The 60,948-nt window shown below is 45.7% G+C and overlaps 1 protein-coding gene across 2 annotated transcripts; it reads left to right on the plus strand.

Annotated features, from left to right (window-relative positions):
* The first annotated feature begins 14,327 nt into the window (after nt 1-14,327).
* Nucleotides 14,328-57,481, plus strand: LOC138665254 (oocyte zinc finger protein XlCOF6-like). 2 transcript variants are annotated; one of them, XM_069752564.1, is made up of 7 exons: nt 14,328-14,385; nt 50,036-50,185; nt 50,315-50,494; nt 50,569-50,692; nt 50,776-50,864; nt 51,004-51,094; nt 55,682-57,481. In XM_069752564.1, the coding sequence occupies exons 2-7, from the start codon at nt 50,108-50,110 to the stop codon at nt 57,181-57,183; spliced, it is 2,064 nt and encodes a 687-aa protein (XP_069608665.1). In that variant the 5' UTR covers nt 14,328-14,385; nt 50,036-50,107; the 3' UTR covers nt 57,184-57,481. The 2 variants fall into 2 exon arrangements, with proteins under 2 accessions (XP_069608665.1, XP_069608666.1); XM_069752565.1 differs by lacking the exon at nt 50,315-50,494 and having other exon boundaries at nt 14,332-14,385; nt 50,036-50,257; nt 55,682-57,474.
* The last annotated feature ends 3,467 nt before the right edge of the window (nt 57,482-60,948 follow it).

Here is a 60,948-nt window from a genome sequence, read left to right on the forward strand (position 1 = left end):
GCTAGCTGGAAGCTCTGGGATGCAGAGTGGCACCTCCGCACCATGAGTCGGTGCGGAGGTCTTTTTGCACACTCTGCGTGGTCTTTTTGTAGTTTTTTTGTGCTGACCGCAAAGTTACCTTTCCTATCCTCAGTCTGTTTAGTTAGTCTGGCCTCCTTTGCTGAAACCTGTTTCATTTCTGTGTTTGTGACTTTCATCTTAACTCACAGTCAATATATGTGGGGGGCTGCCTTTTCCTTTGGGGAATTTCTCTGAGGCAAGGTAGGCTTTATTTTCTATCTCTAGGGCTAGTTAGCTCTTAGGCTGTGAAGAGGCGTCTAGGCAGAGTTAGGTACGCTCCACGGCTATTTCTAGTGTGTGTGATAGGATTAGGGGTTGCGGTCAGCAGAGCTCCCACTTCCCAGAGCTTGTCCTGTGTTAGTTTAACCATCAGGTCGTTCCGGGTGCTCCTAACCACCAGGTTCATAACAGTACAGCTGGCCCAAAGTGTTAATGCATCTCAATAGAGGGATAAGAGAAGTTCTGAGACCATTTTTTTTTCTCTGCAGTGTGTTTTGTCTTTCTTTTCCCCTAAACCTCTGGGTGGTTCAGGACACAGGTGTAGATATGGACATTCAAGGTCTGTCCTCTTGTGTGGATCATCTCACTGCAAGGGTACAAAACATTCAAGATTTTGTGGTTCAGAATCCGATGTTAGAGCCTAGAATTCCAATTCCTGATTTGTTTTCTGGGGATAGATCTAAGTTCCTGAATTTCAAAAATAATTCTAAACTGTTTCTTGCTTTGAAACCCCGCTCCTCTGGTGACCCCGTTCAACAAGTCAAAATCATTATTTCTTTGTTGCGTGGCGACCCTCAAGACTGGGCATTTTCCCTTGCGCCAGGAGATCCTGCATTGCGTGATGTAGATGCGTTTTTTCTGGTGCTTGGATTGCTTTATGATGAACCTAATTCAGTGGATCAGGCAGAGAAAATCTTGCTGGCTTTGTGTCAGGGTCAGGATGAAGCGGAGGTATATTGTCAGAAGTTTAGAAAGTGGTCTGTGCTTACTCAGTGGAATGAGTGTGCCCTGGCGGCAATTTTCAGAGAGGGTCTTTCTGAAGCCCTTAAGGATGTCATGGTGGGATTTCCCACACCTGCTGGTCTGAATGAGTCTATGTCCTTGGCCATTCAGATCGATCGGCGCTTGCGTGAGCGCAAAGCTGTGCACCATTTGGCGGTATTCTCTGAGCATAGGCCTGAGCCTATGCAATGTGATAGGACTTTGACCAGAGCTGAACGGCAAGAACACAGACGTCGGAATGGGCTGTGTTTTTACTGTGGTGATTCCACTCATGCTATCTCCGATTGTCCTAAGCGCACTAAGCGGTTCGCTAGGTCTGTCACCATTTGTACGGTACAGTCTAAATTTCTTTTGTCCGTTACTCTGATTTGCTCTTTGTCGTCCTATTCTGTTATGGCATTTGTGGATTCAGGCGCTGCCCTGAATTTGATGGACTTGGAGTTTGCCAGGCGCTGTGTTTTTTTCTTGGAGCCCTTGCAGTATCCTATTCCATTGAGAGGAATTGATGCTACGCCTTTGGCCAAGAATAAGCCTCATTATTGGACTCAACTGACCATGTGCATGGCTCCTGCACATCAGGAGGATATTCGCTTTTTGGTGTTGCATAATCTGCATGATGTGGTCGTTTTGGGGTTGCCATGGCTACAGGTCCATAATCCAGTATTGGATTGGAAATCTATGTGTGTGTCCAGCTGGGGTTGTCAAGGGGTACATGGTGATGTTCCATTGCTGTCAATTTCGCCTTCCACTCCTTCTGAAGTCCCTGAGTTATTGTCAGATTACAGGGATGTGTTTGATGAGCCCAAATCCAGTGCCCTACCTCCTCATAGGGATTGCGATTGTGCTATTAATTTGATTCCTGGTAGTAAGTTTCCTAAGGGCCGACTGTTCAATTTATCTGTGCCTGAGCACGCCGCTATGCGGAGTTATATAAAGGAATCCTTGGAGAAGGGTCATATTCGCCCGTCGTCATCACCGTTGGGAGCAGGGTTGTTTTTTGTGGCGAAGAAGGATGGCTCTTTGAGACCTTGTATTGATTACCGCCTTCTTAATAAGATCACAGTCAAATTTCAGTACCCTTTGCCGCTGCTGTCTGATTTGTTTGCTCGGATTAAGGGGGCTAGTTGGTTCACCAAGATAGATCTTCGAGGGGCGTATAATCTTGTGCGAATTAAACAGGGCAATGAATGGAAAACAGCATTTAATACGCCCAAGGGCCATTTTGAGTACCTGGTTATGCCATTCGGGCTTTCTAATGCTCCATCTGTGTTTCAGTCCCTATGCATGACATCTTCCGAAAGTACTGGATAGATTCATGATTGTATATTTGGATGATATTTTGGTCTTTTCGGATGATTGGGAGTCTCATGTGAAGCAGGTCAGAATGGTGTTCCAGGTCCTTCGTGCGAATTCCTTGTTTGTGAAGGGGTCGAAATGTCTCTTTGGGGTTCAGAAGGTTTCATTTTTGGGTTTCATTTTTTCCCCTTCTACTATCGAGATGGACCCTGTTAAAGTTCAGGCCATTTATGATTGGACTCAGCCGACATCTGTGAAGAGCCTGCAGAATTTCCTGGGCTTTGCTAATTTTTACCGTCGCTTCATCGCTAATTTTTCTAGTGTTACTAAACCGTCGACTGATTTGACCAAGAAAGGTGCTGATGTGGTCAATTGGTCCTCTGCGGCTGTAGAGGCTTTTCAGGAGTTGAAGCGTCATTTTTCTTCTGCTCCTGTGTTGTGCCAGCCAGATGTTTCACTCCCGTTTCAGGTCGAGATTGATGCTTCTGAGATTGGAGCAGGGGCTGTTTTGTCGCAAAGAAGTTCTGATGGCTCGGTGATGAAACCATGTGCCTTCTTTTCTAGAAAATTCTCGCCTGCTGAGCGACATTATGATGTTGGCAATCGAGAGTTGTTGGCCATAAAGTGGGCATTCGAGGAGTGGCGACATTGGCTTGAAGGAGCCAAGCATCGCGTGGTGGTCTTGACGGATCACAAGAATTTGACTTATCTCGAGTCTGCCAAACGGTTGAATCCTAGACAGGCTCGATGGTCGCTGTTTTTCTCCCGTTTTGATTTTGTGGTTTCGTACCTTCCGGGCTCTAAGAATGTGAAGGCTGATGCCCTGTCAAGGAGTTTTGTGCCTGACTCTCTGGGTGTTCCTGAGCCGGCGGGTATTCTCAAAGAGGGGGTAATTTTGTCTGCCATCTCCCCTGATTTGCGGCGCGTGCTGCAGAAGTTTCAGGCTGATAGACCTGACCGTTGTCCAGCGGAGAAACTGTTTGTCCCTGATAGATGGACTAGTAGAGTTATCTCTGAGGTTCATTGTTCGGTGTTGGCGGGTCATCCTGGAATCTTTGGTACCAGAGATTTGGTGGCTAGATCCTTTTGGTGGCCTTCTTTGTCACGGGATGTGCGTTCTTTTGTGCAGTCCTGTGGGACTTGTGCTCGGGCTAAGCCCTGCTGTTCTCGTGCCAGTGGGTTGCTTTTGCCCTTGCCGGTCCCGAAGAGGCCCTGGACGCATATTTCAATGGATTTTATTTCAGATCTCCCTGTCTCTCAAAGGATGTCGGTCATTTGGGTGGTTTGTGATCGCTTCTCTAAGATGGTCCATTTGGTACCCTTGTCTAAATTGCCTTCCTCCTCTGATTTGGTGCCATTGTTTTTCCAGCATGTGGTTCGTTTGCATGGCATTCCGGAAAACATCGTCTTGGACAGAGGTTCCCAGTTTGTTTCGAGGTTTTGGCGGTCCTTTTGTGCTAAGATGGGCATTGATTTATCTTTCTCTTCGGCTTTCCATCCTCAGACAAATGGCCAAACCGAACGAACTAATCAGACTTTGGAAACATATCTGAGATGCTTTGTTTCTGCTGATCAGGATGATTGGGTGTCCTTCTTGCCTTTGGCTGAGTTCGCCCTTAATAATCGGGCCAGCTCGGCTACTTTCGTTTCGCCTTTGTTCTGTAATTCTGGTTTCCATTCTCGTTTCTCTTCAGGGCAGGTTGAGCCTTCGGACGGTCCTGGTGTGGATACGGTGGTGGACAGGTTGCAGCAGATTTGGACTCATGTGGTGGACAATTTGACATTGTCCCAGGGGAAGGCTCAACGTTTCGCTAACCGCCGGCGCTGTGTTGGTCCCCGACTTCGTGTTGGGGATTTGGTTGTCATCTTGTCATGTTCCTATGAAGGTTTCCTCTCCTAAGTTTAAGCCTCGTTTCATTGGTCCGTATAAGATTTCTGAGGTTCTCAATCCTGTGTCATTTCGTTTGGCCCTTCCAGCTTCTTTTGCCATCCATAATGTGTTCCATAGGTCGTTATTGCGGAGATACGTGGCGCCTATGGTTCCCTCCGTTGATCCTCCTACCCCAGTGTTGGTCGAGGGGGAGTTGGAGTATGTAGTGGAGAAGATTTTGGATTTTCGTATTTCGAGACGGAAACTCCAGTACCTGGTCAAGTGGAAGGGTTATGGTCAGGAAGATAATTCCTGGGTTTTTGCCTCTGATGTTCATGCTGCCGATCTAGTTCGTGCCTTTCATTTGGCTGGTCCTGATCGGCCTGGGGGCTCTGGTGAGGGTTCGGTGACCCCTCCTCAAGGGGGGGTACTGTTGTGAATTCTGTTATCGAACTCCCTCCTGTGGTCATGAATGGTACTTTGGCGAGTTCTGTCCATGGACTCCTTCTGGTGGCTGTGAGTGGAGCTGCTGCTTCTGAGGTTCCTTCCACAGGTGACGTAGTTTATTCTGTGGCTGGCTGCTCTATTTAACTCCACTCAGATCGTTACTCCATGCCAGCTGTCAATGTTCTTGTACTGGTTCAGTTCACTCTTGGATCTTTCTGGTGACCTGTCTACTCCAGCAGAAGCTAAGTCCCTGCTAGTTAATTATTTGTTCATTGTTTCCTTGTCCAGCTGGTTATCATGATTTTGCCTTGCTAGCTGGAAGCTCTGGGATGCAGAGTGGCACCTCCGCACCGTGAGTCGATGCGGAGGTCTTTTTGTAGTTTTTTGTGCTGACCGCAAAGATACCTTTCCTATCCTCAGTCTGTTTAGTAAGTCTGGCCTCCCTTTGCTGAAACCTGTTTCATTTCTGTGTTTGTGACTTTCATCTTAACTCACAGTCAATATATGTGGGGGGCTGCCTTTTCCTTTGGGGAATTTCTCTGGGGCAAGGTAGGCTTTATTTTCTATCTTTAGGGCTAGTTAGCTCTTAGGCTGTGAAGAGGCGTCTAGATCGAGTTAGGTACGCTACACGGCTATTTCTAGTTGTGTGATAGGATTAGGGGTTGCGGTCAGCAGAGCTCCCACTTCCCAGAGTGCCATTCCAAATGGCACTCCTTCCCTTCCGAGCCCTCCCATGCGCCCAAACGGTGGTTCCCCCCAACATATGGGGTATCAGCAAACTCAGGACAAATTGGACAACAACTTTTGGGGTCGAATTTCTCCTCTTACCCTCGGGAAAATACAAAACTGGGGGCTAAAAAATAATTTTTGGGGGAAAGTTTTTTTTTTTAATTTTCACGGCTCTGCGTTACAAACTGTAGTGAAACACTTGGGGGTTCAAAGCTCTCACAACACATCTAGATGAGTTCCTTAGGGGGTCTAGTTTCCAAAATGGTGTCACTTGTGGGGGGTTTCTACTGTTTAGGTACATTAGGGGCTCTGCAAATGCAATGTGACACCTGCAGACCATTCCATCTAAGTCTGCATTCCAAATGGAGCTCCTTCCCTTCCGAGCCCTCCCATGCGCCCAAACAGTGGTTCCCCCCCACATATGGGGTATCAACGCACTCAGGACAAATTGGACAATAAATTTTGGGGTCCAATTTCTCCTGTTACCCTCGGGAAAATACAAAACTGGGGGCTAAAAAATAATTTTTGTGGGAAAAAAATTTTGTTTTATTTTTACGGCTCTCCATTATAAACTTCTGTGAAGCCCTTGGTGGGTCAAAGCGCTCACCACACATCTAGATAAGTTCCTTAGGGGGTCTACTTTCCAAAATGGTGTCACTTGTGGGGGGTTTCTACTGTTTAGGTACATTAGGGGCTCTGCAAACGCAATGTGACACCTGCAGACCATTCCATCTAAGTCTGCATTCAAATGGCACTCCTTCCCTTCCGAGCCCTCCCATGCGCCCCCAAACAGTGGTTCCCCCCACATATGGTGTATCATCGCACTCAGGACAAATTGGGCAACAAATTTTGGGGTCCAATTTCTCCTGTTACCTTCGGGAAAATACAAAACTGGGGGCTAAAAAAATAATTTTTGTGGGAAAAAATTTTTGTTTTATTTTTACGGCTCAGAAATGGGAAAATACACCGCACTCACGGATGGAATATTTTGCAAGTGAATCAAACAATTTATTGGTGCACATACACATTGAATAGACAGCAATGCCAATATCTATGCGCAGTAGAAAAAGCGTGCATACAGATGACGTTTTGAACCCAACCGGGTTCTTAATGATAAAACGCTGTGGAAAAAAATGGAAAATACAAATACATAAATCATAACAAACATACAAAATCAGACTGAAACAGCATACAATCAGTAATGAACACCAAAGGCACAGAGCCCAAAGAAATAGCCCCAAGAACAATATTGAGTCCGGACATAGGCCAGTCCTAATAAAAGAGGGATGTATCATCACCCACCGTGCTATAGGAACTTATAAAGATATATACAAAGTAACACCAGAGTAGAACAAGGGAAACAAGGATTTACCTAAAGATGGTATGCAGCCAAGAGCATTAAGAATATCCCAGCCGGGATGGACTAATGTACTGCACAATAATGCTGTGGGGAATAGTGTGATAATTAGGAAGGCAATGTATTATAGATGTAAGCCAAATAGGTATATGGAAGAACAAACTTTACCTAGAGTAGAAGTAGGCTTTAAGATGTAAGCTAGCTGCCGCTAGATAGTAGTACCTGTAGGCATGATAATGACATGAGACCCCAATGTATAGTAAAGTAAGATGTATAGTAGGAATGCTTAATATCGCTGTATTACCTGTGGTTAGGACAATGTAAAGCGGCGCTCCCGCGCCCTGCTGTGCTGTATGAATGTCCAGTGATAGTGGCGTTTATATAGGGAAGGGAACACAGTAGCGCCGACCGGAATTGGCCCCGAAGGACCGGAAGTGACGTCGCGCCATGTAGCAGAGTAACAGCGCCTGCGCAGGGGTAACTAAGGACGCCTGGTGTTGTAAGGAAAATACAACACAGGCGCCAAGGATAGGGGGCTGTGTGACGTATGCAGAGCCACAGCGCTTGCGCAGTGGATACTATGGATGCCAAGAGGCGCTGGTGCAGCGGTAACTAAGGACACCTACTGCTGTGTTAAAGATACAAATAGGGCGCCTATACAGGGGTCAAAGTGTGACGAATGCTGTGCCACGGTACTAGCACAGAGATGAGAAGCGGTAGTAGCAGGGGGCTACAATTAGCGTTACACAAGTCATGGCACTGATACAGGGGTAACCACTGACGTAATAATTATGAGGGCAACGTAACAAAGGACTATGTGTAATAATGTAACTGGAAAAACCGCCTAAAAATATAGAGTTGGCGGCAGGAGTGTATAGCTTGTTTATATGGGGATACTAACCCAGATGAACGAAGAATAGGAGTAACTGCAAAAGGTAATGAGAGACCTGCCCGCTAGATGATATAGAAGACCCTAGGGCCCATAGATCATATAGGATTGAGTGTGGGACAGAGAGGGAAGGTAATGGCTAATGGGAAGGATAAACTAAGAAAAAAAGAAAAAAACAACTAAAAAGGAAAATAATAAAAAATGAAAACCAAAAGAAAAAATAATGAAAAAATAATGAAAAAATAATGAAAAATAAAAGAAATGAACGAAAAAAATAATGGTGATAAATAAGAAGAAATGAGAAAAAAATGAAAAATAAAAATAAAAGTAATAATAAAAATAAATGAATAATAAGTTATGGCCTGGAACCCATGGAAATGATAAAAGTATGAAAATAACGTGGTAAAATAAAGATGCAATCTGGAGCAAGAAAAATAAAAATGATAAAAAACAGAAACTAAATAAAATAAAAAACAAAAGCAAAAGATATAGAAAAAATAAAAATAAAAGTTGCAATAGTCAGAGCCGAGTGGAAGACTCACCCATGGGGTATCCAGGTTAACGTGTCTAGGAAAAAGGAGAAAAAGAAAACTGATTAGTAAAAGGTAGACACATTTAAGGATGCCATTCTATCTCCCTATTAAGACCCCTGGGTTCCAGGGTGTCCAGCGTATAAATCCAGTAAGATTCCCTCTGCTTCAAGAGTTTGATATGATCTCCCCCTCTTCTCGGGCGACGAACCTGTTCTATGACCTGGATGCGTAATTGTGCCACAGTGTGTCTGAGTTTCGTGAAATGGTCAGGTAATGGGAGCCAGTTCTTACCACATCTAATCGTGGACTTATGGCTCGCTATACGGTCACGAACACGCTGCGTGGTCTCTCCTACATATAGGAGACCACAGGGGCATTTCACAACATAGACTACGAAGTTCGAATTGCATGTAAAGTAACCACGAATAGGGTAGCTTTTGCCCGTTCTGGGGTGAGTGATATTTTCCGCCTTGGTGACATTGGAGCAAGATGCGCAGCATAAACAGGGAAATGTACCTCTACGTGGTGTACTGAGGAACCTTTGGGTAGATTCTGGACGTGAGCCGCCAATGTCAGCCCTAACGACTGTGTCCCTAATGTTAGTAGGCCTACGGGTACAAATGAGTGCGGGTGAACTAAATGACTCAATCTTGGGGTATGCTTTAGATAGGAGAGGCCAGTGTCTCCTGATGATCGAATACACTTTAGGCATGCACGGATGGTATGTATGGACGAAAGGCACCCTGTCCATTTTCCGGGATGGTGGGTCTGAGGAGAGTGGGGTAGTAGCCCGTGCCTTTTCTTTTTCTAGCAATCTGATAGGGTACTGTCTTTCCCTAAATTTATTGCTCATAGCGTCCAATCTAGTGGCCCGTGTTGCGGGGTCTGTGACAATTCGTGACACCCTGGTGAACTGCGACCGCGGCAAGCTGTTTCTCGTGGCCTTGGGATGGCAGCTAGAGTAGTAGAGTAGAGTGTTGCGGTCAGTAGGTTTACCATATAGATCTAGGGAAAGAAGTCCTGTCTCGTCCTTAACCACTAGCGTATCCAAAAAAGGTATCTCTTTCATATTGTATTGAATAGTGAAGCTGAGTTCTGGTATGATCAAGTTGAGGTGTCCATGGAAAGATTTGAGAGAATCCAATGAGCCTGACCAGACACCGAATATATCATCGATATAACGATGGTAACATTTGGCATATTGTAAAAATAGGCTGTTTTCAAAAATATGTTTGGTTTCAAATTTGTTCATATATGCATTTGCACACGCGGGTGCCACGTGCAAGCCCATGGCGGTCCCGTTTCTGAATGTAAAAATCATCCCCATAGAGAAAGAAATTCTCGTATAAGACGAGTTCAGGCAAATCCATACAGAATTGTATGGAACCTCCGGTCATATTGGAGGAGGCCAGGAGTGACTTGGTGGCTTCCATGCCCCTATTGTGAGAAATAGAAGTATACAGGCTGTTGACGTCTAGGGTTACCAGCCAACTGGTGGGAGGTATACTTCTTAGGCCTTTGATGATTCTAATGAAGTGACCCGTATCTAAGATGAATGATTTAGTTGTCTTAATGAGAGGTGTTAGTATTTTCTCAAGAAAAATAGATAAGGGGGACAAAATTGAGTCAGTAGATGCCACGATTGGCCTACCTAGTGGGTTCACGAGGGATTTATGGATTTTGGGCAATATATAAAAAACAGGCGTTATGGGATGAGGATTTGTAAGAAATGTAGCCTTATTTTGTTGATGATATGCCTATCAAGGTAATGTGCTAATATTCTGTCTATTTTGGTTTTGATCTCCGTGGTAGGGTCCCTCTGGATAGTCATATATGTCTCCTGGTCAGAAAGTTGGCGCCGGACTTCCTGTGTGTAGGATGATTGGTCCATAACAACTATTGCTCCGCCTTTATCGGCTGGTTTGATAATGATCTGTTTGTTTTCTCGAAGTGATTATAGAGCTATTCTTTCACTTTGTGATAAATTAGAGTGAGTGGGAAAGAAACCAAACTTATAATCATGTGAGAGCTGTTTTACTTCTCGATCTACCAGGTCAATGTATGTTTCTATTGCATGGTGGGTACGTGGCGGTTGAAAGTGACTAGGCGTGCGGAGGCCAAGAGAAGAAATGGAGAGATCCGAAAGAACAGAGTCACCTACATTGCGAGCACTTGGCTCGGCTGTAATGGGTGAAATGCCGAAATGAGTTTTAAGTCTCAATGAACGGTAAAAGACTTGTAAGTCTCTTTCAAGTTGGAATGCGTTCCAGCCTGGGGTCGGACAAAAGGATAGACCTTTTTTCAGTACCGAGAGTTCCGCAGGGGCAAGCAGGTGGCTGGACAGATTGATCACCAGGCTTGATGGCCTACCTGGGAGCGTGTTGTCAATATTTTTTATTTTTACAGCTCTGCATTATAAACTTCTGTGAAGCACTTGGTGGGTCAAAGTGCTCACCACACCTCTAGATAAGTTCCTTAGGGGGTCTACTTTCCAAAATGGTGTCACTTGTGGGGGGTTTCAATGTTTAGGCACATCAGTGGCTCTCCAAACGCAACATGGCGTCCCATCTCAATTCCTGTCAATTTTGCATTGAAAAGTCAAACGGCGCTCCTTCCTTTCCGAGCTCTCCCATCCGCCCAAACAGTGGTTTACCCCCACATATGGGGTATCAGCGTACTCAGGACAAATTGTACAACAACTTTTGGGGTCCAATTTCTTCTCTTACCCTTGGGAAAATAAAAATTTGGGGGCGAAAAGATAATTTTTGTGAAAAAATATTTTTTATTTTTACGGTTCTATATTATAAACTTCTGTGAAGCACTTGGTGGGTCAAAGTGCTCACCACACCTCTAGATAAGTTCCTTAGGGGGTCTACTTTCCAAAATGGTGTCACTTGTGGAGGGTTTCAATGTTTAGGCACATCAGGGGCTCTCCAAATGAAACATGGCGTCCCATCTCAATTCCAGTCAATTTTGCATTGAAAAGTCAAATGGCACTCCTTCGCTTCCGAGCTCTGCCATGCGCCCAAACAGTGGTTTACCCCCACATGTGGGGTATCGGCATACTCAGGACAAATTGTACAAGAATGTTCGGGGTCCATTTTCTCCTGTTACCCTTGGTAAAATAAAACAAATTGGAGCTAAATTAAATTTTTTGTGAAAAAAGTTAAATGTTCATTTTTATTTAAACATTCAAAAAATTCCTGTGAAGCACCAGAAGGGTTAATAAACTTCTTGAATATGGTTTTGAGCACCTTGAGGGGTGTAGTTTTTAGAATGGTGTCACACTTGGGTATTTTCTATCATATAGACCCCTCAAAATGACTTCAAATGAGATGTGGTCCCTAAAACAAAAATGGTGTTGTAGAAATGAGAAATTGCTGGTCAACTTTTAACCCTTATAACTCCCTAACAAAAAAAAATTTTGGTTCAAAAATTGTGCTGATGTAAAGTAGACATGTGGGAAATGTTACTTATTAAGTATTTTGTGTGACATATCTCTGTGATTAAATTGCATAAAAATTCAAAGTTGGAAAATTGCGAAATTTTCATAATTTTGGCAAAATTTCCGTTTTTTTCACAAATAAACGCAGGTACTATCAAAGAATTTTTACCATTGTCATGAAGTATACAATATGACAATATGTCAAGTGACAATATGTCACGAGAAAACAATGTCAGAATCACTGGGATCCGTTGAAGCGTTCCAGAGTTATAACCTGATAAAGGGACAGTGGTCAGAATTGTAAAAATTGTCCCGGTCATTAACGTGCAAACCACCCTTGGGGGTAAAGGGGTTAAGGGATCCCTATACGGGTCAGTTAGGGCAAGCCGACGACGAGCGGGGGCACCACAGTGTTTCCCCTTTAGGGTGCCAACCTACGCCGGTGGGTAGGGAAATGGAGAACTAGGCTCTTTTACCTAGATCTTTATCATCAATGTTTAAAATAAGAGCAGACATGTGTATCTGTTATCTGACCCTGATCTGGTCCCTCCATAATTTGTCTATATAGACTGACATTTTTTTTTTTAGAGTTTATTAATAAAAGCTATATTCTAGAGGTTTATTTTCTTCTCTTGGCTCGATACAGCAACCAACATGGCTACAGCATTGTTGTGATTGGCAGGCAATCAGCACATGTTTAGTGGCTGATAATCACCTCGTACACACACGGTTCTACTCCATACACCCCATACACACACATGGCTCTGCTCCGTACAACCTGTACACATGCGGCTCTGCTCCATACACCTCGTACACACATGGCTACACTCCATACACCTTGTACACGCGCATCTCTGCTCCGTACGCCTTGTACACGCATGGCTCCCCTCTGTACACCTTGTACACGCATGGCTCCCCTCTGTACACCTTGTACACGCATCGCTCCGCTCCGCACACCTCATACACACACGGCTCCTCTTCATACACCTTGTACACACGTGGCTCTGCTCCATACACCTCACACACACACGGCTCCACTCCATACACCTCGTACATGTGCGGCTCCACCTAGTTCACGTGCATCTCCGCTCCGTACACACGGCTCTGCTCCGTACACCTCGTACATGCGCATCTCCGCTGCGTACACATGGCTCTGCTCCGTACATCTCGTACATGTGCGGCTCCACCTAGTTCACGCGCATCTCCGCTGCGTACACACGGCTCTGCTCCGTACACCTCGTACATGTGCGGCTCCACCTAGTTCACGCGCATCTCCGCTGCGTACACACGGCTCTGCTCCGTACACCTCGTACATGTGCGGCTCCACCTAGTTCACGCGCATCTCCGCTGCGTACACATGGCTCTGCTCCGTACATCTCGTACATGTGTGGCTCCACCTAGTTCACGCGCATCTCCGCTGCGTACACACGGCTCTGCTCCGTACACCTCGTACATGTGCGGCTCCACCTAGTTCACGCGCATCTCCGCTGCGTACACACGGCTCTGCTCCGTACACCTCGTACATGTGCGGCTCCACCTAGTTCACGCGCATCTCCGCTGCGTACACATGGCTCTGCTCCGTACATCTCGTACATGTGTGGCTCCACCTAGTTCACGCGCATCTCCGCTGCGTACACACGGCTCTGCTCCGTACACCTCGTACATGCGCATCTCCGCTGCGTACACATGGCTCTGCTCCGTACATCTCGTACATGTGCGGCTCCACCTAGTTCACGCGCATCTCCGCTGCGTACACACGGCTCTGCTCCGTACACCTCGTACATGTGCGGCTCCACCTAGTTCACGCGCATCTCCGCTGCGTACACACGGCTCTGCTCCGTACACCTCGTACATGTGCGGCTCCACCTAGTTCACGCGCATCTCCGCTGCGTACATATGGCTCTGCTCCGTACATCTCGTACATGTGTGGCTCCACCTAGTTCACGCGCATCTCCGCTGCGTACACACGGCTCTGCTCCGTACACCTCGTACATGTGCGGCTCCACCTAGTTCACGCGCATCTCCGCTGCGTACACACGGCTCTGCTCCGTACACCTCGTACATGTGCGGCTCCACCTAGTTCACGCGCATCTCCGCTGCGTACACATGGCTCTGCTCCGTACATCTCGTACATGTGTGGCTCCACCTAGTTCACGCGCATCTCCGCTGCGTACACACGGCTCTGCTCCGTACACCTCGTACATGTGCGGCTCCACCTAGTTCACGCGCATCTCCGCTGCGTACACACGGCTCTGCTCCGTACACCTCGTACATGTGCGGCTCCACCTAGTTCACGCGCATCTCCGCTGCGTACACATGGCTCTGCTCCGTACATCTCGTACATGTGTGGCTCCACCTAGTTCACGCGCATCTCCGCTGCGTACACACGGCTCTGCTCCGTACACCTCGTACATGCGCATCTCCGCTGCGTACACCTCGTACACACAGCTCTGCTCTGTACACTTAGTACACACTGCTCTGCTCCATACACCTCGTACACAGACACACTGCTCCGCTCTGTACACCTCGTACATACGGCTCTGCTACGTACACACAAGGCTCTGCTACATCCACTCTGTAAACCTCTTGACCCCACACATAAACTTCTCATCCAACACCATGACAATCAGCACAGCAAAGACCTGCATGCACTGAGGAGGCCCCTGATCATGTGACACCTTGCTCCTCCCCTCCTGTGAGCTCATCACAGGTCCTGTGCACGCAGAACACCAATACATGTGAAGTGCAGCTTTCTAGGTATGTGCAGATTCCTTATTACTGAGCACAGGGAACATTAACCCCTTCAATACTGAGACTCTTATGGTGTTTTTGTTGCCAATTTATAAGAATCATAACATTTTTGTTCTGTTTCCTGTAATAGATATATATGGCCCAACTATGGAAGACAGGAAGTGAGGAAATGGATTGTTCTCATAGTACAGGCCCCTTTCTTGGCCACCACACAGTGTAATGTACCCACAGTTCCCCCACATACAGTATAATATTCTCATTGTACCGCCATCCCCCCACACACAGGATAATGTTCTCAATACTCTGTGTGTGGGGGGATGGCTATAATGTTCCTCCAGTACCATTATCCCCCTACACAGTATAACAGTATACAGAACTGTCATCCCCTCCCACACACAGTATAATGTTTTTTTTCAAACAATAAATTTTTATTAAGGTGTGCAAACATAGTACAGGAAAAAATTATCATATAGTACATTGCACCTTAAAGAAGGGGTAACTGTCCTTTCTTAATGTACCGATAAATTAGCAAGAAACTTAACATAAGTCAGAGTAAAGGACGAGTGCAGCAACAAAAAACAATAGCAAACACAAAGTGGGGGGACTGGGGTTAGGGGAGGGGGAAGGGGGGGTTTGACCCGAGGAGAGATTATAATAAATCCATACTCAATTAGGTGGTTCAATTAGAAGCCTGAGGACTAAGGTTAGATAATCGGGATACCGGTATAGCGAAGGGGGTGTGGCTTGCATAGTCCACCCAGGGGAGCCAAACAAGCTCAAACCTGTCTACTTTGTCGTTGAGTATAGCTGATAGTTTTTCGTTTACCATGTACCACGATAGACGAGATTTAACTCCCGACAGGTCTAAGCTTGGTTTTTTCCACGCCGAGGCAATAGTTTGTTTAGCTGCTAAAAATATAAATGTGATAAGGGCACGGGAATATCTGGAAATGTTGGGGATACGCTTATTTAGCAGAGCTTCCCAGGGTTTTTTCCTAAGATTGATATTTGTTATTGAGAGAATTAAGAAGTATACCCTGGTCCAAAACCTTCGAACTGTTGGGCATAGCCACCAGATGTGAAGCATATCTCCTATAACACAGTATAATGTTTTCACAGTACCGCCATCCCCCCCACACGGTATAATGTTACCCCAGTACCATCATCCCCTCACACAGTATAATGTTCCCCCAGTCCTGTCATCCCCCACACAGTATAATGTTCCCCTAGTCCTGTCATCCCCCACACAGTATAATGTTCCCCCAGTCCTGTCATCCCCCACACAGTATAATGTTCCCCCAGTCCTGTCATCCCCCACACAGTATAATGTTCCCCCAGTCCTGTCATCCCCCACACGGTTTAATGTTACCCCTGTACCGTCATCCCCTCACACAGTATAATGTTCTCACAGTACCACCATCCCCCACACACTGTATTATATTCCCACAGTACCTCCATCCCCCACCACACAGTATAATGTTCCCACAGTATCGCTATCCCCCCACAGACAGTATAATGTTCCCATAGTAAGCCATCCCCCACACACAGTATAATGTTCTACGGTACTGTCATCCCCCTACTCACAGTATAATATTCCCATAGTACCGCCATCCCCCACACAGTATAATGTTCCACAGTACTGCCATCCCTCCCACAGACAGTATAATGTTCCCATAGTATCGCCATCTCCCCCACACACAGTATAATGTTCCACAGTACTGCCATTCCCCCCACAGACAGTATAATGTTCCCATAGTATCGCCATCCCCCCACACACAGTATAATGTTCCATAGTACTGCCATCCCCCTACACACAGTATAGTGTTCCCACAATACTGCCATACCCACTCGCACAGTATAATGTTCCCACAGTACTGCCATCCCCCCACAGACAGTATAATGTTCCCATAGTACCGCCAACCCCCCACACAGTATAATGTTCCACAGTACTCCTTCCCCCCCCACAGACAGTATAATGTTCTCATAGTATCGCCATCCCCCCACACACAGTATAGTTTTCCCACAATACTGCCATACCCACACGCACAGTATAATGTTCTCACAGTAACACCTGAGGCCCTGTAGTTGGAATAATACCTCTTGAAAATTGTATTGCCTTTGCCTGCTCCCCTACATGTATACATGTTTTTGAGGCTTTGTATAGTAATATACCGCATGAGAATGGTATCAGAGGTTTAAGACATTTCTTGAAAGCAAGATCAATAGAGTGTAACAGACATAACGACAACATGGAGGATCTTCTAAAAATCACTCTTAGGCCAGGGTCACACACTTGTATAAAAAATCTGTCCGATTATGTCTGCTGAGAATCGCACAACTGTTCTTCGTATGGTGATCCGTAAATCGTCCATGTGCAATGCCAGGATGTGTTTTTTTCTCAAAAAAGTATCCATGTGTCATCCGTATCTTATCTGTATGGTGAGATTTTCTCACACACTTGCAAAATGAGCCTTTCCTGACACCTGCCCAGTGCCTGAGAATTTCTCGCTAGTCACACTGATGGTCCGTGTGCTGTGCAATTTTTTCTCACACCCATAGACTTGCATTGGTGTTTCTCAGCTGAGATACGTGGACAATCGCAGCATGCTGCGATTTCACTCGCAAGTGTAATACGGACGAGAAAAAAACGGATGATGGGAGCTGCCCCATAGATTAACATTGGGCCGAGTGTTATGCGATTTTTTATCGCTGAACACTCATCCGTATTACGCTGTAGTGTGACCCTGCTCTTACTCATAACTTCTTTCTTTTTGATAAGAGATACTTCCACCAGCTAAGGGGTACTGCAATGGGGAGCCCCTGTGCCCCCTCGTATGCTAACCTATTTTTGGGCTGGTGGGAGTAAACCACAATACTCAAGGATGATCATAAGTGGTGGCATCAATATATTGGGGTATGGTATGGTATTGAAATGAGATAACCACCACCCCATCCTCCTAAAAAAAATTGAATATTAAGGGTCAATTTTTACGGTTGAGAAGGAATTTTTCTGATATCACAGATGTTAATATACAGGCAATAGACATGAACACCATATTCAGGGAAAAAGGTACCCACAGTACGTTTTGGATTCCGCACGATCATTTCCAGGAAAATGGGAGAATCAGACACTCCTTCGATACTTAACCAAGAGACCAAGAAAAAGATGGGAATCTTATGACAATCAGAGTGACACACTTGTGGTCAACCCAGATCTGAGGGGTGCTGTGGGATCTACTCCCATAAAACTTTCAGAAAGGGTGGGTCAATTAGGGACCATTTAGTGCACAGTTTCTATAAAAAAAAAACCTGCACCCAAGGGGACTTGACTAGGTAGAAGAATGTGTGGTTTCTTTAGATGTGGACAATGTTGTATATGTAATTGGGTGAGACCATGTAAAACTTTCTTGAGTTCCTCCAAGGGTAAAATCTTTTTACAGTGTGATTATTCCAACTGTCAAACCTTAGGTCTTTTATATGTGGTCACATGCACCTGCCCCCTAGATTATGTAGGCATGAACAAGTGGGAGTTTAGGTTGAGGGTGGAGGAGCATTTGGGTGATATACACAATGGTTGGGACACCCCATTAGCAAAACACATAAACAGTGTACATCGAGGTGAAACCAGAGACATCTCCTTTTTGTATCATTGAGGTGGTTAAACCCAATCTGAGAGGAGGTGATCACAATAGATGTATCCTCAAAAGGGAAAGTGAGTCAATTTTTAGACTGGATTCACTAGCTCCTAAGGCTAGGTTCACATTGCGTTAATGGGTTAACGCTAGCGGACTCCGTTACATGGCGAAATTGTCGCAATTAACGCCATGCAATGGATCCGTTAGCGCACCCATTGACGCCAATGTGCTAACAGATCTCTAGCGCATCGCTAGCGCATGCCATTTTCGGCACACGCTAGCGATGTCCCGTTAGTTTCTGACGGACCGCGGACGCTTATTGTAGGGTCCGAGGTCCGTTCCTCGCTAGCGCAGATCGGGTGTCTGCGCTAGCGGGATCGCCAAACGCGATCCCTTTTGGGACATTGCGTTAGTGCAGTAGGGTAGCGCTATGCGCTAAACGGACTGCCCTAACGCAATGTGAACCTAGCCTAAGGGTCTCAATGAGCACATTTCTTATGCCTGTTTTTTGTGAATACAGCCCCATTCTGGATTACATTTTTGAATTTTATATTCTACCCATTGCTACTCAGTTAATAATAATAATAATAATCTTTATTTATATAGCGCCAACATATTCCGCAGCGCTTTACAGTTTCAAACACAACAGTCATAAGTAACAACGTTAACAATACAATAATTAAAGCGAAATAAGACGACCCTGCTCGTGAGAGCTTACAATCTACAATGAGGTGGGGGATATACAAAGTACAGGTGTGTATTTACAATGATGGTCCAGCCATCTTCAGGGGGTGGGGGGTAGATGGAAGTAGTGAATGTGCTACATACACACACAAACATAACATGACTTTGATTAGTGAATCTGAATGGGGGTTTTCATATTGTTGTACTTCATCGAAATATCTCAGCTTGTATATCAGAATTATTTCTTATCAGTTATATCCCACATATACTATTTCCTAATTAACAAGTGTGGTGATCCTTGTGTGTCTCTAATTATACAATAGGGGGTCACATTTGACCATTTTGGAACATACTGTGGGCCATCATTCCCATATTTTATGTAGTGATAAAGTAGATCTACATGCTTATTGCATGATGGGAGGATGTGCGATACTTGTTTTTAGTATCTGATCTCAGAGATTGGACTTTTCTATATTGGTGGAATGCAATCCAAATTTATCATGGGCTTCAGCGTGGAACACATGCTTCTGGACATGCACAGTCGCAAATAGGAGACCGGGAAGCCCTCCGACTTGAAATGCAAACATTCCGGAATATGCAACGGCAGATAATGACCATAGATGCGCTTCGGCGTGGAACGCATAACTACGGGCATGCGCAGTCCGGGGTATGAGTGGCGCGGCAGCAATCAGTTTATCTGGCGCTTAAGTATATAGCATGTTACGTATAGTTTGAGACATTTTTTATATATACTGTATATACGTAAGTATAAGTCAAGTATTTCAGGACATTTTTTATGCTGAAAAAGCCCCCTTCAGCTTATAGTCGATTCAGGTTTCCACAAGACCGAGGGGCAGCAGCAGCTGCGGAGCAGTTTTTCTGATGGGGGGCCATGCATACCAGGACAGGGATGAGGGGGCCATGCAAACAGGATTGGGATGAGGAGGCCATGCATACCAGGATATGGATGAGGAGACCATGCATACCAAGATAGGGATGAGGAGGTCATGCATACCAGGATAGGGATAAGGAGGCATGCGTACCAGGATAGGGACGAGGGGGCAGTGATTATCAGGATAGGGATATGGAGGCCATGCAAACCTGGATAGGGATGAGGAGGCCGTGCATACCAGGATAGGCATGAGGGTGCCATGCTTACCAGGATAGGGATGAGGAGGCCATGCATACCATTATAGTGATGAGGGGGCCATGCATACAAGGATAGGAATGAGGAAGCCATGCATACCAGTATCGGGAGTCATGCATACCAGTTTAAGGATGAGGAGGCCATGCATACCAGGGTGAGGATGAGGAAACCATGCATACCAGAATAGAGATGAATGGGCCATGTATAGCAGTATAGGGATGAGGAAAGCCATGCATACCAGGTTAGGGATGAGGGGGCAATGGATACCAGGATAGAGATGAGGAGGTCATGCATACCAGTTTAAGGATGAGGAGGCCATGCATACCAGGATGATGGTGAGGAAATACCGGATTACTCACCGGTAATGCTCTTTTATAGAGCCCACGACAGCACCCACTAGAGAGAGGGGATCCGCCCCTAGGAACAGGAAACCTACAGAGAGATAAAAGGGGCGGCCCCCCCTCGCTCCTCAGTTGTTTTACAGAGAATAGGAGGAACCGCCGCCAGGTTTTAGTTAACAGGTTCAGGTATATCCATATATATATATATATACATATTTACAACCTTATGCTACTTTCTTCTAATATTTACACCTCACCAAAGAAGCACCACGTGCGACTATATACAGAAAAGGGAGGGATGTGAAAGGGTGCTGTCGTGGGCTCTATAAAAGAGCATTACCGGTGAGTAATCCGGTATTTTCTATTCGCCACGACAGCACCCACTAGAGAGAATTTCAGAGACTATAGACTGGGTGGGTTTACTGAGTCAAGGACCGATACCCCAAAAGTCAGATCAGAAGCAGAGGATAGATCTAATCTATAATGTTTATAGAAGGTATTAGGTGAAGACCAAGTTGCAGCCTTACATATAAGGTCTATTGGCACATTCGCCCTTTCTGCCCAGGAAGTCGACAAGGCTCTTGTAGAGTGTGCTCCTATATGCATTGGAGGATCTCTACCTCCAGCTTTATACGCCAAGATTATGGCCTCTCTGATCCAGCGAGATAATGTGTTCTTTGTCACTCTGGTACCTTTGGTTTTACCCTGGAAAGACACAAAGAGAGCCCTACTCTTCCTCCAGTCCCTGGTTCTCTCTAAATAGGCTAGCACAATCCTTTTTACATCTAGAGTATGAAGTTTTACTTCTTCTGGAGTTGAGTGGTTCTCATAAAAGGTAGGTAACAAGATCTCCTGGGCTCTATGAAAAGTAGTGGCTACTTTAGGAAGATAACAAGGGTCTGTTTTCAAAATTATCCTATCTGATGTTACAGATAAAAAGGGAGGATCTATAGATAATGCATGGAGATCACTCACTCTTCTAGCAGAAACTAATGCCACTAACAATACCGTTTTCAAAGAAATATTTTTTAGTGAGGCTGTATGGAGAGGCTCAAACGGTGGCTGTGTCAATGCTTCCAGGACTATGGATAAATCCCACTGAGGAACCTGCGGTATGCTAATTGGTCTTGAACGCTCACAGGCAGATATAAATCGGGATATCCACCTATTACCCGCAACATCATAATTAAAAAGAGCTCCTAAAGCTGAAACCTGGACCTTCAGAGTGCTTACGGAGAGTCCTAATTCCAAACCTCTTTGTAGAAATTCCAACACTGGAAATATAGGAACTTCAGATGAAAGTTGTGCAGTATGGAATTGAAGAAATTTTCTCCAAATTCTAACATAAATTCTAGTAGTTGAAGGTTTTCTACTCTTCATAAGAGTGTTAATTAACCCACTAGAAAACCCCCTTATACTTAGTAACTGCCTCTCAAACTCCAGGCAGTCAGGTTCATGCCCTTTGCCTGAGGATGGAGGAATGGTCCCTGAGAGAGCAAGTCCTTGGACTGAGGCAGAATCCACGGGTCTGACACTGACATCGCCCTCAGCCATGAGAACCATGGCCTTTTGGGCCAGAATGGGGCTATTAACAGAACTCTTGCGCCTTCCTCCCTTATTTTTCTTATTACTATAGGTAATAGATTCCATGGGGGGAAAGCATAGGCCAGGTCGAATGTCCATGGTACCTGGAGGGCATCGAGTATGTCCGGCTTGTCCTCCCTGCATAGAGAGGCAAACCTCCTGACCTGACGGTTGGCTCTTGTGGAAAACAAGTCTATTTGAGGAACACCCCATCGAGCTGTTATTAATCTGAAAATCTTCCTGTTCAGCATCCATTCTCCCTGATGAAGAGTGTGACGGCTGAGGAAATCGGCATGAAAATTGTCTATGCCCCTGATGTGCACTGCTGACAAGGATAGCAGATGACCTTCGGCCAACTCCATGATGTCTGAAGCCACTTCTCTGAGTTTGTCCGACCTTGTACCTCCTTGATGGTTCAGATACGCCACCGCAGTGGTGTTGTCGGAGAATACTCTTGTGTGAGAGCCGCTGAGCTGAGGAAGAAAGTGAAGTAGGGAGTAGTATATAGCCCTCAACTCTTTGACATTTGAGGAATTATTAAGTTCTGAACTGGACCAAAGACCCTGGACCCACTGATCCTGAAAATGTGCCCCCCAGCCTTCAGGACTAACGTCTGTGGTCACTATACTAGAAGGGGTGATTACTCATAGAACCCCTCTCGAAAGATTTTTTCGATTCAACCACCACATAAGGGAGTGTACTACTTCTGACGTTAGGAAAACTGTTCTATCCAGACATCCTCTATTTTTAATGTCCTCATCCAATACAAATTTTTGTAGATGCCTAGTATGGAACTGCGCCCACTGGACCGCAGGAATGCACGATGTTAGAGAACCTAGTAGTGACATGACATTCCTTAATGACATACTACGCTTTCTGATCGCTAAGGACACTTTATCGAATATGGAAGTTTTCTTATCCTCAGGAAGCTTGCAAATCTGGTCAACTGAATCTAGAAGGAGCCCAAGGAATTTCTGACACGTTACTGGCTGGAGTCTAGATTTTTCCCAATTAACCAGCCAGCCCAGGTTTTGTAAGGATGACACTACCTCCTGTAACCTCTGCTCACACTGTAGGGAGTTCTTACCTACAATCAATAGGTCATCCAAATACGGAATGACCAAGGTATCTTTTACCCGTAAAAAGGACATTACTTCCAGTAGCAATTTAGTAAAAACCCTTGGGGCCATAGATAAACCGAAGGGCATTGCCCGGTATTGTAGATGACGAATTTGCCCTTCTATACAAACTGCTACTCGAAGAAATTGCTGATGTAAATGGTGTATAGGAATATGGTAATAAGCATCTTTAAGATCCAATACTACCATGTAACAGTTTGGAAATAGATTTTTTATGGCCGAACGTATGGATTCCATTTTAAATGTTTTGGGTCTTATAAAGGAGTTCAGTTTTCTCAAGTTAATTATAGTTCTGAAAGAGCCATCAGGCTTACTAATCAGAAATAAGGGAGAGTAAAATCCCCTCCCTATCTGGGAAGATGGAACCTCTACCAGGACTTGTTTGAGTAAGAGGGATTTAACTTCGGTTTCAAGTGCCTCTTGTTGAGGCCTGGATCTTAAGGTGGTAAGGAGGAAGGAGTCCGGAGGCCTTCTAATAAAGTCTAATGTGAGGCCTGAAGATATTAAATCAATGGCCCATGGATTAACCGTTATGTCTTTCCACTGCTTACTAAATTGTTTTAGTCTTCCTCCCACCGGTGAAATATAATCAGCGGAATTTATCTGCTGGCTTGAAGGGGCGCTTATTGAACAAATTTCCTCTTTGTTTGAAATCTTTGTTATTCCATCGGTCCCTGAAGCCTCCCTTCCTTCCGAATGGTGGCTTCTTGAACGCCCTTCTGTAAGAAGGAATAAAGGGATTAGGGAACCCCTTCTTCCTTTCACCTGCCTTAGTGAGAATTTCGTCTAAGACCGTTCCAAAGAGGTACTCACCCTGGCAGGGTATAGTACACAATTTAGCCCTGGACTGGGCATCCCCTTTCCAATTCTTTAACCATGAAGCGCGCCGTGCCGTATTAGTGAGGCTGGCTGTTCTGGCTGCTAGGCGGAGAGAGTCTATAGAGGCATCAGAAATGAAGGCTGCCGCCCCCTTAATCAAAGGAATAGAGGCACGTAGTTTCTCCCTAGATACACCACTCTTAATATTTTGGTCCAACTGCTCCAGCCAGACCAGCATAGATCTACTAGTGGACGTGGCTGAGATCGCCGGTTTAAATGCCGTGACACAAGCTTCCCATGACCTTTTAAGCAGAGCGTCTGATTTTCTATCCATGGGGTCAGGCAAGGAGCCCGCATCCTCTACGGGTAAGGAGGATCGGCGAGAAGTTGATGCTACAGCCGCATCCACTTTAGGAATTTTAGACCAAACTGCCAAGTCCTCATCATCAAAGGGGTACCGCCTCTTACATGATACCGGTACAAAGCCCTTCTGCCCTTTAGCCCATTCTTTTTTAACAAGGTCTTTAATGGCCTGATTCACAGGGAATACTTGGCCCTTTCGCTGCGATAAACCTGCGAACATGATGTCCTGTGGTGTCTGGGGATCTTTAGACTCTGACACCCCCATTGTTCCTCTTACAGCTTTAACCAAATTATTTACATTGTCTGTAGGAAAACAGACATAATCTTCCTCCTCCGAGGAATCCAATCTCTGAGAGATGTCTGAGTCCACCTCTCCACTTTCTGCTGATGTGTCGGCTATAGGTGAAAGAGTCCTTCTACTTCTCCTTTCCATATTAACCGCCGGACTACCCCTCAAGGACTGAAGCTCTTCCCGGATCATGAGACGTATGTCATTCATCCTGACCGAACTCTCCTGCTGTAAAGTGTTATCAATGCAATGTTGACATAGCTCCTTAATATATGAGTCAGGTAGGGGCTCATTACATATCTTACACTGCTTATGTTTAGATTTTGACGTCCGCTTAGCCTACAAAAAAGACACAAGCAGAGGAGACTACTGTAAGAGATATGAAGCTATATATACACTTATCCGGAAAATAAAATATATACCGGCTGCAGAGTTGTCTGGTCGGCCTGGGGTTTGGAACGGGACGATTTTTTCCCTGATTTATCCGTGGAATCACTCATTTTTGAGTGTCCGCTGATTTTCTTATTAGCATCACCACTAGGCAGGATTACAACCTCCAGTGGGCGCTCAATATCTTCCTGAGACGACATGGTGCGCACAGTGCCATGTGTCTTCAGCCTTATATAGAGCCGTTCTTACAAGGGATACACGCCCCCATCTTTCCTCCCCCCCTTTTTTTTTTTACCTGACCAACTTTATTGGCCCTCTCCACCGCTGTTGAGCGCCAAGGCGTCCACGCCAGCACGCTCAGCTGACCCCGCATACCCGGAAGTTCCTCTTTGCATCCGGGTACGCCGACCATACAGCGCCTGCATGTGCGCTCGCGCGTCTTCCTTCTATGCTGCAGAGGAAGAGAAGCTCCTGCTACCGCGGCCGTTCATGCCCCACTGTGGCCGGAGGGTAAGCGCTTTCCATAGCGACACTTACTTGATGTGCTGACGGGGATTCTTTAGGCGGTGGAGCAAAAACCAACGGTCTCCCAACAGGGAGACTGTTGTGATCCCGGCATGCTGCTGATGTATCCAGATGAGGGGGGAACCAACAGGAACACCCGTCTCTGATGCTCGCTCTGGGGCCCCTGTCGCTCAACAGAGACGTACAGGCTGTGTTCCAGGCGAGCTTTTCCTCTTCTTAGCTGCAGAGATTCTCTCTGAGGGTTTCCTCCTTGGGAACAGGAAACCAACTGAGGAGCGAGGGGGGGCCGCCCCTTTTATATCTCTGTAGGTTTCCTGTTCCTAGGGGCGGATCCCCTCTCTCTAGTGGGTGCTGTCGTGGCGAATAGAAAACCATGTATACCAGGATAGGGATTAGGGGGCCATGGATAGCAGTATAAGGATTAGGGGGCCATGCATACTAGAACAGGGATGAGAAGGCCATGCATACCTGGATAGGGATGAGGAGGTCATTTGAGCACTGTTCCCATCGATTTCTGCAATTTCTAGTCCCTCTGCAGAACGCTTGGGGGCTGCCGGAAAAATGCTTGAGTTTTCCATAGACTTACATTGGGCTTGTTGCTCGGGTCGAGCACCAGAGCATTCCAGTTTGCTCGACTCAAGCAACGAGCACCCGAACATTTTAGCTCTCGTCCATCACTAGTAAGCATTCTATAACAATCCTTATTTTTTTAGATGACGGAATGCCTTAGACTCATACATGGCTTTTGGAAATATCACTATGATGCCGCCTTTGTCCGCAGGTTTTACCCCTTTCTGTCATATGACGTACTATGCCGTCGAGGTGGTATGGGCCCGTATGACCACTGACGGGATAGTACGTCATCACCGATCAGCCGCGCTCACGGGGGGAGCACGATCGATTAGGGCTGGGTGTCAGCTGACTATCACAGCTGATATCCGGCACTATGTACCAGGAGCGGTCACGGACCGCTCCTGGCACGTTAACCCCCGGAACACTGCGATCAAACATGATCGCAGTGTTCCGGCGGCATAGGGAAGCATCGCACAGGGAGGGGGCTCTCTGCGTGCTTCCCTGAGACCCTCAACCGTCCTCCTCCCTGCAGACCCCGGATCCAAAATGGCTACGGGGCTCCTTCCGGGTCCTGCAGGGAGGTGGCTTGCAAGCCTCCTGTAGTGCCTGTCAGATCACTGATCTGACACAGTGCATTGCAAAGTGTCAGATCAGCGATCTGACACTATAACATTATGTCCCACAAAGTAGAAAAGTGAAAAAAATATTTACAAGTGTAAAAAAAAATCCTAAATAAAGAAAAAATATATATTGTTCCAATAAATACAGTTCTTTATCTAAATGAAAAATCAAAACAATAGAAGTACACATATTTAGTATCGCCGCGTCTGTAACGACCCGACCTATAAAACTGTCCCACTAGTTAACCCCTTCAGTGAACACCATAAAAAAAGAGTCAAAAAACAACGCTTTATTATAATACCGCCGAACAAAATGTGGAATAACGTGATAAAAAAGACTGATATAAAAAATCATGGTACCGCTGAAAATGTCATCTTATCCCGCAAAAAACAAGCCGCCAAGCAGCGTCATCAGCGAAAACATTAAAAAGTTATAGTCCTCAGAATAAAGCAATGCAAAAATATTTTTTTTAATATAAAATAGTTTTTATCGTATAAAAGCGCCAAAACATTCAAAAAATGATATAAATGAGGTATCGCTGTAATCGTACTGACCCAAAAAATAAAACTGCTTTATCAATTTTACCAAACGTGGAACTGTATCAACTCCCCCACCAAAAGAAATTCATGAATTGCAGGTTTTTCGTCATTCTGCCTCACAAAAATCGGAATAAAAAGCGATTAAAAAATGTCACGTGCCCGAAAATGGTACCAATAAAAATGTCAACTCGTCCCGCAAAAAAACAAGACCTCACATGACTCTGTGGACTAAAATATGGAAAATTTATAGCTCTCAAAATGTGGAGACGCAAAACAATTTTTTTGCAATAAAAAGCGTCTTTTAGTGTGTGACAGATAAAAATCTGCTAAAAAACTCGCTATAAATAGTAAATCAAACCCCCCTTCATCACCCTCTTAGTTAGGGAAAAATAATAAAATGAAAAGTATTTATTTCCATTTTCCCATTAGGGTTAGGTTTAGGGTTAGGGTTGGGGCTAAAGTTAGGGTTAGGGTTGGAGTTAAGGTTAGGGTTCGGGCTACAGTTAGGTATGGGGCTAAAGTTAGGGTTAGGGTTTGGATTACATTTACTGTTGAGATTAGGGTTAGGGGTGTGTCAGGGTTAGGGGCGTGGTTAGGGTTATGGTAGAAATTAGGCTTAGGGGTGTGGTTAGGGTTGGGATTAGGGTTAGGGGTGTGGTTAGGGTTATGGTTAGGGGTGTGTTTGGGTTAGGCGTTCAGTTAGAATTGTGGGGTTTCCACTGTTTAGGCACATCAGGGGCTCTCCAAACGCGACATGGCGTCCGATCTAAATTCCAGCCAATTTTGCATTGAAAAGTCAAACGGCGCTCCTTCCCTTCCAAGCTCTGCCATGCACCCAAACAGTGGTTTTCCCCCACATATGGGGTATCAGCGTACTCAGGACAAATTGCACAACTTTTGGGGTCCAATTTCTTCTGTTACACCTGGAAAAATAAAAAATTGGGGGCGAAAAGATCATATATACTCGAGTATAAGCCGACCTGAGTATAAGCCGAGACCCCTAATTTTGCCACAAACAACTGGGAAAACTTAATGACTCGAGTATAAGCCTAGGGTGGGAAATGCAGCAGCTACTAGTAAATTTCAAAAATAAAAATAGATACCAATAAAAGTAAAATTAATTGACAAAATAATACAAGTCGGGCGGCACAGTCTCCAGTACGGAGGTTATGACCAGACTGCCCTCATAATAGGTGCTCGGCAGCGGTAAAAACAGCCATAATATTTCCAACCTCCGGTGCTCCTCAAAACAGGAAAAAACAGCTGTGTAATCCAAAATTGTAAGAAAGAAAATGAGGGCACTCACTGGTCTTCTTGAAATGCAAAAACTTTTATTGGCAACACATCCAGATAAAATTCATGGCCGGGAACGACGGAGCCGAAGCTCTGGTGAGCAGGGGAGAACGGGGACTATGGCCGTTTCGCACTGTGCTTGCGCTTCTACGGGTCAGTTAGTGCAAGGGCAAGACAGCGGAAATATAGTGCCGGCCATGACACCTCCCTCCACCGCTAAATCCCTCCCACCAACTAAAATACACTCTTACTAAAAAGCACAATTTAAAAACAATATAACGCAATAAGCGTTTCCTATGACTTACAAATATAGGCTGATATAAGAGATCAAATAACAAATTCATACAAAAACCGCTGGTCTAAATGTCTACAAGAGCAATGTACATCTTTGCAATCACAAACGGCCATTTACTGCTTACATCAAAACTACTTAAATTAACCACTTGGTTACAGAAAGATCGAGAGATCAACCCGGTCATTGAAGCCCAAGGGTCCCATCGCATTACTGCGCATGATCCATCCTGCCTCGACTCTAAGGAGTAAGTTATCTAAATCACCTCCTCTCGCCGGCAGAGTGATCTTCTCGATTCCCGCAAAGGTGAGACAATCTGAACTTCCCCATGTCTCTCTCTCACATGAGCGATCAAGCGTGGCACTCCCTTACCTACCTCCACCGACCTGCAATGTTCACGAAAACGAACAAACAACGGCCGTATAGTCTTCCCTATGTAGTAAAACCTGCAGGGACAGAAAACCACGTAAACTACGTGGTCCGTCCTGCAGGTAATGAAATCATTCACTACATGGGTTAGTGCTCCTATCCTCAGCACCCGGTCCGTTGTGTGTTGTTTACAAAAGGTGCAGTGTCCGCACCTAAAATTACCGTGCAGTACCGCAGTACTCAGCCAATTCTGATTAGGTTTAGATAACCGATTTCTTACTAATCTGTCCCTTAGTCTGACGCTTCTCTTATTGGATATCAAGGGGCCTCTGGCTACAACATTCGCCAGCTCCTTGTCCTGCCCCAAGATATGCCAATTTCTTTTTATGGCCAACCTGATCTGTCGATCCATATTACTGTATGCAAAGCAAAACGTGAATCTCTTTCCTATCTCGGTACTCTGTGCTGGAGATCCAAGCTCCTGCACCATATTCCTTTCCCTAGCTACTTTCTCTCTAGATGATACTAACAAGTTCTCCGGGTAACCCCTCTTTCTAAACCTTTGCAACATCTCATCTGATTGGCGTTCAAACCCCTCGTCAGTATTATTCACCCGACTTACCCTTAAGAATTGGCTGCGAGGCAGCGATTGTTTTGTATGCATAGGGTGAAAACTTTCGAACCGCATCATTGTATTTGCCGCCACGGGCTTGCGGTATAAAGATGTACAAATTCTACCGTTCTCAGTCTCCACTAACACATAAAACACCAAAAAAGGACACATTCAAGAAAAAAAACACCAAAAACAGGCAAAGATGCTTACCTGTCTAAATAGGCCTCAATACAAATGCACAAGCAGGGTGCAGCGGACCCAAACAAAATAGCAAGTGCACAGGTGCAATACCTAATGAAACAGCCAGCCTTCAATAAGGGTTTGGCCATGTGGTACACCAATGCAATGTGACAAAACACTCTGGGATCGCCTTTGCTGGGGTCAAAGGACACGTGGTTTGTGCATTGAATCTGAGGCGTACAGCAGGTTTCTGAGCAGGCTGACCTCAGGTCAGATTTATTAACGTGAAAGCAACACAAAAAACAAAACATAAAAATAAATCCTAGCCTGTCCGGCACTAACTAAACAAATACGTTGCTATCTCAACAACTGGGGGGGCTTCTCCCACCCAGCTAACATCACACAATTCTTGAGCAGAGCTCTTCACTCACGTTTGTCTCACACAGGCAGGCAATCTGTGTGCCCCAGGCAGACACTGGAAACACCCAGCTGGTCATCTTTTATTCCTGCAATCATTAACCCATTAGCACCCTGATGATACTGAGTGGCCTAATTCACATAGGACAAACACCTGGGCGAGATATACCTGCCTCCATCTACCACACCAGCATGAGTCTTACATATCCCCCCCCCTTGCTCAGACCACTCCGGTCGAGCAAGAACACTTTTGAAACAGTGCACTCGGGATAGGGCATCGGCGTTCCCCATCTGCACCCCAGGTCGGTGCTCCACCGTAAAAGAGTAAGCCTGCAGGGCAAGGAACCACCGGGTTACCCGACTATTACGGTCTTTGTGGAGGTGCATCCACTTGAGAGGGGCATGGTCTGTGACCAGCCTAAACTTCCTACCGGCCAGGTAATACTTGAGGGAGTCGAGAGCCCATTTAATGGCTAGGCACTCTTTTTCAACCACCGCATACCTCTGCTCATGTACATTCAGTTTCCGACTGAGATAGAGGACCGGGTGTTCGACTCCGTCCCTCACCTGGGAAAGTACAGCTCCGACACCAGTATCAGAGGCATCAGTTTGTACCACAAACTCGCTGCTGAAATCAGGAGTCACTAGTACGGGCTGAGAGCACAAAGCCCGTTTCAGGCTGTGGAAGGCCTCTTCAGCAGCTGAGGTCCATTTTACCATGACGGAACCCTTCCCCTTGGTAAGATCCGTCAAGGGAGTAGCCATGGCTGCAAAATTGGGTATGAACCGGCGATAATAGCCGGCAATCCCCAGGAAAGCCTGCACTTGTTTCTTGTTCACTGGTTGTGGCCAGCCCTGAATTGCCTGTATTTTGTCGATCTGGGGTTTAACCACTCCTCGGCCAATCACGTAGCCCAAGTATCGGGCTTCTTCAAGCCCGATGTGGCATTTCTTGGGGTTTGCCGTTAAACCTGCATCTCGCAGGTCATCAATCACCGCTTGTACCTTCTGGAGATGAGTTTCCCAATCCATGCTGAAAATTACGATGTCATCCAGGTTGGCAGAAGCGTACTGTCTGTGAGGCCTCAAGACTCGATCCATCAATCTCTGGAACGTTGCGGGAGCTCCGTGAAGTCCAAACGGCATATAGACATACTGGAACAGACCTTCCGGTGTAGCAAATACCGTCTTCTCTCTGGCCGCCTCGGCCAGAGGAATCTGCCAGTACCCCTTTGTTAAATCCAGGGTCGTAATGTATCGGGCTTTACCAAGCCGGTCGATCAACTCATCGACCCGGGGCATAGGGTACGCATCAAATTTAGAAACTGCATTCAGTTTCCTAAAGTCATTACAAAACCGGATGGAGCCATCCGGTTTAGGTATCAACACAATTGGACTGGACCAGGCGCTGTGTGACTCCTCAATGACTCCTAAGTCCAACATTGCCATCACTTCCCGGGAGACGTCTTCACGGCGGGCTTCCGGAATCCGGTAGGGCTTCACATGAACAGTGACGCCAGGCTCTGTGACAATCTCATGTTTCACCAACTTAGTCCGGCCAGGTTTTTCGGAGAAAAACTGTCGGTTCTGTAACAAAAATTGCTTAACCTCAGATTTTTGTCGTTCTGAGAGAGTCTCAGCAACCTGCACCTCTGGTACAGTAGGTGAACAAACCGGACGGGGCAGATCCGCCGTTAGGGCAGAGCGGTCTTTCCAGGATTTTATCAGATTCACATGATAAATCTGTTCCGGTTTTCTCTTACCCGGCTGGTACACTTTATAGTTCACTTCACCAACTCTTTCTCGGACCTCAAATGGGCCCTGCCATTTCGCCAGGAATTTACTATCCACCGTAGGGATTAGGACCAACACCCTATCGCCGGGTGCAAATGTACGGACCTTAGCGCCTCTATCATAACTTTGCCTCTGGGCTCCCTGGGCCTGTAACATATGGTCCCTAACAATGGGCATGACAGCGGCAATACGATCCTGCATTTGTGTTACATGGTCGATCACCGTTTTAAAGGGAGTGACTTGACCTTCCCAGGTTTCTTTTGCGACGTCCAGCAGTCCCCGGGGACGACGGGCGTACAACAGTTCGAAAGGCGAAAACCCTGTGGAAGACTGGGGAACTTCCCTAATGGCAAACAGCAAATAGGGTAACAAGTAATCCCAGTTCTTCCCATCTTTGTCTATCGCCTTCCGGAGCATCTGTTTTAAGGTTTTGTTGAAGCGCTCAACCAGGCCATCTGTTTGAGGGTGATAGACAGACGTACGCAACGGGTCTATTTGTAAGAGCCTGCAGAGCTCCTTCATTACCCTCGACATAAAGGGAGTCCCCTGGTCGGTGAGTATCTGTTTTGGAATTCCCACCCGACTAAACACTTGTACCAATTCCTTAGCGATCGTCTTGGTAGCTGTGTTACGCAAAGGGACGGCTTCCGGGTAACGAGTGGCATAGTCCATGATGACGAGGATATGTTGGTGCCCACGTGCGGATCGGGGAAGGGGCCCAACCAAATCCATCCCAATTCTCTCAAAAGGGACCCCGATGATAGGAAGGGGTACCAAAGGGCTACGGAACTGAGATTTAGGGGCCGCGATTTGGCACTCTGGACAGGACTCACAATAGTTACGCACAGCACAATGTATTCCAGGCCACACAAAACAATGCAATATCCTTTCTGTGGTTTTCTGTACCCCCAGATGTCCCCCATTATATGTCCGTGGGCCAAATCCAGTACCTTCCGCCGATAAGGTTTGGGTACCACTAACCGTTGCACTGTCTTCCCCTTTTTTTTCTACCTGGTAGAGCAAATCATTTTCAAGAACCATATACGGGTACGCTAGCCTAGTGTCAGGTTCTACGGGTACCCCATCTATCATTTTTACATTTTTCCTAGCCGGAGTCAGGGTAGGATCTTTCATTTGCTCGCTGTGGAAGTCATCCACCTGGACTCCCAAATCTGGCAGGCAGGGTGCCGGATGGCTGTCTGCCTCCGCCTCTCGCTGAGGTTCCTCAGTTTCCTCTGTTTCCCCCGCCATGACGGAGAAGGGGTACTGAAGGTTAGATTCACTAACCTCCCCAGCAACATCTTCCTGTGGGGTCTCCTCTAGGGACTCGGGACCTCCAGATGGCATGGGAGAAGATTCACGGGTACAGCTACCGCGAAGGAGCAACTGATTCTCCCACAACTGCCAGAAATAGGGAAAATCCCTGCCCAGGATTACATCCTGTAACAATGCGGGGACGAGTCCCACTTTGTCCTGCACTGACCCATAGGGAGTAGAAATCCAGATGACCGCTGTTAAGTACGAGCGGGTGTCACCATGCACACACGTTACAGAAAACTTGTCAGACGGACCAGACGGAAGTGCCACCAGACTAGCTTTCACCAGAGTCACCACACTTCCAGTGTCTAGTAATGCCACAACATTTTTCCCATCAACAGATAATTCACACAGGTGTTTCACTGTATCATTTTGACCCGCATTCACACTCACTAGCTGTGTAACCAAAGACATGCGTTTTCTAGAGTCTATAACGTCGCACTGCATGGGTTCAGCGGTAACAGGACAGTTCGCAGAAACATGACCCTTCTCATGGCAGCGTAAACACCTAACAGGTCCCCTACTGAGACCACCGTCCAATACTCTTGGTCTCGGAGTGCGAGCAGTCCCGGACTCCTCCCCCACAGTTTTAAGCGATTTTCCTTCACCCGTGGTCCCTGGAACAGTCTTACCGGTTCCACGAGGAGGAGGCACAGACCGGGGGTTGGCGGTGTCGTCGGTAAGTCCTTCTGCCACGGAATAACGCTCGACCAACTCCACAAGTTGATCCGCTGTCGTGGGATTTCCTTGGCTTACCCACCTTTTCAGCGCTGGGGGTAGTACTCTCAGGTACTTGTCCAGGACAACCCGCTGGATTAGTTCGGGTATTGTCAGTACCTCGGGTTGCAGCCATTTCTTTGTCAAGTAGATCAGGTCGAACATCTGAGACCGCGCCGGTTTATCTTGCAGGTATGTCCACTGATGTACCCTCTGTGCACGGACAGCCGTCGTCACACCCAGCCGGGCCAGGATCTCAGCTTTCAGCTTCTCAAAGTCCTGAGCGACCTCCGGGTCCAAATCATGGTAAGCTTTTTGGGCCTCGCCGGAGAGAAACGGGGCAATCAAATCAGCCCATCGTGCCTTTGGCCACTTCTCTCTCAATGCCGTCCGTTCAAACGTTGTCAGGTATGCCTCGACGTCATCTTCTGCAGTCAGCTTTTGCCAGTATCGACTCACATGGATCCTTCTGGACTCTGCTTCCGGGTCAGCGTCAGGCATGCTCACCAGGCGCTGCGCCACCTGTTGGAGAAGTTGGCGGTCTGCAACAGTCATGTCCAGTAACTCCTTCAGCTGTGCGGCCATCAAGCGATTAGCTTCGTGCTGTGCGGCAGTGGCCTGCTGCTGTACGGCAGTGGACTGTACTAAGGCTTTCACCACGTCTTCCATGCTGTCGCCTGTGCCACGGTATGCCCGCGTTCTCCACCACAATGTGACAAAACACTCTGGGATCGCCTTTGCTGGGGTCAAAGGACACGTGGTTTGTGCATTGAATCTGAGGCGTACAGCAGGTTTCTGAGCAGGCTGACCTCAGGTCAGATTTATTAACGTGAAAGCAACACAAAAAACAAAACATAAAAATAAATCCTAGCCTGTCCGGCACTAACTAAACAAATACGTTGCTATCTCAACAACTGGGGGGGCTTCTCCCACCCAGCTAACATCACACAATTCTTGAGCAGAGCTCTTCACTCACGTTTGTCTCACACAGGCAGGTAATCTGTGTGCCCCAGGCAGACACTGGAAACACCCAGCTGGTCATCTTTTATTCCTGCAATCATTAACCCATTAGCACCCTGAAGATACTGAGTGGCCTAATTCACATAGGACAAACACCTGGGCGAGATATACCTGCCTCCAACTACCACACCAGCATGAGTCTTACAGCACTAAGATAAAATTCTCTGTATGTGGCGTGTTCACACAAGGAATACAAAGCGTCTGGCTACAGCCTATTAATGACGCCATATGGCGGGCTGCCCAGTGCTAAAATGCATCCTGTGTGAACAGAGGCCACAGTGTACAGAACAATTTGGGCCCAGCTGCACCCTGCAAAGAATATACGTGCAAAAAAAACATATAAATATATGTAAGATATTAGTTGATATTACGGCCATAATATGGAAGCTGGCAACCCACGCCAAGGGTCCTTACGTATTGCCAGTCCTACTCTAACATGAAAAACACCAAAAAAGGACACATTCAAGAAAAAAACACCAAAAACAGGCAAAGATGCTTACCTGTCTAAATAGGCCTCAATACAAATGCACAAGCAGGGTGCAGCGGACCCAAACAAAATAGCAAATGCACAGGTGCAATACCTAATGAAACAGCCAGCCTTCAATAAGGGTTTGGCCATGTGGTACACCAATGCACTAAGATAAAATACTCTGTATGTGGCGTGTTCACACAAGGAATACAAAGCGTCTGGCTACAGCCTATTAATGACGCCATATGGCGGGCTGCCCAGTGCTAAAATGCATCCTGTGTGAACAGAGGCCACAGTGTACAGAACAATTTGGGCCCAGCTGCCTATTTAGACAGGTAAGCATCTTTGCCTGTTTTTGGTGTTTTTTTCTTGAATGTGTCCTTTTTTGGTGTTTTTCATGTTAGAGTAGGACTTGCAATACGTAAGGACCCTTGGCGTGGGTTGCCAGCTTCCATATTATGGCCGTAATATCAACTAATATCTTACATATATTTATATGTTTTTTTGCACGTATATTCTTTGCAGGGTGCAGCTGGGCCCAAATTGTTCTGTACACTGTGGCCTCTGTTCACACAGGATGCATTTTAGCACTGGGCAGCCCGCCATATGGCGTCATTAAGAGGCTGTAGCCAGACGCTTTGTATTCCTTGTGTGAACACGCCACATACAGAGTATTTTATCTTAGTGCATTGGTGTACCACATGGCCAAACCCTTATTGAAGGCTGGCTGTTTCATTAGGTATTGCACCTGTGCATTTGCTATTTTGTTTGGTTCCGCTGCACCCTGCTTGTGCATTTGTATTGAGGCCTATTTAGACAGGTAAGCATCTTTGCCTGTTTTTGGTGTTTTTTTCCACTAACACGTCTAAGAATTCCAACCGATGTCCTCCAAAAACTGACGTGAAGGACATATTCATATTCTAGAGAGAAAGTAGCAGACGAAGACTGAATGGTGGATCAGGAGCTTTTGACTCCCTCATTCACTATTCTATTCAATGGTATCACCGTCATGGAAATGTGGATAGAGCTGAAATTGTGATGATGTCTTCGCCTGTGAGTCTGAGACTCCGTGCACTGTAGGTACAATGACGTCTTTACACCACACCTGTAGTTTGGTACTCACAGCGCACAAACCGGAAACTGCGTTGGTTGTGCTGTGTATGTGGTTTTTTTTTATTTGAAATATCAGGATTTGTGGGCACAGAGGCACTGTAGGGGAGCTTCGTACTGTGTGGAAGCCCTCATTCTGAGCTACATGGGCACAAAAGAGAACAATTTCCTGATGAGTCAGGTAGGGATAAGTGAGAAATATAGACCTTTGGTCTATCTGGTTGCTGACCGGAATTGATATGGTGTTGTGTGCCAGAAGGGAGACATTAGATAGTATGTTCTGAAAGAAAACAAAGATATAATGGCAGTGGGAATCCGGATTCCAGGAAGAGAACATAGCAGAGACAAAGACCAATGCGAGGTCCTTAGCTCAGGCTCAGACATTGTCTCCAAACGAGTACACGAGCTAAAGATGCAGTGCTACAGCATGGAGTGTGTGGCGCTCATTGAATGTACTTTGAGAGCACTAGTGAGGAGTCTAAACCGATGCACCTCAGCCAGTGAGGTCCTCACAGATCAGCTGGGAGCTGAGAGTAGTTCTGAGGGGCGAAGCGACACATCTCAACCCGTATGGTCCCCACAGGGATAATGGGACTTCCCATAATGGTTTACTGGGTTGTTGTAGCTTGTTACAAAAGTAATGTACCGCCACATCTAACTGGAAAGTTCCTGACTCTGCATAATGCAGAAGAAGCATTCATAAAGTGTTGTGCCTGATGTATATACCGTATATACTCGTGTATAAGCTGAGTTTTTCAGCACATTTTTTTGTGCTGAAAACGTCCCCCCTCAGCTTACACATGAGTCACGGTCCCAGAAAGCCAGCGGGGGAGGGGGGCAGTGGGTCACAGAGGCCGGAGCCGGTGGCTATGGCTAAAGCCTGTTCCGCCTCTGTAATAGCGCACAGTGCCAGCCGCTGCCCCGGCTTCCAGCACTCATTATACTCACCTACCGGCGCGCCCTCGGTGCACTGCATCTCGTTCCGGCCGCCAGCACCCACAGCTCTTCCTGCCGAGCGATCAGGTTGCACCGCTCATTAATGTAATGAATATGCACGCCTCTCCACTCCAATAGGCATGGTGCGCATATTCTTTACCTTAATAAGCGGGGCCACGTGATCACTCGGCAGGTAGAGCTGCTGGAAGGTGGAACAAGATGCAGTGCCACCAAGGGAGCACAGGCAGGTATATAGGATTTTTTTTTTTAACAGGAATCATACATAGGGATAAGGAGCTATGCACACTAGGACAGGGACTGGGAAGTCATGCACACCAGGACAAGGACTGGGGAGCCATGCACACCAGGACTGGGGAGCCATGCACACCAGGACAAGGACTGGGGAGCCATGCACACCAGGACTGGGGAGCCATGCACACCAGGACAAGGACTGGGGAGCCATGCACACCAGGACTGGGGAGCCATGCACACCAGGACAAGGACTGGGGAGCCATGCACACCAGGACAAGGACTGGGGAGCCATGCACACCAGGACAAGGACTGGGGAGCCATGCACACCAGGACAAGGACTGGGGAGCCATGCACACCAGGACAAGGACTGGGGAGCCATGCACACCAGGACAAGGACTGGGGAGCCATGCACACCAGGACTGGGGAGCCATGCACACCAGGACTGGGGAGCCATGCACACCAGGACTGGGGAGCCATGCACACCAGGACTGGGGAGCCATGCACACCAGGACTGGGGAGCCATGCACACCAGGACAAGGACTGGGGAGCCATGCACACCAGGACAAGGACTGGGGAGCCATGCACACCAGGACAAGGACTGGGGAGCCATGCACACCAGGACAAGGACTGGGGAGCCATGCACACCAGGACAAGGACTGGGGAGCCATGCACACCAGGACAAGGACTGGGGAGCCATGCACACCAGGACAAGGACTGGGGAGCCATGCACACCAGGACAAGGACTGGGGAGCCATGCACACCAGGACAAGGACTGGGGAGCCATGCACACCAGGACAAGGACTGGGGAGCCATGCACACCAGGACAAGGACTGGGGAGCCATGCACACCAGGACTGGGGAGCCATGCACACCAGGACTGGGGAGCCATGCACACCAGGACCGGGACTGGGGAGCCATGCATACAATGACATTTCAAAAACATTTCAAAAACCTGACCTGCACATCCAAACATAGACTCAGTGTGAACAGGTGCTGAACCTAGAGTCGCCAGCTCGTATATAGTTATAACTTTTAACTACATGCGTACAATGACAGGGACGGGGGAACCATTCATACTACGATACGGATGAGGGGACAATGCATACCCGGCTTATACTCTAGTCAATAAGCTTACGCAGCTTACCCAAAGGTAGACGCCTCGGCTTATACTCGGGTCAGCTTATACTTGAGTATATACGGTACTTCTCATCATGTTCTTGTGAACATGGTCCATACCATCTGGACTGAGCTGCCAAGTGCAAGGACAGCATGCGGTCTCCAGAGTCGGGAGATATGACACTGCCGAATGTATGTATGTGTGTGTGTGTATATATATATATATATATACACATATATATATACACACCGATGCGTTAGAATCGGGCCATCATCTAGTATATATATATCTACTATATAATTGTCTAAGGGTCACTTCCGTCTTTCTGTCTGTCTGTCTGTCACGGATATTCATTGGTCGCGGCCTCTGTCTGTCATGGAAATCCAAGTCGCTGATTGGTCGTGGCTGTTTTGTCGCGACCAATCAGCGACAGGCACAGTCCGGAAGAAAATGGCCGCTCCTTACTCCCCGCAGTCATTGTCGGGCGCCCGCATACTCCCCTCCACTCACCGCTCACCCAGGGTTAATGCCGGCGGTAACGGACCGCGTTATGCCGCGGGTAACGCACTCCGTAACCGCTGCTATTAACCCTGTGTGACCAACTTTTTACTATTGATGCTGCGTATGCGGCATCAATAGTAAAAAGATCTAATGTTAAAAAAAATAAAAAAAAATAAAAAATCGTTATATACTCACCGTCCATTGGCCCCTCATTGCAACGCTCCGGTGACCGTGCCATGCATTGCGATCTCGTGAGATGATGACGTAGCAGTCTCGCGAGACCGCTACGTCATCATCTCGCGAGACCGCAATGCACTCTTGAGACCAGAGCACACGAGGAGCATCGGTAACCGCTTCCTGGATCCAGGGCCAACGGAGGGTGAGTATATAACTATTTTTTATTTTAATTCTTTTTTTTAACAGGGATATGATGCCAACATTGCATATACTACGTGGGCTGTGCAATATACTACATGGGCTGTGCAATATACTATGTGGGCTGTGCAATATACTATGTGGGCTGTGCAATATACTACGTGGGCTGTGCAATATACTATGTGGGCTGTGCAATATACTCCTTGGGCTGCACAATATACTCCGTGGGCTGCGCAATATACTCCGTGGGCTGCGCAATAAACTCCGTGGGCTGTGCAATGTACTGCGTGGGCTGTGCAATGTACTGCGTGGGCTGTGCAATGTACTGCGTGGGCTGTGCAATGTACTGCGTGGGCTGTGCAATGTACTGCGTGGGCGTGCAATGTACTGCGTGGGCTGTGCAATGTGCTGCGTGGGCTGTGCAATGTACTGCGTGGGCTGTGCAATGTACTGTGTGGGCTGTGCAATGTACTGCGTGGGCTGTGCAATGTACTGCGTGGGCTGTGCAATGTACTGCGTGGGCTGTGCAATGTACTGCGTGGGCTGTGCAATGTACTGCGTGGGCTGTGCAATGTACTGCGTGGGCTGTGCAGTGTACTGCGTGGGCTGTGCAATGTACTGCGTGGGCTGTGCAATGTACTGCGTGGGCTGTGCAATATACTACGTGGCTGTGCTATATACTTCGTTGGCTGTGCTATACACTACGTGGGCTGTTACACACTACGCATACATATTCTAGAATACCCGATGCGTTAGAATCGGGCTACCATCACACACACACACACACACTGCTCAAAAAAATAAAGGGAAAACTAAAATCTTACATCCTAGATATCACTGAATGAAATATTCCAGTTGTAAATCTTTATTCATTACATAGTGGAATGTGTTGAGAACAATAAAACCTAACCATGATCAACGTAAATCACAACTAATGTCCCACGGAGATCTGGAGTTGGAATGATGCTCAAAATCAAAGTGGAAAATCAAATTACAGGCTGATCTTCAATGGAAATGCCTCATGACAAGGAAAAGATGTTCAGTATTGTGTGTGGCCTCCACGTGCCTGTATGACCTCACTACTGTACAACGCCTGGGCATGCTCTTGATGAGGCGGCGGATGGTCTCCTGAGGGATCTCTTCCCAGACTTGGACTAAAGCATCCGCCAACTCCTGGACAGTCTGTGGTGCAACGTCACTAATGGCAGTCAGGCTACCTCTGGCGAGCATATGGAGGGCTGTGCGGCCCTCGAAAGAAATGCCACCCCTCACCATTATTGACCCACTTCCAAACCGGTCATGGAGGATGGAAGGATGTTGCAGGCAGCAGATCACTCTCCACGGAGTCTCCAGACTCTTTCACTTTTGTCACATGTGCTCAGTGTGAACCTGCTTTCATCTGTGACGAGCACAGGGCGCCAGTGGCGAATTTGCCAATCCTGGTGTTCTGCGGCAAATGCCAAGCGTCCTGCACGGTGTTGGGCTGTGAGCACAACCCCCATCTGTGGACGTCGGGCACTCAGACCATCCTCATGGAGTTGGTTTCTAACCGTTTGTGCAGACACATCACATTTGTGGCCTGCTGGAGGTCATTTTGCAGGGCTCTGGCAGTGCTCCTCCTGTTCCTCCTTGCACAAAGGCGGAGCTAGCAGTCCTGCTGCTGGATTGTTTGCCCTCCTACGGCCCCCTCCACGTCTCCTGGTGTACCGGCCTGTCTCCAGGTAGTGTGTGTTTATATACATATATTTATACACACAGTACAGACCAAAAGTTTGGACTCACCTTCTCATTTAAAGATTTTTCTGTATTTTCATGACTATGAAACTTGTACATTCACACTGAAGGCATCAAAACTATGAATTAACACATGTGGAATTATATACTTAACAAAAAAGTGTGAAACAACTGAAATTATGTCTTATATTCTAGGTTCTTCAAAGTAGCCACCTTCTGCTTTGATGACTGCTTTGCACACTCTTGGCATTCTCTTGATGAGCTTCAAGAGGTAGTCACCGGGAATGGTCTTCCAACATTCTTGAAGGAGTTCCCAGAGATGCTTAGCACTTGTTGGCCCTTTTGCCTTCACTCTGCGGTCCATGTTGTGAATTCTGCTTTTGGGCTCCCTCCGGTGGTTGTAGGTGGTAATGCAGTTGTCCCTGGGCTGCAGTCCTGGACAGGTGTATCTGCTGATTGCAATTCTGACTGGGGTATTTAGGTTTGCAGGACTCATTAGTCCTTACCAGTTGTCAATGTTTCTTGGGAAGTGTTGGACCTCTGTCTGGCTTCTCCTGCTTAGCTGCCAATTCAGCAAAGATAAGTGTCTGATTCTTTTTCTATGACACACAAGCTGTGTGCTTGTTTTTTGATTGTATTTCTGCTCTGAGTGTAGGATTCTCTGGAGTTGCAGATATACGTTCCACGTCTTTAGTTAGATGGAGGAATTTTTTGTATAATCTGCTGTGGATATTTTTGGAAGGGTTTTAATACTGACCGCACAGTACTCTGTCCTATCCTTTCCTATATTAGCTAGAGTTTCCTCTTGTGCTAAATCCTGTTTTCTGCCTGTGTGTGTCTTTCCTCTCCTACTCACAGCCAATATTTGTGGGGGGCTGCCTATCGTTTGGGGTTCTGCTCTGAGGCAAGGTAGAATTCCTATTTCCATCTATAGGGGTATTTAGTCCTCCGGCTGTGACGAGGTGTCTAGGGTTTGTTAGGTACACCCCACGGCTACTTCGAGTTGCGGTGTTAAGATCAGGATTTGCGGTCAGTATAGTTACCACCTACTCCAGTGAAAGTTTTCATGCTGCTCCAAGGTCACCGGATCATAAAAGGTCCAGCTCACTCCAAACCATCTCGATTGGGTTCAGGTCTGGTGACTGTGGAGGCCAGGTCATCTGGCGTAGCACCCCATCACTCTCCTTCTAGGTCAAATAGCCCTTATACAGCCTGGAGGTGTGTTTGGGGTTATTGTCCTGTTGAAAAATATATGATGATCCAAATAAACACAAATCGGATGGAATAGCATGCCGCTGCATGATGCTGTGGTAGCCATGCTGGTTCAGTATGCCTTCAATTTTGAATAAACCCCCAACAGTGTCACCAGCAAAGCACCTCCACACCATCACACCTCCTCCTCCATGCTTCACGGTGGAAACCAGGCATGTAGAGTCCATCCATTCACCTTTTCTGCGTCGCACAAAGACAAGGTGGTTGGAACCAAAGATCTCAAATTTGGACTCATCAGACTAAAGCACAGATTTCCACTGGTCTATTGTCCATTCCTTGTGCTCTTTAGCCAAAACAAGGGCTTGTTGCCTGTCCTTAGCAGTGGTTTCCTAGCAGCCATTTTACCATGAAGGCCTGCTGCACAAAGTCTTCTCTTAACAGTTGTTGTAGAGATGTGTCTGCTGCTAGAACTCTGTGTGGCATTGTCCTGATCTCTAATCTGAGCTGCTGTCAATCTGCGATTTCTGAGACTGGTGACTCCGATAAACTTATCCTCAAAAGCAGAGGTGACTCTTGGTCTTCCTCTCCTGGGCCGGTCCTCATGTGAGCTACTTTCTTTGTAGCGCTTGATGGTTTTTGCCACTGCACTTGGGGACACTTTCAAAGTTTAAAGTAATGATGGCAACTCGTTTTTCTTTACTTAGCTGCTTTTTTCTTGCCATAATACAAATTCAGTCTATTCAGTAGGACTATCAGCTGTGTATCCACCAGACTTTTGCACAACACAACTGATGGTCCCAACTCCATTTATAAGGCAAGAAATCCCACTTATTAATCCTGACAGGGCACAACTATGAAGAGAAAACCATTCCCGGTGACTACCTCTTGAAGCTAATCAAGAGAATGCCAAGAGTGTGAAAAGCAGTCATCAAGGCAAAACTAGTACCGGCTACCAGGGCCGGCTCCAGGTTTTCATGGGCCCTGGGCGAAAGAGTCCCAGTGGGCTCCTTTAACACATACTAAATTTCATAATGCACCGATATGGCAGAGAAATAAAGGTATAGTACAATGCCAAGGATTTCACTTACTTCTTACATTACATGAGTGATATCTATTGTACATTCTACATTAGCTCAGAAACCAGACAGTATACAGAATAATGAGCTCCATATATTGCTCCAAACAGAATAATGAGCCCCATATATTGCCCCATACAGTATAATGGCCCCATATAGTGCTCCATACAGTATAATTGGCACCACATAGTCCTCTATACAGAATAATGAGCCCCATATAATGCTCCATACAGTATAATGGGCACCACAGAGTGCTCCATACAGAATGAGCCGCATATATTGCTCCATATGGAATTGACCCCATGTAATGCTCCATACAGTATAGTGGGCCACATATAATTTTCCATACAGTATATGATGGGCCCCATCTATTGCTCCATATATAATGGGCCTCACATAATGCTCCATACAGTATATGATTGGCCCCATACAGTATACTGAGTCCCATACATTGCTCCTTACAGAATGGGCCCCATATGATGCTCCATACAGAATGGGCCCATATAATACTCCTTACAGAATGAGTCCCATATAATGCTCCAAAAATAATTAGCCCCATAAGATGCTCCATGTATAATGGGCCCCATATAATGCTCCATATGTAATTAGTCCCATAAGATGCTTCATATATTATTGGCCCCATATACTGCTCCATATGTAATTGGCCCCATATACTGCTCCATATTGAATTGGCCCCATAAGATGCTGCATATTAAATTGGCCCCATATAATGCTCCCTATATAATTGGCCCCATAAGATGCTCTCTATATTATTGGCCCCATTAAATGCTCCATATAGAATTAGCCCCATATAATGCTCCATATATGGGCCCCTTCTGATGGTCCTCATATATTGCTCCAAATATAAAAAAAAAATGAAATACTCACCTCTCGTTGCTTGACGCTGCTCTGCTTCTTGACTCCTCAGCGTTCCCTGCTCTCTGTGCTGTGACTGCTCAGGCAGAGGGCGCGCGCTGGTGACGTCATCGCGCCCTCTGACCTGAACGTCAGTCAGAGGATGGAAGCCGCTGCAGCACTGGAACCGGGAGAGGTAAGTGTCGCAAGTGCCGGGGCCCGGAGCAGGCGGAGGGTCCACTTGCGGGGGCTGGCACTATAGCACGCCAGTGTCCCCGACGGCAAGTGGGCCCCCTGCCTGCTCAGGACCCCGGCACTTGCCCGGGTGCGTCGGGTGCTGACGCCGGCCCTGGCTACAGCACTGCCGCAACCCCCCCATGGACACCAGGCCATGGCGTCTCCCACCTAAGCAGGAAGCGACCCTGCTCAGGTGCACGCCATACCGCCCACCTCGCCTCAGCATCACCGCACCTCTGCTGACACCATGCCTCCTGTGACCCTGCTCTGTCACCGCCTGCCCTCAGGTAAGATATCTTAAATTCAGACAATAAGACGGACCCCCATCTTATAAAAAAATCTTTTTTTTCTGCAATTTTCACCCCAAATTTGGGGTGCGTCTTATGGTACGGTGCGTCTTATAGTCCAAAAAATATATATACAGCTCTGGCAAAAATTAAGAGACCACTGCAAAATGTTCAGTTTGTCCGATTTTTCTCTTTGTAGGTATATTTTTGTGTAAAATGTAAATTTTTCTTTTATTCTGTAAACTACTGATAACATGTCTTTGTATTTTTTTTCTGAAAAGGAGAAATGGTCAAAATTGAAAAAACAAACAGTGCTTTCAGACCTTAAATAATACAAAGAAAAGAAGTTCAAAATCGTTTAGAAACAACAATACTAATGTTTTAACTCAGGAAGAGTTCAGAAATCAATATTTTGTGAAATAACCATGATTTTTAATCACAGCTGTAATGCGTCTTGGCATGCTTTCCACCAGTCTTTCACTCTGCTTCTGGCGCTAAAATTTAAGCAGTTCTTCTTTGTTTGATGGCTTGTGACTATCCATCATCCTCTTAATTACATACCAGAGGTTTTCAATGGGGTTCAGGTCTGGAGATTGGGTTGCCCATGACAGGGTTTTGATGTGGTGGTCTCTTAATCCCTTCATGACCTAGGGATTTTCCGTTTTTCCGTGTTCGTTTTTCGCTCCCCTCCTTCCCAGAGCCATAACTTTTTTTATTTTTCCATCAATATGGCCATGTGAGGGCTTATTGTTTGTGGCACGAGTTTTACTTTTGAACATCATTGGTTTTACTATGTTGTGTACTTGAAAACGGGAAAAAAAATTCCAAGTGCGGTGAAATTGCAAAGAAAGTGCAATGCCACACTTGTTTTTTGTTTGTTTTTTTTGCTAGGTTCAATACATGCTAAATCTGACCTGCCATTTTGATTCTCCAGGTCATTACGAGTTGATAGACACCAAACATGCCTAGGTTGTTTTTTATCTAATTGGTGAAAAAAATTCCAAACTTTGCTAAAAAAAAAAAAAAAAAAGAAAAAAATTGCGCCATTGTCTGATACCCGTAGCATCTCCATTTTTCGTGATCTGGGGTCGGGTGAGGGCTTATTTTTTTGCGTGCCGAGCTGACATTTTTAATGATACCACTTTTGTGCACATATGTTCTTTTGATCATCCGTTATTGCATTTTAATGCATTGTCGCAGCGACCAAAAAAACGTAATTCTGGCGTTTCAAATTTTTTTCTCGCTACGCCATTTAGCGATCAGGTTAATCCTTTTTTTTTTATTAATAGATCGGGCGATTCTGAATGCGGCGATACCAAATATGTTTAGGTTTGTTTGTTTTTTTTAATTGTTTTATTTTGAATGGGGCGAAAGGGGGGTGATTTAAACTTTTATATATATATATATATTTATTTATTTATTTTCACTTTTTTTTAACTTTTTTTTTTACTTTTGCCATGCTTCAATAGCCTCCATGGGAGGATAGAAGCTGGCACAACTCGATCGGCTCAGCTACATAGCAGCGATCATCAGATCGCTGCTATGTAGCTGAATTGCATGCTTGCTATGAGCGCGTCCACAGGGTGGCGCTCACAGCAGGCTGGCATCAGTAACCATAGAGGTCTCAAAGACCTCCATGGTTACTATCCTGACACATCGCTGACCCCCGATCATGTGACGGGGGTCGGCGATGCTCTCATTTCCACCCGGAAGCGCCGGTTAAATGCCGCTGCCAGCGTTTGACAGTGGCATTTAACTAGATCGCGATTTCACCCGTCGCTATTGCGGGCAGATGTCAGCTGTTCAAAACAGCTGACATGTCCCGGCTTTGATGCGGGCTCACCGCCAAAGCCCGCATCAAAGCGGGGGTTCTGACCTCGGACGTACTGTCCCGTCCGAGGTCAGAAAGGGGTTAATTTTTGACAGCTGTATATGCAAAAAATAAAGGGAACACTTAAACAACACAATGCAACCCAAGTCAACACACTTCTGTGAAATTAACCTGTCCAGTTATGAAGCACACCAACTGTGAATCATTTTCTCCTGCTGTTGCGCAAATGGAACAGACAACAGTTAGAAATGATAGGCAATTAGCAAGACAACCTCTATAAAAGAGAGGAACTGCAGGGGATGTCTACAGACCATTTCTCTGTTCTCCTCCTTTTTGTCTGTTGTTTTGGTCACTTTTGCATTGTGTCATTGAACTCACCCCTAGAGGTACAGAAGCATGAGGTGGTGTTTACAGTGCAACCCACATAAGTTGCTCAGGTATTCCAGCTCATCCAGGATGTCACATCAATGAGAATTGTGGCAAGAAAGGTACCGTATTTTCCGGTGTATAAGATGACTTTTTGACCCCTAAAAATTGTCCCAAAAGTCGGGGGTCGTCTTATATGCCGTGTGCAGGGAGCGATCCTGGATGTCGGCGTGTGGTTCCCAGGGTCTGGAAGAGAGGAGACTCTCCTTCAGGCCCTGGGATCCATATTCATGTAAAAAATAAAGAATAAAAATAAAAAACATGGATATACTCACCCTCGGACGGCCCCTGGCTCACAGCGCTGCTAGCGTCTGCCTCCTTTCCTAAGAATGCAGAGAGTGAAGGACCTTCGATGACGTCGCGGTCACATGAGCGGTCAGGTGACCGGTCACCTGACCGCGACGTCATCGAAGGTCCTTCACTCACTGCATTCTTAGGAACGGAGGCAGACGCTAGCAGCGCTGTGAGCCAGGGGCCGTCCGAGGGTGAGTATATCCATGTTTTTTTATTTTTATTCTTTATTTTTTACATGAATATGGATCCCAGAGCCTGAAGGAGAGTCTCCTCTCCTCCAGACCCTGGGAACCACATGCCGTATAAGATGACTGGCCGTATAAGATGACCCCCGTCTTATACGGCGGGCATATCCCAAATTCCATATTTTATATGGAAAAGTTGGGGGTCGTCTTATACGCCCAGTCGTCTTATACACCAGAAAATACGTTAGCTTTGTCTGTCATAACAATATCCAGAGTATGGATCAGATACCAGGAGACAGGACAGTACATTAGGAGACGTGGAGGGGGCTGTAGGCAAGCAAAAACCCAGTAGCAAGATCGCTGTCTCCTCCTTTGTGCAAGTATGAACAGAAGGAGCAGTGCCAGAGCCCTACAAAATGACCTCCAGTAGGCCACTAACATCCATGTGTCTGCTTAAACTGTCAAAAAGACTCCATGATGATGGTATGAAGGCCCGATGTCCGCAAGTGGGTGTCGTACTTACAGACCAACACCGTGCAGGGAGAATTGGCTAGTGAAATGTAAGATTGGCAGATTCGACATTGGTGCCCTGTGCTCTTTATGGATGAGAACAGGTTCACACCGATTTCATGTGACAGAGTCTGGAGACGCCGTGGAGAACGTTCTGCTGCCTGCAAAATCCACCAGCATGACCAGTTTGGCAGTGGGTCAGTAATGGTGTAGGAAGGCATTTCTTTGGAGGGCTGCACAGCCCTCCATGTTCTAGCCTGAGGTACCCTGACTTTCATTAGGTATAGGGATGGGATCCTCAGACCCATTATAAGATCATATGCAGGTGCAGTGGGCCTTGGGTTCCTTATGATGCATGACATTGTTAGGCCCCATGTGGCTGAAGTGCGTCAGCAGTTCCAGAATGATGAAGGCATTGATGCTATGGACTGGCCTGCCCGTTCTTTAGACCTTAATCCAATCGATCACATCTCAGACCTCATGTTCGGTTCCATCCACCAATGCCACGTTGCACCACAGACTGTCTAGGAGTTGATGGATGCTTTAATCCAGGTCTGGGAGGAGATCCCTCAGGAGAAGATCTGCCACCTGATCAGGAGCATGCCCATGCATTGTAGAGAGGTCATAAAGGCACGTGTAGGCCACCCACACTACTGAGCATCATTTCCTTGTCTTGAATAATTTCCACTGAAGTTGCATCAACCTGTAATTTGATTTTCTACATTGATTTTGAGTATCATTCCAAATCCAGAACTCGATGGGATATTAATTTTGATTTAAATTGATAATTTTTATGTTTTATTGTTCTCAACACATTACACTATGTAATGAATAAGATTTTCAACTGGAATATTTCATTCATTGATATCTAGGATGTCGTATTCTAGTGGTCCCTTATTTTTTTGAGGCGTGTATATGGGTTCCATTACTAGATATAAAGAAGAAAACTAAATACTGTAAAATAATAAACCTCATATGTTTCACCTTGTTATCTCCAGTAACCAATTACCCCTTAGACACCAGTCCAGAGCCTCTCACGTAGCCAAATCAGATCTCATACTTTACACTGACAAGGGCCAATAGCCCGAAACACCGTGTCTGCAAATTGAGATTCTGATTTGACTTTTATCCTAAGTCATATTGCAAGACTCATTAAAGGGTTAATTGTCACTTGAAAGATCGCTACTTCCAACAGGTGGCGCTATATAGAGTTCAAGTCCTTTTTGTCTCTGAAGAGGCAATTTGCATATAAAATTTCCCAGAGGAGCATTGCACGGCGAATAAGCTTCCTTACCTTGACAAGCCAGAGGTGGTATGTCACTCTCCACAAGGAGAAGCCTTACCCCTTAGAGCCTCTCACCTAGCCAAATCAGATTTCATAATTTGCACTGACGAGGGCCAATAACCCAAAACACCGAGTCTGCAAATTAAGATTCTGATTTGGCTTTTATTCTAAGTCATATTGCAAGACTCCTTAAAGGGTTGATTATAACTTGTAGGATCGCTACTTTCAAGGGAATAGGCAATTTGCATGTATTATTACACAGGATTTTTATGATGTTCCATCGGATCATCTTTTTCTCATTCAGGTCTCTACAATATCGGATCCTCTCAGTGAAGATATTCTATATAAGAGAATTTTCCTGATTTACCCATCAAAGATGGATATGGACAGAGACAAGATGGCGGAGAAGATATTACACCTCACCCTAGAGATCATCTTCCGACTTACTGGAGAGGTGAGAGATTCTGATGACGTCACATTACATCATTCTTATCTTTGGGAATAACATTTGGACAAAACTGGAGAGGTGAGGACTCTAAAAATGTCTGTAGTGAGATTTATTAATGAGTCTCTCCATAATCAGGAATACATAATAGTGAAGAAGACCTCTAGTGAGCGTTGTCAGGACCCTGTATCTGAGGGATGGGGGAGACCCCTGAGCCCAGTCACAGGGCCTCCACCTCATTCCCTGATACCTGAGGACATCAATGACCAGAAGACCCTTGAACTCATCTTCAAGATGATTGAGCTGCTAACTGGAGAGGTGACACTGCTGGGACATTATGGAGTAATGCTATGAAGTGATCTGGGGGATGATGGTATCATTGTTTCTGTCAGGTTCCTTTAAGGTATCAGGATATCGCAGTCTATTTCTCTATGGAGGAGTGGGAGTATTTAGCAGGACACAATGATCTGTACAAGGACATCATGATGGAGATTCCCCAGCCCCTCACATCACCAGGTAATTGACAGGACTAAATGCACACTGACTATAATTATCTGTATGTAAAGAATGAATTTAGTCCCTGCATGTGTTTCCTCCAGATCTATCTAGTAAGAGGACAACACCAGAGAGATGTCCCCATCCTCTTCTTTCACAGGATTGTAAACGAGAAGATTCCAATGCTCCTCAGGTAGATGGAGAGAAGGTGTCATGAGATCTCCACTATGATGTGTAGACGGGTGTGAAGGTCTTGTGTTCAGTCTTATTTTATCCACCAATATAGATGTGACTTTTCTGTCTGACTGTGACTTTAACAATATTTGTTTCAGGGTGAAGATCTGACCCATATTATTACTACAGAGACAAATATGAGGGGTGATGAACAGTGTAAAGAGGAGATTCCTACATATGGTTACCCAGGTGAGTAGTAACCACTTAATGCAGAGAAGTCACAGATTCATCTCAGTCAACGGCTGTTGCTGCATTATCAATTGTGTAGTCTGGCCGTATCGCAATCATGTGATCACCATTTTGCCTTTACATGACAACATTCTCCTCCACCCAAAACTGTCCAAATAACTTTAGGTAAGTCCTTTTCTATAGAACTTACAACCTGGAAGATCCACCTACCCCCTGGGATTAAAAGAGCTGATCCTCCCCTGTCCAGATACTGTATCTAAACTACAAAGCCAAATGACAGTGTACGTAGAATGTGCTGACAATTAGAAAATCACTTGAAGAAAAATATTATGATGGGCCTCTACGAGAAAGCGGATTGTAATGATCCTGTTGGCAGCCTAGAGCCCTGATATCTTATTGGATGAATCTACCTTCTCTCCGTTCTGTGCTGCTGAATGTGCTCTTATGGTCCCTACAAGACCAGGTCCAGTCTTTCTTACCAAACGTCACTTTTATGAGCAACAACATTAACTGTGCAGTGAGGCCAAGTGTGAATTTCTGTATAAAAACAACAGAATCCTGACTTTTGAATTTCATTTCAACTGACTAACGTTAAGGAGGATTGTGGTAGACTACACAAAAAACACTACACATGTGCCATGATATATGCCTAAGCTGTGCGTTACTGATGGCTATAATATTCATTTATTCATGCCTGCAGATGTGTTGGCATGGCTCGAGTCCTGGTTTCATGGAATCACTCCACATCATAAATTCCATTATGTTTTCAATCAGATTACTGCACAATATCTCCTGAAATGGGGAGCACTAATACTTTTTCTACTCTTCTGCTCAGGACTCATAGTGGTTCCAATGGTCCACCATAAAATAGTACAACTCCGGTTTACTGTTGGAGCTCTATCCTCATACATACGTTGTTGTTTGGGATGTAACATATTTTTCTATTCTATGTCTTTTTTTGCAGGTTTATTCTGTATGATAGTTTGATTGTGGTGGGATTGACCTGCCTGACTTACGTGAGTGTGGACCTTACCAATTATTTTCCAACTTCTCTTAAATCCGGCAATCCCCTATATACGGTGGTACACTACTGTCTGGGTACATCGCAGGATTAAGAAGGGAAGGAGCAACATTTAGCTATTTGAATGCAGATTTTGCTGGAGTATTTTGCCGACACAATGTATTGGGTGCTTTGTTCATTGTCGATTGGCAGCTCAAAAGTTGGCCACCACAAACAGACTTGGCACAATCTACTCCATTTTCCAGATCCGAGTAATTGCCTTGCTCATCACTCTTTAAAGGGAAGGTGCCGCAATTTTTGTTTTTGTATTAAAAATGATTGTTTATATAAACAATTTTTTTAAATACAAATTATTTTTTTTAACTTTAATATATTTTTTATTAATAATTATTTTTGCAGCCACTGGGTGCCGCCATTTTCCTTTGCAGGAGTGTAAGAGTCCCAGCACGACACTTACACTCTGCAAATACGGCAGCCCTGTGCATAGGAGACTTCGGTCGGCGTCCGACCCCATACCTATCATTGAGCTGCTCCCTGCTGTGATCTGGCCACGCCCCCTGGGCTGTCTCCACATCACAGCAGAGGCAGGAGGTCGGCGCCATCTTTCTTGAACCCACAGTGTGTGAGCTCCACTATAACTTGAGAGCTGCGCTGTTATAGAAGGGACAGCTCCATCTGTCTCTCCTTTCACGCTGTCAGCAGCAGCCGTTCCCTGTCCTCTTCTATACTGCCTGGTGCCCTGGCTCTAATCTCTAGAATCGCTAGAGAGGATGAAGTGCTGCGGTCTGATGTCCTCTTATCAGGAGCTGCAGAGAGGTAACAGAGAGGGATGGGGGAGGCTCTGTGCTGCTCCGACCCTGCCTCTCACTGTAGCTCCTAATCAGGACATCAGACCATGTATCTATCACTATTCTGTGCTGAGCCGTGTATCTAATTCTCTCCTGTGTGATACTGTCTGCTGACCTGTGTATCTAATCCTCCTGTGGAATACTGACTGCTGAGCCGTGTATCTAATCCTCTCCTGTGTGATACTGTCTGCTAACCTGTGTATCTAATCCTCCCGTGGAATACTGACTGCTGAGCCGTGTATCTAAGCCTATCCTGTATGATACAGTCTGCTGCGCCGTGTATCTAATCCTCTCCTGTGTGATACTGTCTGCTGAGCCGTGTATCTAATCCTCTCCTGTGTGATACTGTCTGCTGAGCCGTTTGTCTAATCCTCTCCTGTGTGATACTGTCTGCTGAGCCGTGTATCTAATCCTATCCTGTGTGATAGTCTGTGGAGACGTGTATCTAATCCTCTCCTGTGTGATACTGTCTGGTGAACCGTGTATCTAATCCTCTCCTATGCACTCCTCTCCCCCCTGCATGTCTTACCCCATTGCACACACAACTCAATGCGTGCGATAACAGGAGCTGCAGAGGTCATGCTGTATTATGGCATTATGTGAGATCTATATGACGGTATTATGTGATCTGTATGGTGGTATTATGCTTGATCAGTATTGTGAGAATTATATGGTGGTATTGTGTGATCTATATGGCAGTATGTGAGAACACTGGCGGTATTATGTGTGATCTATATGGTGGTATTATGTGAGAACTGTTTGACAGTATTGTGTGATCTATATTTCGGTATTATGTGTGATCTATATGGCGAGATTATGTGATCTATATAGTGGTATTATGTGTGATCTATATGGCAGTATTATGTGTGAAGTATATGGCGGTATTATGTGAGAACACTATGGCAGTATTATCTTCAGAAAGGGGACCCATTCTATGGTGGTTCTGGCTGGGGGGGGCAGCATGACCTCCAGTTAGGTGCAGTCAGGGGAGAGCTGGTGAGGCAGCTGAAGAAAGGCGTCTCATTTTTATCGTTACTATATGGCTACAAGAAGACAGGATCTGAGGAGGAGAATGGGGTCTGCATGCAAAGTCTGGATCAGAACAGGCCATCCATCCGCAGAAATGTTTCCTGGATTTCTGTGGAGCAGATGGTCCATTCATGTGTATAAAAGACAGCGCTCTATGTACATACAATCCCTGGCTGCTCAGCGCACCAAAAAGGGTGCCCCCCATAGACCAGCACACTGCTTTCCTGAAATACTCTGTACTGCTGTCACCCTGCTCCGTCCACCATATATCTCCCAGAATCCTTGCTGCCTGCAATCCTCGGTGACTGTCTACTTGTCAGTATAACTCTGCAGCCACCAACAAAATGGCTGCTCACTTGGTTCCTGAATATCATCCTCTCTTATCCCTTAGCAGACACCCAGAAGGGGAGGAGAGGAATGACATCACACATATGTCAGCAGACTCCGCCCATAATTACTGCAGTGCTGTAATGTGAGCTATTTGTACACTAGGTTTTTTGCAAAATTTCAGCAGCTGCTCCCCCTAGTGTTTAAAAGTGGAAATTCCAAAACTTTTCAAATTATTTTTCATATTTTACTAAATTATAAACAAATGATAATATTTTTTAAGAAAATGTAAACATTAATTCTTAACATTTTTTCAATTGCTGTAAAAAAAAATTTTTTTGATGGCACCTTCCCTTTAACTCCTCTTCATGGATCTGGACTTACACAGACACTCCAAGGCTTGGGCCACAGTGTTACCTGCTGTTCGATGGTGTGAGATGGCAAGAAAAATAACCATGTAGCCGGGTCTGAACCAGGAAGGCTGAGAAAGTACAAAATCAGAAAACATGAGTACCCAGTAAATGGGCTGGGGTCACAACCTGAAACAAATATACAAACCGGGGAGCTGATCACAGAGGACTGAACCAGAAGAGAACAATCCTGTAACTGGTAGCTTCCAGCTATATTCTTCAAGCTTTGGTAGGGTGTGGGGCTTTCTAATTAACTGAAGCAGGGAGCAGATTACTTCAGCTGGGCAGTACCCAAACCAATACTGCCAGAGTGGTTGGGACTGTACTACTTGTCCCAGATACCCTAATCTAAGTGGCTGTTGGAGAGGTAAAATGGCACTTTTGCAATTTTATTACCCAATACCTAGTGCCCAGATCAGGCCACAAACACACCGTAAATTAAGTGGGATCTTCTCACTATATTAATTTCAAATTCATGGATGCTAAATGTGGTTTGGGCACACTGCAAGGCTCAGAAGCGAGGGGGAGATTTGACTTTGGGAGACAAGATATTGCTGGATTGGTTTTTGGAAGCCATGTGGCTTTTCAAGAGCCTTTGAGCCACGAATGATGTGGAAAACTCTGCTTTCCATTGACGGGTGATGGACCTGAGCGGGGACTTGTTTTTTGTGAGATGAGTAGAGCTTTTTATTGGTTTTTGTTTTGCCCTCATACATTGGTTGCATCTTCTTCCATATTTAGGAGGCAGAATGAAAAAACTGTTGAACACCGCACTACACTGGTTCATCTTATGAGGTTTTCTACTATACTGTGAACTTTTATGGTCTTGGTGAATAATTCAATATTTTTACATAACTTATAATTTTTACGGACAGCTTAAGTAGAAATGTTGAAAAATATAAAATTGAAGGATGTTTTATTAAAAAATAATAACTCGTTTTATTCTTTGCAGATGACTTTACCAGATCAGAGGGACAGCTGACACCTTCAATTTTTAAATCAGATGATCTTGAGATCCCACAGGATACAATTGAAGTGAATGCCATTACTTCAGATATAACATCATCCCTTCACAGCAAAGTTCTATCATCTGATCCTTTGAAACAGGTCCTGTCTTCTGATTTATCACCAACTACTAAGGAAAATCAAAGTCATAAAATAAGCATTAAAAAACTAACTGCTTCTGAAGCAAAGAAGCCATTTTCACGTTCAGAATATGGAAATAGTATTCCCCTCGAAAAGTCTTTTCTTAAACATCAAACAATTCACACAGCAGAGAATAGATTTTCTTGTTCCAAGTGTGGGAAAGTTTTTAACCAGAAATCAGATCTTATTAGTCACCGGAGAACTCACACAGTGGAAAAGCCATTTTTATGTTCAGAATGTGGGAAATGTTTTTACTGGAAATCGCGTCTTGATATCCACCAGAGAATTCACACAGGGGAGAAGCCATTTTTATGTTCAGAATGTGGAAAACGTTTTTACTGGAAATCGCGTCTTGATTGCCACCAGAGAATTCACACAGGGGAGAAGCCTTTTTCATGTTCAGAATGTGGGAAATGTTTTCAAGATAAATCAACTCTTTTTACTCATCAAAGAACTCATACAGGGGAGAAGCCTTTTTTATGTTCAGAATGTGGGAAATGTTTTATCCATAAATCAGCTCTTTTTAAGCACCAGAGAGTTCACACAGGGGAGAAGCCATTTTCATGTTCAGAATGTGGGAAATGTTTTCGATATAAATCAACTCTTTCTACTCATCAAAGAACTCATACAGGGGAGAAGCCTTTTTTATGTTCAGAATGTGGGAAATGTTTTAACCATAAATCAGCTCTTTTAAAGCACCAGAGAGTTCACACAGAGGAGAAGCCTTTTTCATGTTCAGAATGTGGGAAATGTTTTAACAGGAAAGGGCATCTTGATAGCCACCATAGAACACACACAGGGGAGAAGCCTTTTTCATGTTCAGAATGTGGGAAATGTTTTGCAGAAAAATCAAAGTTTATCATACATCAGATAACTCATACAGGGGAGAAGCTATTTTCATGTTCAGAATGTGGGAAATGTTTTCACCATAATTCAGCTCTTTATAAGCACGAAAGAGTTCACACAGGGGAGAAGCCTTTTTCATGTTCAGAATGTGGGAAATGTTTTAAAAGGAAAGCGCATCTTGATAGCCACCATAGAACACACACAGGGGAGAAGCCTTTTTCATGTTCAGAATGTGGGAAATGTTTTGTTGAGAAATCAAATCTTAATAAACATAAGAGAACTCACACAGGGGAGAAGCCTTTTTCATGTTCAGAATGTGGGAAGTGTTTTAACCATAAATCGTCTCTTAATAACCACCAAAGAATTCACACAGGGAAGAAGCCTTTTTCATGTTCAGAATGTGGGAAATGTTTTAACCGCAAAGCGGACCTTGATAAGCACAAGAGAAGCCACACAGTGTAGGAGCCTTTTTACTGTTCAGAATGTGAGAACTGTTTTGTGAAGAAATCTTCTCTTCTTAGTCACCAAAGAATTCACACAGGGGAGAAGGCTTTTTCATATTCTAAATGTTTTACATGGAAATCAACTCTTAATAAACTTCCGAAAGGTCACACAGGGGGGAAGCCTTTTTCATGTTCAGAATGTTGGAAATATTTTAACCAAAAATTGCATTTTCTTAAAGTGATTATCCACTACTAGGAAAACCCTTTGTCATTCCTCATGTTTGGCCTTGTTAAAATAAAAAGACTCATTCTCGCGTTCCGTTATGGCTCTGTTCCAGCGGTGTCGGGACTCGCATTCCATGTCACAGCTTACTGACCAGGTACAGAGATTACAGGATGATGTCATATAAGATGTGGGCCATCATAATGCTCATAAACAAACACTTAATGACGATGCACCTAGACTGGATAGGAACCTGCCAATCATATGAGCTCCTGAAATGAATCTTGTCTTCCCTGATGAGAGAGACAGTTTGCAGATGATTACCGTATATACTCGAGTATAAGCCGACCTGAGTATAAGTTGAGACCCCTAATTTTGCCTCAAAAAACTGGGAAAACTTAATGACTCGAGTATAAGCCTAGGGTGGGAAATGCAGCAGCTACTGGTAAATTTCAAAAATAAAAATAGATACCAATAAAAGTAAAATTAATTGAGACAGTAGGTTAAGTGTTTTTGCCCCATACAATGCTGCATAAAGGTTGATTATGGCCCCATAAGATGCTCCATAGAAAATATGCCCCATACAATGCTGCATAAAGCAAATCTAAAAAAAACAAAAAAAGCAGCACCAACAGCTGGTTAAATCACCTGCACCTGCTCGCTTAATGTCTTTTAGCGCAATCTAGCCCTTATCTGATATGCGGTGCTCCAGCCTGGAAAAACTCCAAACGTGCATGAAAACTTGTTGTAAGAACAGCGAGCACTCACCATCTTCTTTTGTTCAAACTTTATTATGGCATATTAACAATACCCGTGGAAGCGCAGGAGCGCGAAACGGCCGTCGTCTTGTGTCAGCACATTCTTCCCTGACCGTACCTACAATGCTGCATAAAGGTTGATTATGGCCCCTTAGGATGCTCCATAGAAACATTTGCCCCATTGAATGCTGCACAAAGGTTGATTATGGCCCCATAAGATGCTCCATAGAAACATTTACCCCCATATATTGCTGCTCAAAGGTTGATTATGGCCCCATAAGATGCTCTATAGAAAATGTGCCCCATATAATGCTGCATAAAGGTTGATTATGGCCCCATAAGATGCATAATAGAATATTATGCCCCATATGCTGCTGCTGAGATTGAAAAAAAAATTACATACTCACCTCTTGTCCTGAGCAGGCAGGGACACCGGTACTTGCGATATTCACCTGTCCCCGTTCCACCACCGCGTGCCGCTCTGTCTTCCGGGTCTCTGCAGTGACTGTTCAGGCAGAGGGCGGCGCGCACAGCCAGAGGACGCAGAAGACACAGCGCGGCGGTGGAACGGGGACAGGTGAATATCACATGGCTCACCCTCCCCCGTTACACTCACCCTTCTGGCGCGGTTCGCACGTCCCTGGTTCTCTGATGGTCTCCGGGCGCCGGCTGCTTGTTCCTGTATTCAGCGGTCACTGGTACCACTCATTAAAGTAATGAATATGCACTCAACCCCTATGGGAGTGGAGTCGCGTCCATATTCATTACTTTAATGAGCGGTACCACGTGACCGCTGAACACAGGAAGAGCTGCCGGCACCCGGAGACCATCGGAGAACCAGGGACGTGCAGAGACCGTGCCGGGAGAAGGTGAGTATGATGTGACAGCTGCTGCTTCCCCTCCCCCTGCCAACCCCCTGGGACAATCACTCGAGTATAAGCCGAGAGAAGCACTTTCAGCCTAAAAGAATGGGCTGAAAAATCTCGGCTTATACTCGAGTATATACGTTACTTATTTCTTTAAGCATGTAATTACATATAGCTAAATAGAGTTTTATTAATTGCCATTCTCCCACTATAGAGAATGTCTCAGTTCATATCTTAGAACGGTATATAAGTTAAGGTCATATTATTTTAGTGTAATATCTGGCTGTATTACTTTACTCGCTATATATTCCGTGATTTCCCTTCATAGGAGCCTAAAGACTGAAAGTTTGACAACCCTCAGATAGGGACTTGCATTGGGATCTGCTTGTTTTGCAGTTTCCTTGTGTTCAATATATCCATAATCTATACCTCTTAGATGCTGATCGGTAGACATTACTATCTAACATCTATACTTCTTCCCTTGATCATTCTGTCTTTTTTCCTTTCCCCCTTTGTTTTCCATATAATCTGGCACAGCTCAAAAATAGAGATGGGCGAATATTTCAGTGTTCGGTTCAGATTACGATAACCGAATTTGCAATATACGCCGATTAATTTATCAAATATTTGCAGAACATAACCGAAAGCCATTCATCTCAATGGGAGGCAAAAACAAAGCATGCACAACACCTTATAAAGGCCCCAAATGCTGCCAAAACACATCAAATGAGGGACAGACATCAGGAAAGTGGCCTCAATTCACCCACAGTAGAAGTTGTAGCATGGCACAGCAGCAATCAGACAGGCATGAGGTATCGGGGTCTGGGACAGCATTTACAGCTTTCAATTGAACGTCACAGTAAGACAAGGTGGCTGAGGGATTGGTGTAGGTCTCCTGTGCTGGGAGCACTGATACCACATGCAAGAGCTCAACCTGCTTTCATACTCTGCCACACTCAGGTGGCACAAATGTCATATAAATTTTGTAGACTACTATTGTCAGAAAAATCTAAGGATAGTAACACGGGTAGTTGACTCCAAGGAAGTGGAGGCCTGACAGTCTTGGAGGCCTCTACTGCTACAGGCAACAAGCATGAAGGAGACCCAATCAGGAGTCTGCACATTTACAAAGATTAGTGGCAGACTCCAGCAAAGGGGCATCAATTGCAATAGAGTAGAACTAGTATAGCGGGGACCGACACCTCTTCTACTACAGCCAACCCAGCAGATGGAGACTGTAACAGGCAAGATGGTGGAATCACTGTTCCGTGTCCCTCTGAAAGCCTGGAAGGGGCGTAACTAGGTGGCCTACCATATCCCTACTTGGACAATTGGCAGCAGGCGAAAACTGCGACCCAAGGAGGGACAAAGAGACGGCACCAGGTGCTACTCCATGGCTGACCTACAGAAGGTGGCAACTGACCCCCTACAGCGGGTAAGCTGCTACGGCCCGAAGGAGGGATAAAAATGTAGGCAGGCACTGTAGGGACTCTGGAACCACGGGTGCAGATGGGACCGGCTGAGGAACAGAAAAGCACTGGCAGGTGCAGGCTGGATCGGGTGTTAGACAGATGGGCAATGGCAGGTGCGATCTGGACTGGCTGATGGACACAAGAGCACAGACAGGTATGAGCACACAGACACAGACAGGTAAGAGCAGATGGGTACAGGGTAGACAAGGTGACAGGCGGACCTGGGAAACCTGACAACTAGCAAGCATGCAAGACAAACTAACAATGTAGCTCAGGCACCTCCATTTTGGAGGAGAGGCCTTAAATAGATGGTGTCGCCCAGCTATGGGCTGGGAATACCTTAGGTTGATGTGGGCTGTCCCTTTATGAGGGAGGGAAAGCACGAGTGAGCCCTCTAAGCATAGTTTGGTGGACACCGACACATAGTTGGCAAGATGAGGTGGTTTGTGATTGGGAGACACTGAA

Source organism: Ranitomeya imitator, chromosome 2, assembly GCF_032444005.1.
Source record: "Ranitomeya imitator isolate aRanImi1 chromosome 2, aRanImi1.pri, whole genome shotgun sequence".
NCBI classification, from domain to species: Eukaryota; Metazoa; Chordata; class Amphibia; order Anura; family Dendrobatidae; genus Ranitomeya; species Ranitomeya imitator.

What these genes read in the sequence shown, in the direction of transcription:
- LOC138665254 (XM_069752564.1), top strand. Translation starts at nt 50,108, where the DNA reads ATGGATATGGACAGAGACAAGATGGCGGAGAAGATATTACACCTCACC. An exon ending in AAGATTCCAATGCTCCTCAG is followed by an intron (nt 50,865 to 51,003) that starts GTAGATGGAGAG and finishes TATTTGTTTCAG; the next exon opens with GGTGAAGATCTGACCCATAT. An exon ending in TCCTACATATGGTTACCCAG is followed by an intron (nt 51,095 to 55,681) that starts GTGAGTAGTAAC and finishes TATTCTTTGCAG; the next exon opens with ATGACTTTACCAGATCAGAG.